This window comes from Pseudophryne corroboree, chromosome 7 (genome assembly GCF_028390025.1).
Source record: "Pseudophryne corroboree isolate aPseCor3 chromosome 7, aPseCor3.hap2, whole genome shotgun sequence".
Lineage (NCBI taxonomy): Eukaryota > Metazoa > Chordata > Amphibia > Anura > Myobatrachidae > Pseudophryne > Pseudophryne corroboree.
The window spans coordinates 289,535,483-289,607,571 of NC_086450.1; the positions used below are offsets into that span (position 1 = coordinate 289,535,483).

General features: G+C 46.5%; 1 protein-coding gene across 1 annotated transcript; it reads left to right on the forward strand.

Annotated features, from left to right (window-relative positions):
• The first annotated feature begins 16,074 nt into the window (after positions 1-16,074).
• LOC134944138 (hemoglobin subunit alpha-3-like) lies at positions 16,075-34,311 on the forward strand. The gene is made up of 3 exons (XM_063932713.1): positions 16,075-16,136; positions 20,051-20,255; positions 34,183-34,311. The coding sequence occupies exons 1-3, from the start codon at positions 16,075-16,077 to the stop codon at positions 34,309-34,311; spliced, it is 396 nt and encodes a 131-aa protein (XP_063788783.1).
• Positions 34,312-72,089: the final 37,778 nt, after the last annotated feature.

A 72,089-nucleotide genomic window follows, 5' to 3' on the forward strand; every position in this document is an offset into this window, starting at 1 on the left:
AACACACTGAATGAGCCGAAATTCACCTTGTAGCACACTGAATGAGCCGAAATTCACCTTGTAACACACTGAATGAGCCGAAATTCACCTTGTAACACACTGAATGAGCCGAAATTCACCTTGTAACACACTGAATGAGCCGAAATTCACCTTGTAGCACACTGAATGAGCCGAAATTCACCTTGTAACACACTGAATGAGCCGAAATTCACCTTGTAACACACTGAATGAGCCGAAATTCACCTTGTAGCACACTCAATGAGCCGAAATTCACCTTGTAGCACACTTAATGAGCCGAAATTCACCTTGTAACACACTGAATGAGCCGAAATTCACCTTGTAGCACACTGAATGAGGCGAAATTCACCTTGTAACACACTGAATGAGCCGAAATTCACCTTGTAGCACACTGAATGAGCCGAAATTTACCTTGTAACACACTGAATGAGCCGAAATTCACCTTGTAGCACACTGAATGAGCCGAAATTCACCTTGTAACACACTGAATGAGCCGAAATTCACCTTGTAGCACACTGAATGAGCCGAAATTCACCTTGTAACACACTGAATGAGCCGAAATTCACCTTGTAGCACACTGAATGAGCCGAAATTCATCTTGTAGCACACTGAATGAGCCGAAATTCACCTTGTAGCACACTGAATGAGCCGAAATTCACCTTGTAGCACACTGAATGAGCCGAAATTCACCTTGTAACACACTGAATGAGCCGAAATTCACCTTGTAGCACACTGAATGAGCCGAAATTTACCTTGTAACTCACTGAATGAGCCGAAATTCACCTTGTAGCACACTGAATGAGCCGAAATTCACCTTGTAACACACTGAATGAGCCGAAATTCACCTTGTAGCACACTGAATGAGCCGAAATTCACCTTGTAACACACTGAATGAGCCGAAATTCACCTTGTAGCACACTGAATGAGCCGAAATTCATCTTGTAGCACACTGAATGAGCCGAAATTCACCTTGTAGCACACTGAATGAGCCGAAATTCACCTTGTAGCACACTGAATGAGCCGAAATTCACCTTGTAACACACTGAATGAGCCGAAATTCACCTTGTAGCACACTGAATGAGCCGAAATTCACCTTGTAACACACTGAATGAGCCGAAATTCACCTTGTAGCACACTTAAAGGCGAAATTCACCTTGTAACACACTGAATGAGCCGAAATTCACCTTGTAGCACACTGAATGAGCCGAAATTCACCTTGTAACACACTGAATGAGCCGAAATTCACCTTGTAGCACACTGAATGAGCCGAAATTCACCTTGTAACACACTGAATCAGCCGAAATTCACCTTGTAGCACACTGAATGAGCCGAAATTCACCTTGTAACACACTGAATGAACCAAAATTCACCTTGTAGCACACTGAATGAGCCGAAATTCACCTTGTAACAGACTGAATGAGCCGAAATTCACCTTGTAGCACACTGAATGAAACGAAATTCACCTTGTAGCACACTGAATGAGCCGAAATTCACCTTGTAACACACTGAATGAGCTGAAATTCACCTTGTAACACACTGAATGAGCCGAAATTCACCTTGTAGCACACTGAATGAGCCGAAATTCACCTTGTAGCACACTGAATGAGCCGAAATTCAGCTTGTAGCACACTGAATGAGCCAAAATTCACCTTGTAGCACACTGAATGAGCCGAAATTCACCTTGTAGCACACTGAATGAGCCGAAATTCACATTGTAACACACTGAATGGGCCGAAATTCACCTTGTAGCACACTGAATGAGCCGAAATTCACCTTGTAACACACTGAATGAGCCGAAATTCACCTTGTAACACACTGAATGAGCCGAAATTCACCTTGTAACACACTGAATGAGCCGAAATTCACCTTGTAGCACACTGAATGAGCCGAAATTCACCTTGTAGCACACTGAATGAGCCGAAATTCACCTTGTAACACACTGAATGAGCCGAAATTCACCTTGTAGCACACTGAATGAGCCGAAATTCACCTTGTAACACACTGAATGAGCCGAAATTCACCTTGTAGCACACTGAATGAGCCGAAATTCACCTTGTAACACACTGAATGAGCCGAAATTCACCTTGTAACACACTGAATGAGCCGAAATTCACCTTGTAGCACACTGAATGAGCCGAAATTCACCTTGTAACACACTGAATGAGCCGAAATTCACCTTGTAACACACTGAATGAGCCGAAATTCACCTTGTAGCACACTCAATGAGCCGAAATTCACCTTGTAGCACACTTAATGAGCCGAAATTCACCTTGTAACACACTGAATGAGCCGAAATTCACCTTGTAGCACACTGAATGAGCCGAAATTCACCTTGTAACACACTGAATGAGCCGAAATTCACCTTGTAGCACACTGAATGAGCCGAAATTCACCGTGTAACACACTGAATGAGCCGAAATTCACCTTGTAGCACACTGAATGAGCCGAAATTCACCTTGTAACACACTGAATGAGCCGAAATTCACCTTGTAACACACTGAATGAGCCAAAATTCACCTTGTAGCACACTCAATGAGCCAAAATTCACCTTGTAGCACACTGAATGAGCCGAAATTCACCTTGTAACACACTGAATGAGCCGAAATTCACCTTGTAGCACACTGAATGAGCCGAAATTCACCTTGTAACACACTGAATGAGCCGAAATTCACCTTGTAGCACACTGAATGAGCCGAAATTCACCTTGTAGCACACTGAATGAGCCGAAATTCACCTTGTAGCACACTGAATGAGCCGAAATTCACCTTGTAACACACTGAATGAGCCGAAATTCACCTTGTAACACACTGAATGAGCCGAAATTCACCTGTAGCACACTGAATGAGCCAAAATTCACCTTGTAACACACTGAATGAGACGAAATTCACCTTGTAACACACTGAATGAGCCGAAATTCACCTTGTAGCACACTGAATGAGCCGAAATTCACCTTGTAACACATTGAATGAGCCGAAATTCACCTTGTAGCACACTGAATGAGCCGAAATTCACCTTGTAACACACTGAATGAGCCGAAATTCACCTTGTAGCACACTGAATGAGCCGAAATTCACCTTGTAGCACACTGAATGAGCCGAAATTCACATTGTAGCACACTGAATGAGCCAAAATTCACATTGTTGCACACTGAATGAGCTGAAATTGTGACAGCAGGGACAGCCAGAGTGACGACAGGGAGAGAGAGACAGTGACGACAGGGAGAGAGAGACAGTGACGACAGGGAGAGAGAGACAGTGACGACAGGGAGAGAGACAGGGAGAGTGACGACAGGGAGAGTGACGACAGGGGGAGAGACAGGGGGAGAGAGTGACGACAGGTGGAGATACAGGGGGAGAGAGTGACGACAGGGAAAGAGTGACGATAGGGAGAGAGAGACGACAGTGATGACAGGGAGAGAGAGACGACTGTGACAACAGGGAGAGAGAGACGACAGTGACGACAGGGAGAGAGAGACGACAGTGACGACAGGGAGAGAGAGACGACAGTGACGACAGGGAGAGAGAGACGACAGCGATAGAGTGACGACAGCGATAGAGTGACGACAGCGATAGAGTGACGACAGGGAGAGACAGTGACGACAGGGAGAGACAGTGACGACAGGGAGAGAGGCAGGGGGAGAGACAGGGGGAGAGAGAGTGACGACAGGGAGAGTGACGACAGAGGGAGAGTGACGACAGGCAGAGTGACGACAGTGACGACAGGGAGAGTAACGACAGGGAGAGTGACGAGAATGACGACAGGGAGAGTGACGACAGGGAGAGAGTGACGATGGAGAGAGTGACGACATTGACGACAGGGAGAGAGTGACGACAGTGACGACAGGGAGAGTGACGACAGAGACAGTGACGACAGAGAGAGACAGTGACGACAGAGAGAGAGAGAGACGGGGGAGAGAGTGACGACAGGGAGAGAGTGATGACAGTGACGACAGGGAGAGAGTGACGACAGAGGGAGAGTAACGACAGGGCGAGTGACGACAGGGAGAGTGACGACAGGGAGAGTGACGACAGGGAGAGTGACGACAGTGACGACAGGGAGAGTGACGACAGTGAGAGTGACGACTGTGACGACAGGGAGGGTGATGACAGGGACAGTGACAGTGACGACAGGAACAGCAGGGAGAGAGGTGACAGCAGGGGAACATTACCTTATTTGATGCTGGCAGCAGTGACTTGGCGCCGGGCGGCTGGTGAGTGGGGCCGGCGGCCGGCTGGTGAGCGGGGCCGGCGGCCGGCTGGTGAGCGGGAGCAGCGGGCAGATGGTGAGAGGCGTGCACAGGCGGCTGGTAGCGGTGAGCGGCTGTGAGCTAATACAGTGCTCTACATAGCCGCCGGCCGCCGCGCAGGGACGGGGAGCACCATGTGCAGCAGGATGGCCACTTCCCTCGCCTCCTGCTGCACTTTCTGGGCTCATTTCCGGGTCAGTGGAAGAAGTGGCGGTATACCATACCGCCGTATACCGCCCCACTTCGACCACTGATACAGTGTATAAAAAGACCATATTTATATTATTGTCCAGGGTTGTTACTAGGTTCTTCTACTGCTCCCCCAGATTCCCGCACTTAAAACCTAATTCAGAATGGGTCACTGAAGTGCTAAAATCACTATTTCGCTTAAACTGTCATTGCAGTCTATGTCCTAGCAGGTGGCGGTGACAGGGCAACAACGCTGCATTTAGTGCATTGATGCAATGTTTGGGGCACGTGGTATGGACAATGGGGGCATGTCCAGAGCATTTGCAGGGCGGGCCTTGGAGCTGCATGATATCACACGCAGCTACATGTGGGGCGGACTTGCCCTGTGCTGGGCTTCCCCTCGCATGCTAGTCAAGTGAGTTGTAGTTGTGCGAATAGTTGCACAACAACAACTCATGCTGAATTAGGCCTTTGCTCCGAAGTTCCGCAGAGTGGGAGATTGTTGGCTGCATTTGGAAATATCCCCTCTAGAAATCCTGTGTTTGCCACTGCCTGTGGAAGTGTATGTGTGCAGATATTTGGAACCGAATTCCTGGGTGTGATCAGGGGTGCCAACAGTTGAGCTGGGCCCAGGTAATTGGAGGCGACATGGCCAAAGCAAGGAAGTGTGGCCAGCCCACCTCCTTTAGAATTTTTTTTCAAAAAAAGGGGAACATTCACCACCACCCCCACAGGGATTTAGAGGACACTGCTGCAGCTGCCTCTCTCCCCAGCACAGCTCACAGTAGTGTGCTGCGATGTGAAGAGAGGCTGCAGCAGTGTCTTCTCTCTCCCAGCTCTCTACATAGGGAAAGGGAATTGGTGCAGTGGGACCCGGGGACCCTCCAACAGGCCTGGTAAAGAGTACCCCCCCTCTTGGCGTCACTGAGTGTGATACACTATACCGGCAGTCGGGATGCCGGCAGTAATATGACCGACACCGGCATCCCAGCACTAAAAATACCAACAGGGGATGGGGTAATTATTTTACTCCTCCCCTGTTCATTACCCTAACCCTGACCCACCTGGGGTGGTGGATAGGGCTAAGATTCGGGGGTTGGCAGCTAGGGCTAACACCTGGGGAGTGTCGGCTACAACTAACCCCTCTCTAGTGCCTAACTCTAACCCCCTCCCCCTGGGCACAAACCCCGTTACATACCTCGGGATGTTGGCAGTCAGTGTTGCGGCACCAGATTGGTGTTGGGATTCCCGCATTGATCACATGAACACCTGCTTTCTGACTGCCGGAACGCTAACTTGCACATGCTAAATTCCTTGCACAATTATCTAATTTCTCTCCAGTATATTAGGTTTGTCCTACTGCAGCAGAGAATAAGTGAGTAATAATAATTGCTTATTAGCAAAATGTACCTTATGGAGAATTTCCTTATACATCCAATGATAGTACTGTACACTGGTTGAAAATTGAAAGGTGACTATCTTTAGAATGGCAGTGCAGTGACTGAAGACTCAGGAAGAAAATACATTATGGACTATCAGTCCTTTACTGTTGTCCATTGCCAAATTGCAGTATCTTCTTCATTTTACTTGTTCAAAAACACAGTCTGCACAGCACAGGTTGTGAAATGTGTCCTATGGTCTACACAAACATTTTAAAGTTTGTCTTCTAAGAACTTCTTAGCATTAACATTGATAATTTAAAGAAATCCTGACTCGAAAAGCTGTTTTCTTCAAGAGCTTGATATCATTATGCAATACTAATATTTTTTACCCATCATTCGCCAGGTCTCTAGCTAGTGTCCCTTTCATCTATATCCTACTAACTGGTTTCTCTCTGTTATTTCTGCCACACTCCATCTCGTATCTGTGCCCCCCCCCCCGTCGTCTTGGGGGTTTGCAGTGGGGAAGGGGGGGGGGGGTGCAGGAGGTGAATGTTTAGGTCCCCCCTAGCCAAATTGCTGTAAGTAGGAGGTGGTTGATAGATACACAGTTACAAGGTTGACAATCAATAGGTCAACACCATAGGGTTGACAGTCAAAAGGTTGACAGAGTCGAAAGGTCAACAGGGTAAAAAGGTCGACAGGGTAAAGGGTAATCAGGGTCAAAAGGTCAACAGGTCCAAAGGCCAACAGTCAAAAGGTTGACAGCCAAAAAGTCGACAGAGTCAAGCTGTCAACATACATATGGTCGACGCATGATTTTTAGGGTGTTTTCATAATGTTTGCTGCATTTACTATCTGTCACAAACTATTAACTTTTGTAACCGAGACTGAGGTGTGGCAAGTGAAGTGAGCTCGTGAGGGGACGAATTTCACAAATGTAGGTGAAATAAGTTTATAAACAGAAAATAACATCAATAAAAAAAAATCTACTTTTTTTGTGTCGACCCTTTCACCCAGTCGACCTTGTGACCCTGTCAACCTTTTGACTGTGGACCTAATGCTGTCGACCCAGTGACTGTAAACGTTTCTAATGTTTATCTTCTGTATCACACCTGCTGTCAGTGCATATGAGTGAATAGGAACTGTACACAGATAGATGCCCCTCGTGTGTGTGACATTCATCATGCTGCTGCTTACTAGCTTACTAAGTTGCAGGCAGCCCCATAGTGGCAACAGGCTGAACAATGAGGGTGGGATGTATTAACATACATCGCCGCCCCTCTCCGCCCACCACAGCGATGCTAATCGCATATGTACTAACATGCGGTGACGGAGGCCCCCCGCGATACCTGTGAAGTGGTGTGCCTCCGTAACCTCCCTGGGCTCTCCCTCTCCTCCCTGGCTGGGAATCAGGCAGCAGGCTGTCCCGGGCGCCTCCTCCTCCTCCCTGCCGCCGGAAGGACCTCCGGCTGTGTTGCTAGGGGGAGGAGGAGGAGTTTAGCTTCCAGGACGAGGGCTGCCTGGAAGGAGGCGAGGGTATGGGACTCCAGGTCGACACCAAAAAGGTCGACATGGACAAAGTGTCAACATGGACAACAGGTTGACATGAACAAGGTCGACATGGAAAAAGGTCGACATGAGTTTTAAATGTTTTTTTTGTGTTGTTTTCTTCGCAGAGTGACCGGGAACCCTAATTAGTGCACCGCGTCCCCTCGCATGGCTCACTTCGCTCGCCATGCTTTGGGCAACTGGTTACCATTCCCAATTGTAGTCAACGTGGATCGTAAAGTATGAAAAAGTTCAAAAAGTTAATTTTTTTTAAAGAAAAACTCATGTCGACCTTTTTCCTTGTCGACCTTGTTAATGTCGTCCTTTTAACCATGTCGACCTAAGGTGTGTCGACCAATTGGCGTCGAACTAAGGCGTGTCAACCTTTTTTGTGTCGACCTGGAGTACGGATACCAGATGGCGATACCCTCAGGTGCGAAAATACGGCGGCCAGGGGTTGGTACATATGAAAAAGCAGTAAAACCCCTTAAAACTGGGGTTTTACCTCATTTTCCATTTAGTAGATCCCACTCTGAGTGAGGGCGGTCCAGATGATGAATGGGGGCTGTCCTGATATAAAGGGTAGGGCTGTCGGAGTGGACACAGGCCCCCTCTGTCTTAAGAGCCCAACTTAATCCAAGCCGTGGGGTGTGCTGGGGTTGAGCGTATGGGCTCTAGCTCCAAGCACTAACAGGTGTCTTCTCCAACCTTCCCATCTCTACCTCCCACCACACATTGCCATCATCTGTCTCTCTATTATCTCTTTCTCTCCTTTCCCCCTCCCCCTTTCTGTTACTCTTTCATCACTGTCCCTCTCCCCCCTCTGCTTCATCTCTGTCACAGCATCTCTCCCTTTCATCTATGTCACCCACCTCTCCCCAACTCTGTCCCTTTTTTGCCTCCAACATCTTCATCCTTACCCTCACCCACTAGTGGGGGTGTTGCCAGCTCCACATGCTGACAAGACTTGGGGAACAGTCCTGCCCATCATACTGTGTTGGCTGAGGGGTGAAGTGAGGCTGTGTCTAGCAGACAGCTGCCAGTGAGAGCTGTGAGGGGAAGGAGCTGTTTGACACGGGTGTGGTTCATCAAATCGACAGTATCTAGGTCGACAATGTTTAGGTCGACCACTATAGGTTGACAGTCACTAGGTCGACATGGATGGAAGGTCGACAGGGTTTCTAGGTTGACATGTGCTAGGTCGACAGGTCTAAAGGTCGACATGAGGTTTAATGTTTTTTTTGGTGTTGTTTTCTTCGTAGAGTGACCGGGATCCCCAATTAGTGCATCGCGTCCCCTCTCATGGCTCGCTTCGCTCGCCATGCTTCGGGCACGGTGCCTTCTCTCCGCTACCGCTTCGCTCGGCACAGATTACCTTTCCAATCGTAGTCCACGTGGATCAATAAGTATGAAAAAATTCAAAAGAAATAATTTTTTTTAAAAACTCATATCGACCTTTAGACCTGTCGACCTAGCACATGTCGACCTAGAAACCCTGTCGACCTTCCATCCATGTCGACCTAGTGACTGTCGACCTGTAGTGGTCGACCTAAACATTGTCGACCTAGACAGTGTCGACCTTCAGACCGGATCCCGTTTGACACATGCCTCATAGCTTTATATAATGATTATGTGACCATAGGGAACACTACAAATGGGTGTGTGGATGAGGCTTCATTTTACCTTCTCGAGACAAGGACCTCACATTACTACTTACAAATAACTTCCTTACGCGATCAATGTATTTCTATGTAAATATTTGACTGAACTCCTATATGAAATAAAGCAAAGCACAATTTACTAATAATGCATTTCATCCCTAATGTTTTCATTGTATGTTTCAAATAAAAAATAGCACAGAAATTCTATATTATTTAAACACTTTCCCTTGTTTGTTAAAGTAACAGTTCTTTTCAGCTTTGAATAAATTAATTTTTACACAGTGTCTTTTGCATTATTTGCAGTATGTGCAGACGAGCAGCAATCTTTCTATGCTCCCTTCATGTGAAATAGAGCATAGGAAAACAGAGCATGCTGCATGCGATTACTGTAACATAATGATCTGTGCTTATTTATTAATGGTTTCCTTCATTCAGTTCCTATCAGAGAAATATATCAAACTGTCCAAAGAGTGGAAAAATGGAGATTTAGGGAAGTTGCCTAAATCAACCAATAAGCTTCTAGATACCTTTTATCAAGTACATTCTATAAAATGATAGGTTGAAACTGATTGGTTGCTGTGGGCAGCTTCTTCACTTCTCCACTCTTTAGAATGTTTGATACATCCCCGCTATATCGCATAGAAATCTGGGACTGTCTAAGGCCACCATTCCAACATGGCCCAGTCTACAAGGACATTTATATTTTTGGAAATATTTAACAATTTTTAATTCATATGATTATTATCTGAGAAATATCTCAACATAACCAGTTTCCTCTAGCTTAACTACTGTGCACACTACATGTGCAATTTAGTTCATTGTGCACAATAGCTAAGGGTTAAGTGTAGAATATGTACTATATTATGGAAGGGGATGTAGTCAAAATGTTGACATTTACACTGCCGACATTCTGTTAGACCACCAGGGACGTTTTGCTGAATGTCGCCCTGGTCAATGCGAGCATGTCCACATGATGAATTTTGACAAGATATACCACACTCTTGTGGAAGATCTGCGATTAGCTTATGCATAAATACTGTAATTTGGGATATTGCACTTAATTACAAACACTTTTCTTTTAAAAAAATTCTGCCGTATTTGGTGCAAAGTTTACTAGAAAAATCTAATTTCTATAACACTCATTACCATAGCTTCCAGTATACTCTAACTCTGTAATGTGAAGGAAGATCACAGGTGGCTTGGCTTCCACTTTTTCCATACGATATGTGTGCACATAGGCAAAGCATTGGTTGGAATAAAGGCACTACTAGCAAATTAACTTGAATTGTCAAAGCATTGGTTGGAAGAAAGGCACCACTAGCAAATTAACTTGAATTGCAAACCAGTGTAGATTGAACATTGGGCCTAATTCAGACCTGGGGGTAAATTTACTAAGGTGGGAGATTTTTAGAACTGGTGATGTTGCCCATGGCAACCAATCAGATTCTACTTACCATTTATCTATCAGATAATAGATATAATCTGATTGGTTGCTATGGGCAACATCACCAGTTCTAAAAATCTCCCACCTTAGTAAATTTATCCCCTGGTCGCAAGCAGGCTTTTTTTGCACTGCTACGACCAGGTAGTCGCCGTCTACAAGGGGAGGGGGTAATCGCTGTCCAAAAGTTTGTGCAGTCTCTGCACAGTTCAGGACTTACTCTTCCAGTGCGATGATCCGGCCCGGAGCTGACGTCAGGAACCCTCCCTTCAAACGGCTGGACATGCCTGCATTTCTCCGGACACTCCTAGGAAACGGTCAGTTGACACCCACAAACGGCCTCTACCTGTCAATCTTCTTTCGATCGCTGGTGCAATCACTTTCTTTGGCCATCCCGTCACTGTCTTGCACTCCCCGTCACTGGGGGGACCTCGCGTCTGCGCATACGCATGCGCAGCTCATACCCGATCACTGCTGAGCAAAAACACACAGCAGCGATCGGGTCTGAATGACCCCCTTTGTCATAAAGAAGTAGAGATGACGCATTTTAGGCAGCATTCCATACCAGGCAAAAGTTTCTTGTATTGTTTGGATTTTAAACACATCCATGGAACATATATTGGAAATGGTCAGGGAAAAGGTTTCCTTGTTAAAATGCACACACTGATCATGGCTATCAAAAATGGTAGAAACTCTGACCCAGATGTGAATTTTATATAGGAGGAAGGGATATCACAGCCAGGGTCAATAGATGCAAAGCAGGGAGGTGCCACGCTTGGGAGGTGCTCTCCCTGCTATGCAACTCTGCTAATTTCCCCTGCTGCTGCTGGCTGCTGCACCTGTCACACTGTATGACAGGTAGTGGTGCCGGCAGCTTAAAGGGTCCTTCCACCCCCCTGTGAAAGCGGCAGTGTTCAGGACCTGAAAAGAGGCAGAACTACACATGATGAGGAGGTATTGCTACACAGGACTGAGGGGGCGGAGCTACACTTGACCAGGGCTACTGTGTGTTAAGGCCCGTACACACTGGTCGATGTATCGGCCGTTCTCTTGAACGGCCGATACATCGCGGGACCGTCGGCCAGTGTGTACGGGCGATACGTCTGTGAACTCCGTCGTTCACAGACGTATCGCGTCGGCCGCGCAGCACAGCCGACAGCCAATATATCTAACGATATATTGGCGCGTCGCTGTGTGTGTACGGGGCGGTCGTCCGACCGCCCGTACACATGCTGCGGCGGCCGGCGGTGATTGACAGGTGAACTGGGCGGGCGCGAGCGCCCGCCCGCCCAGTTCACGACGTCAGTCCCCCGACGGATCGGGCTGTGTATATGCACAGCACACTGCCCGATCCGTACATAGATATATCTGCATATCAATTGATCTGCAGATATATCTAATAGTGTGTAGTGTACCCACCTTTAGAGGGAGAGGATGAGCTACTACAGATTTGACCAGCCAGACTTTGTTAGGTAAGGCGAGGGAAAGAGAGTGAGCAAGAGAGAAAGTGTGTGTGTGTGTGTGTGTGTGTGTTTATGTGTGGGCATTATGTGTATAAGTGGTACTTCTGTAGGCGTTATGTATAAGGGCACTAATACTGTGGGCATTATGTGTATAAGCAGCACTACTACTGTGGGCATTATATACATACAACTCCTCCATTCATACATACTGTACATACATATATCCATTAACATCCCCCTCCCCCCAGCCAGGGCACACTATGACCATTACCACTCCTCCAGGCAGTCACTACTCTGGTTGCCGAACCACCACAACAAAGGGCACCTTACCACTGGCCGAGTTGATGTGGTTGGTTACTGCTCCACGCACGCTGCTGCCACTATCTCCTGGCTCATGGTCCTGTCGGCCAGATTGGTGCAGCTGCTGCTGGCTGGGAGGTACTGCTCCTCGTTGCTGTCGCTGATTCCATAGTGCCACTGGCAGGGTTGATGCTGCCACTGGTGAAGAACAGGCAGCTGCTGCCTCTGATTGCTGGCATGTTTGTCCTCAATTCCCCCCTGGAACCTGCGGAAATGTAAAAAAAAAAAAAAAAAAGGAAAAAGGACGATGCAATGGGTTGTTGGGGGAAAAGTGGCAGCCACTCATGGGACTCACTGCTGCCACCAGCATCAGGTAGATAAATTATGTTGGGCTGACAAAGTGGCTCCCTCAAGCGGCTGGTGCCCTAGGAAGTTGCTTAAAGCAAATTTCACCAACCCCTCATTAGATCAACCTTTATTTAATCCATATTTGTTAGTAGCAGTTCTTCGTCTACCATGGTCTAAAATACCTGCCGTTTTCTATAATAATATATTATTTAGTGATACTTATATGGCATAGTTAGCTATACATAAGAATTTATGCTTGAATCTTACATTTACAGATTTAACACCATCATGGGGTAATATGGTTTTTTACCATATATGTATATCTCTCATTATGCTACTTGGAAACAGAAAGGTATAGTAACAAGTTGGGACGTATTTAATCTTGGAGGACAACTTTATTCCTTTCAGGAAATTCATGATAAATAGGATTTACCGCAGTCACAATTTTTCTTATATTGCAAGTAAGACATTATATTTATAGTAGTATACCCCCAGGAACCAAATGTTTATCTATGAATAAATGTCCATTTTAATCTATACGTATGTTATATGCATCTACAGTAGAGATGTGCACCAGACACTTTTCGGATTTTGTGTTTTGGTTTTGGATCTGGATCTGGATCTGCTTTCGTGTTTTGGTTCTAGATTGGTTTTGCCAAAACCACCCTTTCTGGTTTTGGTTTTGGATCTGGAGTTTTTTTTAAAAACTAGAGATGTGCGGCGGGCACGTTTCGTGTTTTGTCTTTTTGGTTTTGGTTCTGGTTCCATGCTTGTGTTTTGGATCTGGATTGGTTTTGCCCAAACCATCCTTTTGTGTTTTGGTTTCGGATCTGGATGATTTTTGAAGAAATCATAAAAACAGCTAAAATCACATAATTTGGGGGTAATTTAATTTTTTATACTACGGTATTATTATCCTCAATAACATTCATTTACACTCACTTCCAGTCTATTCTGAACACCTCACAATAATGTTTTTAGGTCAAAAGGTTGCACCGAGGCGGCTGGATGACTAAGCTAAGCGACACAAGTGTGCGGCACAAACACCTGGCCCATCTAGGAGTGGCACTGCAATTGCAGACAGGATGGCACTTAAAAAAACTAGGCCCCAAACAGCACATCATGCAAAGAAGAAAAAGAGGTGCAATAAGATAGCTGCACGACTAAGCTAAGCTACACAAGTGTGCGGCACAAACAACATGGGACGTGCTGGAATTTGCCCAGATGTAATACACGCACAATATTAGTGGCACAGGAGAGCATACCCCTAAACCACACACACACACACACACACACACACACACACACACACACACACACACACACACACAGCAAAGCCTATAAAATTAATTTGGATAATAATTGCCCTTTCATTTGGAGCTATTATAATGATATGCACTGCAGCAAAGGCGAGCGTACCCCTACACCACACAGGGTAAACCTTGTAAAAATTATTTGGATAATAATATAAGTAATGTATATAACCCTTTTATTTGGAGTAAATAATATACAGCACAGGACACCACCACTGGTCTTAAGGCAGCACGAGACACCACCACTGGACTGATGCAGCACAAGACAGCACCACTGGACTGGACTTATACGGCAGTACCCCTGGACTTATATGGCAGTACCCCTGGAGTTGTACGGCAGTGTCAGACAGGATGGCACTTAAAAAAACTAGTCCCCAAACAGCACATGATGCAAAGAAGACAAGGAGGTGCAAGATGGAATTGTCCTTGGGCCCTCCCACCCACCCTAATGTTGTATAAACAGGACATGCACACTTCAACAAACCAATCATTTCAGCTACAGGGTCTGCCACATGACTGTGGCTGAAATGACTGGTTTGCCTGGGCCCCCACCAAAAAAGAAGCAATCAATCTCTCCTTGCACAAACTGGCTATACAGAGGCAAGATGTCGACCTCATCCTCCGATTGCTCACCCCTTTCAGTGTGTACATCCTCCTCCTCCTCACAGAGTATTAATTCATCCCCACTGGAATCCACCATCACAGGTCCCTGTGTACTTTCTGGAGGCAATTGCTGGTAAAGGTCTTCCCAAAGGAATTTATAATTCATTTTGATGAACATCATCTTCTCCACATGCCAATCGCTGACAAGGTTACCGGCTGCACTAAACACTCTTTCGGAGTACACACTGGAGAGGGGTGGGGGTGGGGGGCAACTTAGGTAAAATAAAGCCAGTTTGTGCAAGGACATCCAAATTGCCTCTTTTTCCTGCCAGTATACATACGGACTGTCTGACATGCCTACTTGGATGCTGTCACTCATATAATCCTCCACCATTCTTTCAATGGTGGCAGAATCATATTCAGTGACAGTAGACATGTCAGTAATCATTGGCAGGTACTTGTCACGTCTGGCAAGGTTTGAGGATCAAGCAGCTGAGACTTGGCCAAGGAGGTAGTGTTCTGTGGGTGAACTAAATGAGGGGGTTGGCTATAGTTCCTTCTCATAGGACAAGAGCACATAATGCAAAGAAAAAAAGAGGTACAAGATGGAATTGTCCTTGGGCCCTCCCATCCACCCTTATGTTGTTTAACAGGACATGCACAGTTTAATAAACCCATCTTTTCATCGACAGGTGGTCCCCCTGGAAAAAGCTTGCCAAGTTCTCCGAATCATAGCTAGCTACAAACATACCACCTCCATATTTGATGACTTTTCACATTATTATTATTTCACAGGACAGCACCCCTTTATTTTTGCATCACACAGAACAGTGCCCCTTTTTTTACAGCACACAGGACAGGGCCACAGCGCCCCTGTATTTTTACAGCACACAGGACAGTGCCCTGGTGCCCCTTTATTTTTACAACACATAGAACAGTGCCCCTTCACTTTTACAACACACAGAACAGTGCCACTTTATTTTTACAGCACCCTTTATTTTACAGCACAAAGAACAGTGCCCGTTTATTTTTACAGCACCCCTTTATTTTTACAGCACACAGAACAGTGCCCTGGCACCCCTTTATTTTTACAGCACACAGTACAGTGCCCTGGCACCCCTTTATTTTTACAGCACATTGAACAGTGCCCCTTTATTCTTACAGAACCCTTTATTTTTTACAGCACACAGAACAGTGCCCCTTTAGTTTTACAGAACCCTTTATTTTTACAGCATACAGGACAGTAACCCTTTATTTTTACAGCACACAGGACAGGGCCACAGCGATTTCTTTATAATTACATACTACATATTGCCAGAGGCGTAACTAGCACAGGGCGAGCAGGGTGCGTGCCCTGGGCGCCGTGGCAGGCCCAGCAGAGGGGGGCGCCACCGGCCCCTGCACGCCCCGCTCGCCCCATGCGCACCACCAGAGCACTGAGCATGACCGCGATGTGTCATGGTTCATGCTCCCCTGTCTACACAGCCAGCTGCGCTGTCTGATGCCTCAGCCCGCTGGCTCCCACTACTAGGTAAGGGGAGGGGGTGATCAGAGGTGAAAGTATGGCGGACGCTGGTTGGCTGAGAATTGCTGTCTCTCAGCCAACCAGCGGCCTGTTACCATGGTAACGGCCACTGACGAGGCGGGGAGCTGTCCCCGGCTCATCTTGTCTTCCGCGCTCGGCCCCGTGTCTTCACTCAGCATACCATCACCTACCCCCTGTGTTGTCACTCAGCACACCTGTTGTGAAGTGAAGTTCCCGGCTCTCCCCCCCTGGTGATAGCGCTGCTGAGGCTGCTGGGTCCCTTGTGTGATCCTTCTGGCTCCGAGGTGCAGGGGACCAGTCTGCAGGGATGTTGATGCTGCTCCCCACGGTGCACGGCCAGTGTTCATGGTGAGTGCCTGAACTTGGCCCCACTCTGCTCCCTGTGCCCCTTTTCTCTCCTCTATGTGGCCCCACTCTCCCCTCTGTGGCCCGACTCTCCCCCCGTGGTCTCTCCCCCCCCCATGGCCCCCCTCTCCCCACTGTGGCTCCTACTTTAGCCCCTGCAGCCTCACTCTACCCTTTGTAACCCCACTCTGCTCCCTGTGGCCCCACTCTCCCCATTGTGGCCCCAGTGGCCCCACTCCCACCCCCCTTTGGCCCCATTTGCACCATTGTGGCCCCATTCTCCCCACTGTGGCCTCATTCTCCCCCCTGTGTCCCCATCCCCCCCTCTGTGTCCCCCACTATGCTCCCTGTTCCCCCCCACTCTCCCCACTGATGGTGTGCTGAGTGACGACACCGGGTAGGTGATGGTGTGCTGAGTGCCAACACGGTGTAGGTGATGGTGTGCTGAGTGACGACACAGGGGGTAGGTGATGGTGTGCTGAGTGACGACACAGGGGGTAGATGATGGTGTGCTGAGTGACAACACAGGGGGTAGGTGATGGTATACTGAGTGAAGACACGGGGTAGGTGATGGTGTGCTGAGTGACTATACATGGGATAGGTGATGGTGTGCTGAGTGCTGAGAGACGACACAAGTGGTAGGTGATGGTTGCTGAGAGACGACACGGGGGTAGGTGATGGTGTGCTGAGCGATGTAGGGGGCAGAATGTAAGTCTGGTTGAATTGCTGATGTATGTTGCCTACCTTGTTACTATTCCTACACAGACAGGCATCTTCTGGATGATGTAATCTCCTACATGACTAGTGAATACCGACTGAAGACGCCGTCTGCCTCAGAGGATACATTTCTCCAGAGGTTCCACATTGTGAGAAACCATCATACAGGTAAGATGCATGTGCAACTGAAAAGAATGATTCCATTGTGACGTGTCATGTCGGCAAGCCCTAATTTCAGTGGCCATGCCCCCTCTGGTGCGTGACCATGCCCCCTCTGGTACATGACCATGCCCCCTCTGGTGCGTGACCATGCCCCCTCTGGTGCGTGACCATGCCCCCTCTGGTGCGTGACCATGCCCCCTCTGGTACGTGACCATGCCCCCTCTGGTGCGTGACCATGCCCCCTCTGGAGCGTGACCATGCCCCCTCTGGTGCGTGACCATGCCCCCTCTGGTGTGTGACCATGCCCCCTCTGGTGTGTGACCATGCCCCCTCCGGTGTGTGACCATGCGCACTTTTTTGCGCACGCACACATAGCTTATATTATGAATCTTTGGGGGGGGGGGGGGCATTCATAATCTTGCTCTGGGCTCCAAAAACCCTTGTTACGCCTCTGAATTCCCAACAGTCACTCAATCGAGATCCCGGCTGTCAGTATGCCAATTCCGGCATTCTAATCAGTGTTGGGCTCATTAGGGATCCTGACTGGGTCACATTTATTTATTTATTAATAGATAGCTGTAATGGAGTCCGAGTTCACCTGTCGTGTGGGATGCTGGCGAACTCTGAGGTGTTTTTTTAAAGAGCCGCTCATTTACAAGGCATAACCATGCCCTGTAAATGATTGCCCCTTTAAAAAAAATTCCAAGTTCGGACGGAACCCCGCACATCGGGTGAACTCGTACTGCATTACGTTCCAGCCAATATATCCAAACTGCCTCCCACTCCCCTAGTTCAAATGATATAGTGTGTCCAGGTACCTTTACTACTTTTAAATAAAATTTGTGTAATGTGCAAGATCAGACGGCATCCAGGAACCCCCAATTAAAAGAGATCACACTCTTGTCTCCTAATTGGAATTTTCGTTGTAGTGAATGAAAATGTTATTATGTTAATTTTAGACCTTAGGGCCCCCTGTCTTAAGTACACCGAGCCCCCGAAAGCCTTAATCCAGCTCTGCCGCGGCACTCTCCCTGTCTCCCCGGCCCCGGCTGCTGTACCTGTCACACTGTATAGGCAGCGGCACCTACGAGCCTCCCCCTACTCCCCCCCCCCTACTCCCCCCCCCCCTGCAGAGTCTCCATATCGCGTGCGCGACCTCGGAGTTGCGCGGCCTCAGAGGTGCAGGTGAGCAGGCCGCAGCAGTTTAAACTTTCCTGTCGGGAGAGGAGGGGGGGGGGGGGTGCGGGACAGTGTGAGTGCGTGTGTGTTAATTGTGTGTGTGTGGGACAGTGTGAGTGTGTGTAAATTTTTGCAGTCCAGTGTGTGTTGGGGAGGGGAAAGTAGGAGAATTTGTGTGTAGTCTGAGTGGGTGTTTGTGGGGTTTGGGGGTGGCCAGTCTGTGTGTGTGTGTAATCTACAATGTGTGTGTGTAAGTAAGGGGGTGGGGCAGTCTGTGTGTGTGGGCAGGATGTACTAATGCTTACCGCCACGGTAAGCATTAGTACCATTTACCACAGAGGCCATTTACTGAAGAGGGATATGTATTAAACCACGGGCACTGAGATGCCCATCTCACTCACCATCCAGCTGGGTGGCCGAGCCGGGCGGGTGGAAAGCCAGCAGCAGGGGCAGCTTGCCGGATATCAGCAGCCGAGGGTGCGGGCTGTAAGGCACGTGCGGAGCGGTGCGTAGCCCAAAGCCGGAGATCGGCAGCATGTTGACCGGCAACAAGCGGCTTCTGCTTCTGCGTTCGACATGCTGCCGATCTCCGACTTTGGGCTACGCAGAGTTCGGGGGATAGGTGTCCTCTGCCTGTGTACTGCAGCTCTGGGGGTGCGGGCTCCGGAGGCTCTCAGCACTGTTGAATATCCAGTTGCCTCAAGTATGTACAGCCCGCACCCTCGGCTGCTGATATCCGGCATGCTGCTGGCTGTCCCCCCGCCCGGCTCGGCCACACAGCTGTACGGTGAGAAGGGCATCTCAGCTCCCGAGGTTTAATACATATGCCTCAGTAAATGGCCTCTGCGGTAAACGATACTAATGCTTACCGTGCAAGTAACAGCGGGGAGGACGGCGCACATCGGGCTCCTACAGCTGGAGTGAAGATCCCCCTTCGGAGCGCAGCAGACCACACTGAAAAGGGTGCATCCCCGGTGTGGTGCTCTGCATCCCGGGTGGCGCCGAAGACGTGGAGTGTCGGAGGTGGCAGAAGCGCCGCAGCTTGGGGTGAGAAACCGCTGCAACCCTTCCGCTGCTAAACTCTGCAATTAGTCAATTAAGGGGGTAGGCTCCCCTCACCACAGTGCCCACAGGCCTTGTTAATTAAGGGGGTAAGATCCCCTCACTCTATAATGTGAATTTCGTCTCATTCAGTGTACTACAATGTGAATTTCGGTTCATACCATGTGCTATAATGTAAATTTCGGCTCATACCGTGTGCTATAATGTTAATTTCGGCTCATACCGTGTGCTATAATATGAATTTCGGCTCATACTGTGTGCGATAATGTGAATTTCGGCTCATTCTGTGTGCTATAATGTGAATTTCGGCTCATACCGTGTGGGGTAATGTGAATTTCGGCTCATACCGTGTGGGGTAATGTGAATTTCGGCTCATACCATGTGCTATGTGAAAGGGGCACCAGTACTAGATAGTATAAGGGGTTCTACTACACTGAAGGACACGCCCCTTTTGAGTGGCCAGAAGTTACGGAGTCCCCTCCTTCAAGATCAACCGATCTTTACTAAATGCCAACTTTTGATTTTAGGCTGTTTCTGAGCTTCCCTCAGACCAAGACTTATTTCAGCCACTTTGATCTGAGCCACGGATCTGCTGATCTCCAGTCCCATGGGGGTAAGGTCCTCTCTGCCCTTGGAGATGCCACTAGCCATCTGGACAACTTAGATGGAGCCCTGTCCAAGCTGAGCGACCTGCATGCATACAACCTGAGAGTGGATCCAGGAAACTTCAAGGTGAGATGGGATTAATAAATGTTTTATAGTGTTTTGTGAATACTTCATTTCTGCAGATCCTTTTAAACATATTTTTATGTGCAATTACTACAAGCATATAACACACTGAGGGGTACATGTACAGTATGAACTGACGTTATGGGGGAGAAGTGGTCTTCTCTGATTTTGCTCCATGTATGTCAGCAGCGCTGTAAGATTGCACACCGATATGTGAGGCATTGTAAGAACGATCAGTGGCACTGACTGTTCTGACACCTGCAGCTATTGATTTCAGCAGCTGCAGGTGTCGTTTCCCCATTGACAGCCACTATAGTGACTGCAGTGGCTGCCGCATGGGAGATCTCATGATAATAGTGAGATCTTGTGCATGCGAGGAGCTGGCTGGGCAGGGAGACACAGCACATCAGCACTAGGCTGATGCACTGTGGACACTGAAAGGGATCGCTGTAGTGGAGAGTTTTCACTTCCACTCTCCGGCAACTGAGATGATGATACATCTTGGCACTAGTGCTTCTCGCTTTGCCTTGTGTCAAAGTCAGAAAAATATCACGATGCACACTGCCATATTTGCACCTCATACAGGTCCGCGCTGCGCATGCGTGCGCTCTCCCGTGCGTGCGCATACTCGCTGTTGCGGGCACCCGCGGGCGCGCAGTATGTGCATTTACGGTAGAGTTCATGTGTTCGTAGCGTGCGACTCAATCGTTACATATTTTCACTATATAATGTATTTTGTAGATCATGGTCCCTTTGATAGAATCTGAAAGTTTAGTTAATGTAGCATGTTCATGGACAGAGAAATCCCTCTTTGTTTGATACGAAGGGTCAGACAGGAGTAATACAGTGGTGTTTAGTATCCATCGGAAGAATATTTAATTAGCAATATTCCGGTGTTGGTTTGAAGCGAATTAATCGCTCGTGCGAATAGTTATGGACATAAGAAGTTTATGTCCATTTACTATTATTTGCACTTACTTATCCATGCGGCGGGAAACCTAGTTTCCCACCCACCTGAGCAGTTGGAAATCGTCACAGCCCACCTGTATGAATCAACCTATGACCTTTTGTTATAATGCGAGGAGGAATTCCTGTGTCCAATGAACAATGAGATTGTAGGGACCATTGAATTGTATTGTGTGTGGGGCATAAATAGACAAGCCGATCACATCCAGCTCACTCTTCAACGGTTCTCATTGCTGAAAATCGGGAGCTGGATGTCCAGAGGCGCATGCAATCGTTCCCCTTTGTGCGTAAGTTTTCTCCGCAATCATATTGTCTTTCTTGTTATTATGGGCCATATCTCTCTCTCTCTCTCTCTTCTCTTTCTCTCGTATTCTCTTAAATGTAATAGTATTGTATTGTATTTCCTGTGTAGTTACCTGGTTAGTTAGTCTATGTTATATTGTAGTGTGTGACTTGTATTGTATTATTCTTTTTGCAAGTATAACATTCATATAAGGCGTTAGACCCTAAGCACGGTATCTGTGTATTTCTTATAGTGTTAAGTATTCACAGAGCGTCGGTGACGCTCAAACAGCTTTTAAGTTAATAAGGTTACACTGTGTTGCATCTACACCCTATCTCTACACTAAGGTTTTACAGCATATTACATTGTTTATGGTTTAGATTTAAAGGTTTAACATTGTGAGCGTCTGCGCCGCTCGTGATCTCCTCGTGGTCTCGAGCGTCCGCTACGCTGATAGCGTAGCATTACGGTAGTCGCTCACCTATAAGTGTGCCCGATACCAACAGCGTATTCTCGCGAGCGTTTGTGTCGCTCGAGCGGCCCGCTCCCGATACAGCGTCCGCTACGCTATAGCGAACCATTATGTTAGTCGGCAGCCAATAGCGTGCCTGCCTGTGATCTCTTGGCCGTGAGCGAACGTGACGCTTGAGCGTCTCGACCTCGGCTAAGCGATCGCTACGCAACGTGCGTACCCTTACGGTACTCCATACGTCAATAGCGTACAGTGTTCTTAGGCCTCTTAAAGGGTTTTAAATAAGATAAATATTTAGCTTTATCAATTGGCGGCTCGTCCTGTCCTTCACATATCTCTGCTAGGTAATCTCAGCAGACATTATCCATCAGCAAAGGGCGGGAGATCATATTCTTCGCAGTGCTGACGGGATAAGCGTCTGCTTCGCTTAGTAAAGGGTGCTGAAGGAATCCGGAACCGGAGGTAAGAACAAAACGCTAGTGTCTTAAAACTGTTTATTTCTGTCTTGCGTACACACGCACATATCTGCATTTCTTTTTCATTCGTGTATTTTCATATCACTCCCCTGTTTGCCATTTTATAATTGATAAAACGTGCCAAGAGAGATTTGTCGCTATTTCATAGTTAAAGTGTAAAAGTAATGCGTTAAGGGATAAAGTGTAAAGCACACACACAGCTCTATCTAAAGAGACAAGGAGAGATTGGTGTGGGGTTCAGTAGAGGATCGAGGATCATCTACATTGATAAACGTGTTAGTTGTGTTACGGTGGACATTGGTTTTGTGTACACGTGTCTCTAACAAAGGGCTGAGACTCGCGTACGCAAAGGCCGACGCACGCAGCGTAAATTACGCAACGGAGCGTCTGGGTACGCCCACGTAACTCAAGTCACACGATAGTGTTGATTTTCAACAGGCGATAAATAGCGCAACAGGCGATAAATAGCGCAACAGGCGATAAATAGCGCAAATCTATTTTAAAATCCGAAATTTAAATTAACAGATCCTTCTCCAAATTTACAACACATCTGGTCTAAAGAAAAATTTCTGCGCAGAAATAGAAATAGAAACAAAAGTGTACATGTGATGAGTGAGTGTTTTTAAGTTTTACAATTTTGGGGATTGAACCACAGAAATCATCGAGTTCTCGTGAAGGTACATACGTGTAAGTGACATACATGGTGGCTAGGGAGGCATCCCTGGTTAAACATAAAATTTGAGCATTAGAGTGTAGCAGACCAGGAGGTCATACTGTAACAGACCAGGAGGTCAGACCAGGAGGTCGCATAACAGACCAGGAGGTCCAGGTACAGCAGACAAGGAAGTCCGCTAAAGAGTCAAGTAGCCCAACACCAAGAAGGGTTGGAGCGTAACCCATATAGGCCATAAAGCTCAGGCTGAAGGAATTCGCAGCTGCTGAATGTCGATTCCACTGGTCGCTCCGTAGATAAGATTAGTTGCTTATGTACTGAACGATTGTACCGCACGTAATTGTGTGCATTAGTTAGTCTGACCAGTACCATTTGTGTACGAACCCGGTCATAAACACTATTTGTACATTCTGACGTGATTTGTGTAATTTTTTATTTTTAAAAGGGAAGTTCTCTGGTCACTCAGGAATTATCCAACAACCCCACAGTTACTGGAAAGGGTCAATGCTCTGCGGATCACACCCACATGTTCCAGTAAACGAAGGTTCATAGGGGCCCTGGGTCGAGTACGCCAGCACTATATCAGTGTGTGGGCGTATTGGTCGGCATGGGCGAGTGAGTGGGGTGCTCGGTAAACCACCACCGTCAACCTATCGTGAATGTTTTGTTTTTTTGTAAGGGTTCGCTGAAGACCCTGATATAAAGGTCAGAGGTAGAGCAAGCAACACCTGCAAATTATGGGGGCCAGTTGTTCAGGAAGGGGGCGATCAACCTCGGTTCGGGTTGATTCTATAAACCGACCAATCGGGTCGGCAAGGTACGTAATGTGTGAAAAATACGGCTCACACACAGAAGTTTTATGTGATGAATGGGAGAGAATGACAATGCATGACGGGGAGAAATTCCCAAGAGTAGGTAGCTTCAGCCCAGAAGTGTTAATGAATTTAAGGAGGAGGATATGTCTCATTAAATCAACAAAGAGACGAATCCAACATTATGATTATTTGCAGTTATGGCAACAGGAGGGTGAAATACAGAGAGGATTGGCTCTGGCGGCGGGATCTAATCCTATCAAGAAACTGATAGCCACGGCCCCGCCGCCACCATACATATCAGGAGAGAAATTGGTTGCGGAGAATGACGCATCAGGGGGTAACAAACAGGCACTTAGCAACTGTATAAATGTTAAGGATAATGTTAATAAGTTAACCAATGCAAGTATTAACCCGTGCAAGTTGTACCCTGTTTTGAACTTTCCCCAGGAGTGTGATCAAGAGGACGAATCGGCAACAATATCGGCTCTCTCTCTAGCAGCCACCATATCAGAAACAACAGTAGGCACGGCCCAACCCATAAGATTAGTAACAAAGCCCCCTAGCGGAGGGACAGGTGAGGTCGTATCAACGGGTAAGTACGGCACCATACACTATGCTGAAACCATTTCACCACAGACTGTAGAATCTACACAGAATGATGTTGTTAAACTTGCTCCCGTGAGGGTAATAGCTGTTCCAAATGGGAAAACGGACACTACAGGAGTCACTCCTATCAGGAACATTGCCATGTACAGCCCGTTTTCCCGAATGGAATTAAGAACCATAGTGTCTGAATTCCCTGATCCTAGAAAAGACTTAGTTGCTAGCCAGAAATACATCAGAGACCTAGGGAACACTTTAGAGCCCAATAACAAAGACTGGCAGATATTGCTGAGGGCATGTTTACCCTCCAATGTCGACGCAGCTCAATTCTTAGCTGACTGTGGACTGGATCAGGATGTACCTCTTACAGATGTGTACAACAAAGATAATGTAAAAAGGATAAATTTACAGTTAAAGGAGTATTTCCCAGCTGTAGCCAAATGGAATAGAATTTTTTCCATTAAACAAAAAGAGTCAGAAACAGCTGCTGATTATTTTCACCGGGCATTATTAGAAATGGCAAAATACACTGGCATAGAGGACATTAGGACCAATGCAAATCATCAAGAAGTAGCAGTATCTGTGCTAATGGATGGTTTAAAAGAAGCATTAAAGACAAGGGTACAGACCACGCAACCATGTTGGCGAGGTCTGTCAGTGGCTACTTTGAGAGAGGCTGCTATTGATCACGACCGGAATATCACCAGACACAGGTAGTCACAAGGTGATAAGTTAATGACCGTAAGTATACAGGCCCTGACCACAAAGCAGCCTTTGTATAGATCACCAAACCCTGTGGGTAAGTCAAATGTGGTAACATGTTATTTTTGTCATAAACAGGGACACATAGCACGAGACTGTAGAGCGAAAAATTCACAAAGATCATACCAACCCCCTAGACAACGACATGACACACGAAATTGGGATCAGGGTCCACAGAGACGGAGTTATGAGCCACATACAGGGGAAACAAAAAGATATCCCCCAACAGGAGACTGGCAAACTCCTGGCAGTTCCCATTTAACCCCTTCACAAGTAGTTGCTGCCAGCGGGATTCAGGGAGGTCACCATACCCAATAGGGGTGTGGCCATACCTGGAATCTGCAGCCAGTAAAATTGATTACAAATCTTGGAAGTGAACCCGAAATTGCAATCAATGTAGCTGGTAAATCATTAAACTTTCTTGTAGATACAGGGGCGGCCAAATCAGTGATAAATTCGACAGTGGGCATGAGAACCACTGGTAAGACAATTCCAGCCATAGGGGTAACGGGAGTAGTCCAGCACTACCCTGTTAGCAAACCAGCCGAGATTACAGTAGGGCCTTTACATACCAAGCATTCCTTTTTGCTGGCTGCATCGGCACCGACTAATCTCCTGGGAAGAGACTTATTGTGTAAAATGGGGTGCGTCATTTATTGTACTCCTGAAGGTGTATTCTTGGACATACCTGAGAATCACGCTCAGGAAGTGCGAGACATGTTAGACTCCCCATCAAAATTAATGTCACATACCATTATGACAAATAGGACTCCATCCCAAGTAGAAGAAATGACATCCCAGATACCAGAGTCACTTTGGACTAAAGATGGACAGGACACTGGATTAATGGCAAACGTAGCTCCGGTAGTTGTACAAGTAAAAGATGGTAGGATAGCTCCAAAAATCCCACAGTACCCTCTGAAGCCAGAGGTGGAGTTAGGAGTTTATCCCGTAATAGAGCGCTTGCTACAACAGGGCATTCTGGTAAGAACGTCCAGCACTGCCAATAGTCCCATCTTCCCTGTGAAAAAGAGTGGGGGGAGGGGTTACCGGCTAGTGCAGGATCTAAGGGGGATTAACAAAATAGTTGAGAGTCAGTTCCCCGTAGTGCCAAATCCAGCTGTCATCCTTATGCAAATCCCTCCCACTGCGAAATTTTTCACTGTTATTGACCTCTGCTCCGCTTTCTTTTCGGTACCTTTGCACCCTGACAGCCAATATTTGTTTGCATTCACATACAGAGGAGTCCAATACACATGGACTCGATTACCACAAGGTTTCATAGACAGTCCAAGTATTTTTTCCCAGGCTTTGCATGATTGTTTACAGTCTTTCCAACCAGAGAGTGGATCAGTATTGATACAGTACGTGGATGATTTACTACTGTGCTCTGATTCATTGGAAGCATCCCTGAAGGATACGAAACAGCTCCTGTTTCATCTTTCAGACACAGGACACAAGGTTTCCAAAGACAAGTTGCAATTATGCCAAACTAAGGTAAAATATTTGGGACACTGTCTAACACAAGGACTGAGACACCTGACCGCTGATAGAATTCAAGCAATTAGAGACATGACTCTGCCACAAACCCAGCAACAGATCAGAACATTTTTAGGAATGTGTGGGTATTGCCGTAACTGGATCCCAGGGTTTACCATTCTAGCGTTACCTTTGCAGGAGATGGTCTCCTCAAACAAACCTGATCGGATTTCGCATACAGACGAGTCCGAGATGGCATTTGAGAGACTTAAACAGTGCCTAACGCAGGCACCAGCATTAGGTATGCCAGACTATGGGAAACCCTTTGAGCTGTACGGAACAGAAAATGCTGGTTGCGCGGCAGGCGTCTTAACCCAAAAGCACGGTGATGCCAGCAGGCCAGTAGCATACTACAGCGCTCAGCTAGATACGGTAGCGCGATCCCTCCCCACATGCTTGCGAAGCATTGCTGCGATAGCATTGCTAGTAACGAAAAGCGAAGATGTAGTGCTAGGTCACAACCTCACAATTCATACACCACATGCAGTGTCAGCCTTGCTAAATTCTGCCCAAACCAGGCACGTCTCATCAGCGCGGTTTACAAGATGGGAATTGGCACTAATGGCCCCCGTAAACATCACCATAAGGAGATGCAGTGCATTAAATCCTGCAACATATCTCCCAGGTGTGCCTGGACAGGCACAAAGGGTGGAGGATGAGAGTGGTGGGGAAGGAGAATTTAATACAAAGGAGGACACACATGATTGTATGGAATATTTGACCCAAAATTTTACCGCAAGGCCTGACATCAGTGACAACCCACTGGAAGATGTAGATCTAACTTTCTACACGGACGGTAGTTGTCACAGACAGTCAGACTCGGGAGACTTGTGTACTGGATACGCAGTCGTAGATGACCAAGGCACCATAGAAGCGGAACCGCTAGGCCCACCTCACTCAGCCCAGGTTGCTGAACTGGTCGCCCTAACCAGAGCATGTGAATTGGCTAAGGGCAAATCAGCCAATATATACACCGACTCTAGATACGCATTCGGGGTAGTCCATGATTTCGGAGCCCTATGGCGCCTCAGAAATTTCATGACGGCAGCTGGTACACCGGTAGCGCATGCAGCTCACATCAAAAGGCTTCTAACAGCGATACAGGAACCCGACAGAGTGGCTGTTATCAAGTGTAAAGCACACACATATAGCCAAGACCCAGTATCACTTGGTAACAGCCGAGCAGACGAAGCAGCTAAGTTAGCAGCTGGCACCCCCAGACAGACACCACACAACTGATGGTATTTAATACCATCAACACACAGAAGTTGTGTGAGATGCAAAATTTGTGTTCCACACAGGAAAAGGCAGTTTGGAAGGCGAAGGGATATGGCCAGGAGTCCTCAGGACTCTGGACGGATGGACAAGGTAAACCGGTGGCCCCCAGAGCATATCTCCCATGTTTAGCTGAGGCAGCTCACGGGCTGACTCATCTGGGCAAGGAAGGAATGTGCAAGTTGGTAAGAGCATATTGGTGCGCCCCAGGATTTTCATCTCATGCAAGTAAGAGAGCAATGTCATGCCTTACATGCTTGAGAAAGAATATCGAAAAGGCAATACCAACAGAACCATCTCATATCCCACCTACAGGCGGTCCTTTTCAGGTAATACAGATTGACTTTATTCAATTACCCCCTTGTCGAAATTTGAAATATGTACTTGTTTGTATAGATGTGTTCTCAAATTGGGTCGAAGCATTTCCTGCGGCCACAAATACCGCTATGTTTACTGCTAAGAAAATTGTGCAGGAATTTGTATGTAGATATGGTATCCCTAGAATAATTGAAAGTGATAGGGGTACCCATTTTACAGGTGATGTCTTTCAAGGAATGTGTAAGTTGATGGGAATTGATAGCAAGCTGCACACTCCATACCGTCCACAGGCGAGTGCGAAGGTGGAAAGAGTGAACAGCACTATTAAAAATAAACTGAGCAAAGTTATGGCAGAGACAGGATTGACATGGCCAGAAGCTTTACCCATTGTACTGTACAGCATCAGAACCACTCCCAGGTCCCCTCTTAATCTGTCTCCTTTTGAAATCTTGTTTGGTCGACAACCGCATGTTATGATTAACCCTCAGGATGATTTGAAGTGTAACAATGAAGTGACTGTAAAATACTTGATTAACATGAGTAAACAGCTAAGGAATCAAAATGATAATTTGAAGTTGGTGATTCCTGATTTACCAGATAGTAATTGTCATGACATTGAACCTGGGGATTATGTAATGATACGGAATTTTCTACGCTCAGGTTGCCTTACTGACAGATGGGAAGGACCATACCAAGTCTTATTGACTAGCACTACAGCTTTGAAAGTTGCCGAGAGAGAGACTTGGGTTCATTCGTCCCATTGTAAGAAGGTTGCTGATCCAGAGAGGTCCCGTGATAAGGAACAGACGGTAGAGGAAGTTGTATCACTGGAGTGTCTGTTCCAGGAGGACTGAGGCGGCACCTGAGCATCGAGAATCACAAGATCAAAAGCAGTTGTCGATTCCCTGTTTCCCTTTTATTGTTTTTCTCCACTTCCCATCCCCTCTCCCTCAAATTATTTTTTCCCCCTTCTCATTCTTCTTCGTTTCCTCCTATAAGATGGACTTGCCTCAAGAGACTGTGATCCGGATTTTCCTGTTGACCATGATGTTGACCAGAGCAGTCTGTTCCGGCGAGAGTACCATGGAGGTCGAGAGAGGTTCTGGAATGGGTTCTGATGACAGAGATGGAGGCGTAGTTTTCCGAGAACAACATAATCAACAAGCAAAGGCGAGTATCAGAAAACGATCCGATAGCATTGACCATAGAAGGAATTGTGAAGGATTGTTAGCTGAAGAAAACTGGATCTGTAGGCTCTGTGACAATGTGGTTGAGGATGGGTGCATCAAGAAATGCCAATCCAGTTTTAATATCCACATGGACCGGCATCCCTTGAGTGACTATCACTCCTTAGTGGGTAGTGTGTTAAATCAAACAGATTGTTGGGTATGCTCTCAAGTACCTCAAGGTCATAGCAAATCAGGACTAGTACCATTTCCTTTAACGATAGGGGAGGTACTTGAGCTAAGTGGTGGGAGGCCGGTGGACAGGAGGTTTAATATCTCTAGTCCTCCTAGTTTGAAGCTCCACCAATATCATGTGGACAGATCCCTCATATGTTTTAACATTTCCAATCCCCGAAAGCCGGGAAATTGGGAAGTGTCATGGAGTAACCAAACCATGACCTTTTCATATAGAGCAGATAGAATGCCTACAGATACAGAGCTTATACGCCACATAGCCAGTAGAGGAAAATCTTTCCGATATAGGTATACCCTAGGAAATAGGATTACGAGAGTTGGAGAGGTATCACCAGGATACTGTGCACATATCGTACAAGCTGATACGTGTACTGGACAGATGGGAGAATTAGGGCTAGGAGATTTCACATGGAAGATGTGTAATATGGTTATGTCTTACTCCGTCCCATATGTTCTCCCCGATGATGCATATTTCATATGCGGGAGGAAGGCGTATAAGTGGCTTGCCCCAAACTCTGAAGGATTGTGTTATATTGGAAAAGTACTGCCTGAAGTAATGACTGTATCACATGCCAAAATGAAAGATATACACCGTGTTGCCCAAGCTCCTTATACTCATACCCATTACGAGCACGTAGTTAAACGGCACCTGATAGAAAGAACAGAGCATCCGGCCTCTGACATGATCCATGAATCCACCGGGATTCAGTTTCTAATCGCGTTAGACATCACTCGCACCGCCAGAGGAGTGTTGAATTATAAATACATATCTGCGCTCGCAAATTTGTTAGACAATATCACAGAAATGTATGATGACACTTTTAGGTATACTGGAAGAGAGCTTCAGGCTTATAAAACAGAACTAGTTCAGCATAGAATGATTCTCAATTATCTCACGGCAGTGACAGGTGGATATTGTGTCACACTGGCAACGCAGTACGGCGTGAAATGTTGCACATATATTACGAATAGTACCGAGGACCCGGTCGAGGTCATAGACCAAAAGATGGACGATATTCTCCAACTGAAGTGGGAATTTCGCAGGAGACACAATCTCACTCTTGCTGCTGTAGGTAATGAGCTGACTGGTTGGGTGTCATGGTTGAACCCGCGAAATTGGTTCTCTGGTTTAGGAGAATGGGCTCAAGGAGTCATAATGGATGTTGGGAAGTTTCTCCTATGTATCTTAGGTGTTATCATAACGATTGGCTTGATATTTAGATGCGGTCAGGCTTTAACGAAGTGTAAACGAAGTACCAGGGTGATGAGTTTAAGGAGTGAGGAAATTGTAATTCCAATGGATTTGATTTATGACCCAAATGTAGAAACAATGATGTGATGAAAATGCGATTTCTACGGTCCGTTTCTTTCACCTGTTTTTCCGTTTTCTCCAAGGTAAAAAGACCCACTTGGACGAGGAATTTGATGATCCTGTATACAGACAACTGATGGATTAAAGAAGAAGTTTTGACAACCTTATACACAGATATTTGATGAACTTTGCCATAGACCCCCAGTTTCCCTAGAAATTTAAAAATTACGCTAGCCCAACACTTTTGTAAGTCTATGGACATTGACAAAGCTTTTTGCCCACACGCCTTTTGGCAAAAGCACAAAGAAGACTGCATTCAACAGACACCGAACAAGACTTCAACCGACAAATGTTCATTTACCTGACATAGAATACCACTGCATTTACCGTAATTATGTCTTTTCTTCATCTCTACCACCTTCAGGTAATTACACACATAGTCGATAGGAAATACAGGCACAGATATCAGCAATCACATATTCCCCCATTCATGTATCATCAACTAAAATGTGCTCCCCATTTTGTTACAACCACAGCCGAAAAGAGCTCGGTAAAGTTTGACAGCCCATCCACAGACCCGTACCACGGGATAAGAAGGAATTCAAATGTATACTTCGCAATACCTCGAAGCTTGATTTAAAACACGTACGGCACGATGATACATGACCCCCAAACACGGATTCATACACACATGCTTCTGCTATCTCACTAGGTCATACCCTTTTCCTACCTTCTCCTCTCCTCCCCTACCCAACCATGTAAATGTATTAACCCCTGACATATATTTTTCTCGTTTTGAAATGTTTTAGGAAGTGGCAGTTATTGTTGACTGCCAAAGGGTGGACTGTCAAAGTCAGAAAAATATCACGATGCACACTGCCATATTTGCACCTCATACAGGTCCGCGCTGCGCATGCGTGCGCTCTCCCGTGCGTGCGCATACTCGCTGTTGCGGGCACCCGCGGGCGCGCAGTATGTGCATTTACGGTAGAGTTCATGTGTTCGTAGCGTGCGACTCAATCGTTACATATTTTCACTATATAATGTATTTTGTAGATCATGGTCTCTTTGATAGAATCTGAAAGTTTAGTTAATGTAGCATGTTCATGGACAGAGAAATCCCTCTTTGTTTGATACGAAGGGTCAGACAGGAGTAATACAGTGGTGTTTAGTATCCATCGGAAGAATATTTAATTAGCAATATTCCGGTGTTGGTTTGAAGCGAATTAATCGCTCGTGCGAATAGTTATGGACATAAGAAGTTTATGTCCATTTACTATTATTTGCACTTACTTATCCATGCGGCGGGAAACCTAGTTTCCCACCCACCTGAGCAGTTGGAAATCGTCACAGCCCACCTGTATGAATCAACCTATGACCTTTTGTTATAATGCGAGGAGGAATTCCTGTGTCCAATGAACAATGAGATTGTAGGGACCATTGAATTGTATTGTGTGTGGGGCATAAATAGACAAGCCGATCACATCCAGCTCACTCTTCAACGGTTCTCATTGCTGAAAATCGGGAGCTGGATGTCCAGAGGCGCATGCGATCGTTCCCCTTTGTGCGTAAGTTTTCTCCGCAATCATATTGTCTTTCTTGTTATTATGGGCCATATCTCTCTCTCTTCTCTTTCTCTCGTATTCTCTTAAACGTAATAGTATTGTATTGTATTTCCTGTGTAGTTACCTGGTTAGTTAGTCTATGTTATATTGTAGTGTGTGACTTGTATTGTATTATTCTTTTTGCAAGTATAACATTCATATAAGGCGTTAGACCCTAAGCACGGTATCTGTGTATTTCTTATAGTGTTAAGTATTCACAGAGCGTCGGTGACGCTCAAACAGCTTTTAAGTTAATAAAGTTACACTGTGTTGCATCTACACCCTATCTCTACACTAAGGTTTTACAGCATATTACATTGTTTATGGTTTAGATTTAAAGGTTTAACATTGTGAGCGTCTGCGCCGCTCGTGATCTCCTCGTGGTCTCGAGCGTCCGCTACGCTGATAGCGTAGCATTACGGTAGTCGCTCACCTATAAGTGTGCCCGATACCAACAGCGTATTCTCGCGAGCGTTTGTGTCGCTCGAGCGGCCCGCTCCCGATACAGCGTCCGCTACGCTATAGCGAACCATTATGTTAGTCGGCAGCCAATAGCGTGCCTGCCTGTGATCTCTTGGCCGTGAGCAAACATGACGCTTGAGCGTCTCGACCTCGGCTAAGCGATCGCTACGCAACGTGCGTACCCTTACGGTACTCCATACGTCAATAGCGTACAGTGTTCTTAGGCCTCTTAAAGGGTTTTAAATAAGATAAATATTTAGCTTTATCACTTGGTAAAGAGGTGAAGTGGGAAGAGCCATACCGGCATGATATGTGCCCGGTTAATACATCTCCCCTTGTGTGTTATATTTTTGTAATAGAACTATGTTTTATACTCCTATTTTATAGGAGTTTAGTACTGATGTGAATTACTGAAATATTCTCTCTAAAGTGCTGCGCTGTACGTGTGCGCCACATAATCACTGATAAATCAAAAATATTAGTGGAACTTTAAGTTTAGCATCTGCAACAGTGATGTTATTCACAAAGAAAAGAATATTTCTGAAAGATTTGGTAGCTGTAATGATGAGTATTGAGCTGTCTAAATGAAGAATACATTTTATTTTAGTAAGCAGTATCTCAGAATGTTCCATATTTTACATTATATATCTTAATTTAGTGTCTGTAATTTTAATTGTAGTTACACAGTGGGTGGGATGTAATGAGGTCCAAGTCCGACAGCCATGCGGGATGCTGACCAAACTTGGTTGTTTTTGTAAACGGGCAATCATGTACAAGGGATGGTTTAGCCTTGTACTTGATTGCCCCTTTAAAAAAAATGTCCGACTTCATTACATCCCAGCTAGAATGTCATACTGTATTCTGAAGGAATTGTAAAGTGCTCAGATATGATGATGATATTTTAGATCAAACCTCAGGTTATAGTGACTGACATAAATGTGTCTTGCAGCTGCTCTCTCACTCCATCCTGGTTGTTCTGGCTGCTCATTTCCCGGCTGACTTTGATGCAACCGCCCATGCTGCCTGGGACAAGTTCATCGCTGCTGTTTCTGCTGTTCTTACCTCAAAATACAGATAATCCCAATGCTTGTAGCTTCTGTCTTTGCTCTAAACAATGTGTACTAAGAAATGTCTAATCCTTATAAAATGTAATAAAATAGTTAATGGAAAAATTATATGTTGTGCTTTTATTCATATACTAGTTACCAGCCCATTAAAATGACAGAACAACATAACAGTAATGTCAGCACCGCCAACTGTGCATGCCCAAAAGGAGCAACACTTGAATTGCTCCATTGGGTGCCATCTAGTGGCCGCGGGTGCGCCAATTGAACTCCCCCCACAGAGGTGAGCAGCATTAAGTCTTTTACTATATAGGATCATTAAGTGTTATGTGCTGTTACTATTGATTTAATAATTAGAATCCTCTAGTTCTAAGATACATAGAGTTTTAAGATACACAGAGGTGCTTCAGTAACATATGTTCCCTGAAAGTAAATGGGTCCAAGTCCCATACTTTGCAGTTATGTAATTTCTCACCAATGGTTGTCTGTTTTATTGCAACAAAAAGACTTATAATACATGATTACTGATGAGAAAAGCTACTCTGGGTGACCTACTGTAGTAGGTAAATTCAGGGGCGTAGCCAGAACTTTGTTGGCCCCATAGCAACATTTTGAAGAGGCCACTATCCCAAAGGTTCTAGAGCAGTGGTGGCCAACGCGTGGCTCTTGAGCCACATGCGGCTCTTTCTTTATTCAAATGTGGCTCCCAACACTCAAAGTCACGTGACCACAAGAGATCTGTAAACTGCTGCACTCCAGCCAGACATGCAGCAGAATTACGTAGACTGAGAACTGAGGGAGCCAAATACACATGGGGGAGCTGGCTGGAGTGACACAGGAGGGTGCTGGCTGGAGTGACACATGGGGGAACTGAAGTGTATTATGTGAATCTGGCTTTTCAATATATTTTATGCAGATCTGGCCTTTTCAATTATTTGATGTAGAAGTGGCTTTTTCATTGTATTTTATGTTGGATCTGGCTTTTACAATGTATTTTATAACAGGGGCGTGGCCTAGCAGGCACAAGATCACACCCCTTTTTTGCAAGTGCGCCTTCGGCTCGAAGTCGGCTCTTTGATGTACCTAACAAGATTTCTTGGCTCTTTGTCTCTGACTGGTTGGCCACCCCTGTTCTAGAGAGACACTTCTCGGCCGCAGTTGCTAATTTTATGTCCTATAATAGTGCCCTAGTACACTTTCTAAACCATAGTAAACTTATTCATACCTCTCGATTTTGACAGGACAGTCCCATTTTTCACGGTCTGTTCCACTGCCCCACCCGCGGGTCGCAGTGTCCCGCGGTGGGGGCAGTTGGGAGATTCCCCCTGTCACTCACTGCTCTGAGCAGAGCAGCGATGAATAGATGCTGTGCGCATTTTAGACAGTTTTGCAGTTTGCTGACAGTGTCCACCAGTATACTATATATAGCAGTACGGTAGGCCACTGCTGTGTACCTACCTCTGTGTCGTCACTCGTCATCCATTAAGTATACTATCCATCTATATTGTATACCTGTGGTGCATTTTAGACAGTTTTGCAGTTTGCTGACAGTGTCCACCAGTATACTATATATAGCAGTACGGTAGGCCACTGCTGTGTACCTACCTCTGTGTCATCACTCGTCATCCATTAAGTATACTATCCATCTACATTCTATACCTGTGGTGCATTTTAGACAGTTTTGCAGTTTGCTGACAGTGTCCACCAGTATACTATATATAGCAGTACGGTAGGCCACTGCTGTGTACCTACCTCTGTGTCGTCACTCGTCATCCATTAAGTATACTATCCATCTGCATTGTATACCTGTGGTGCATTTTAGACAGTTTTGCAGTTTGCTGACAGTGTCCACCAGTATACTATATATAGCAGTACGGTAGGCCACTGCTGTGTACCTACCTCTGTGTCGTCACTCGTCAAATATAGTAGTAGGCCATTGCTATTGATACTGGCATATAATTCCACACATTAAAAAATGGAGAACAAAAATGTGGAGGTTAAAGGGAAAGATCAAGATCCACTTCCACCTCGTGCTGAAGCTGCTGCCACTAGTCATGGCCGAGACGATGAAATGCCATCAACGTCGTCTGCCAAGGCCGATGCCCAATGTCATAGTAGAGAGCATGTAGAATCCAAAACACAAAAGTTCAGCAAAATGACCCAAAAATCAAAATTAAAAGCGTCCGAGGAGAAGCGTAAACTTGCCAATATGCCATTTACGACACGGAGTGGTAAGGAACGGCTGAGGCCCTGGCCTATGTTCATGGCTAGTGGTTCAGCTTCAAATGAGGATGGAAGCACTCATCCTCTCGCTAGAAAAAAGAAAAGACTTAAGCTGGCAAAAGCACAGCAAAGAACTGCGTTCTTCAAAATCACAAATCCCCAAGGAGAGTCCAATTGTGTCGGTTGCGATGCCTGACCTTCCCAACACTGGACGGGAAGAGCTTGCGCCTTCCACCATTTGCACGCCCCCTGCAAGTGCTGGAAGGAGCACCCGCAGTCCAGTTCCTGATAGTCAAATGGAAGATGTCACTGTTGAAGTACACCAGGATGAGGATATGGGTGTTGCTGGCGCTGGGGAGGAAATTGACAAGGAGGATTCTGATGGTGAGGTGGTTTGTTTAAGTCAGGCACCCGGGGAGACACCTGTTGTCCGTGGGAGGAATATGGCCCTTGACATGCCTGGTCAAAATACAAAAAAAATCAGCTCTTCGGTGTGGAATTATTTCAACACAAATGCGGACAACAGGTGTCAAGCCGTGTGTTGCCTTTGTCAAACTGTAATAAGTAGGGGTAAGGACATTAACCACCTCGGAACATCCTCCCTTATACGTCACCTGCAGCGCATTCATCATAAGTCAGTGACAAGTTCAAAAACTTTGGGTGACAGCGGAAGCAGTCCACTGACCACTAAATCCCTTCCTCTTGTAACCAAGCTCCTGCAAACCACACCACCAACTCCCTCAGTGTCAATTTCCTCCTTACCCAGGAAAGCCAATAGTCCTGCAGGCCATGTCACTGTCAAGTCTGACGAGTCCTCTCCTGCCTAGGATTCCTCCGATGCATCCTTGAGTTTAACGCCTACTGCTGCTGGCGCTGCTGTTGTTGCTGCTGGGAGTCGATCGTCATCCCAGAGGGGAAGTCGGAAGACCACTTGTACTACTTCCAGTAAGCAATTGACTGTCCAACAGTCCTTTGCGAGGAAGATGAAATATCACAGCAGTCATCCTGCTCCAAAGCGGATAACTGAGGCCTTGGCAGCCTGGGCGGTGAGAAACATGGTTCCGGTATCCATCGTTAATTCAGATCCAACTATAGACTTGATTGAGGTACTGTGCCCCCGGTACCAAATACCATCTAGGTTCCATTTCTCTAGGCAGGCGATACCGAAAATGTACACAGACCTCAGAAAAAGACTCACCAGTGTCCTAAAATATGCAGTTGTACCCAATGTCCACTTAACCACGGACATGTGGACAAGTGGAGCAGGGCAGACTCAGGACTATATGACTGTGACAGCCCACTGGGTAGATGTATTGCCTCCCGCAGCAAGAACAGCAGCGGCGGCACCAGTAGCAGCATCTCGCAAACGCCAACTCGTTCCTAGGCAGGCTATGCTTTGTATCACCGCTTTCCAGAAGAGGCACACAGCTGAAAACCTCTTACGGCAACTGAGGAAGATCATCGCAGAATGGCTTACCCCAATTGGACTCTCCTGGGGATTTGTGACATCGGACAACGCCAGCAATATTGTGCGTGTATTACATCTGGGCAAATTCCATCACGTCCCATGTTTTGCACATACCTTGAATTTGGTGGTGCAGAATTATTTAAAAAACGACAGGGGCGTTCAAGAGATGCTGTCGGTGGCCCGAAGAATTGCGGGCCACTTTCGGCATTCATGCACCGCGTACAGAAGACTGGAGCACCACCAAACATTCCTGAACCTGCCCTGCCATCATCTGAAGCAAGAGGTGGTAACGAGGTGGAATTCAACCCTCTATATGCTTCAGAGGATGGAGGAGCAGCAAAAGGCCATTCAAGCCTATACATCTGGCCACGATATAGGCAAAGGAGGTGGAATGTACCTGACTCAAGCGCAGTGGAGAATGATTTCAACGTTGTGCAAGGTTCTGCAACCCTTTGAACTTGCCACACGTGAAGTCAGTTCAGACACTGCCAGCCTGAGTCAGGTCATTCCCCTCATCAGGCTTTTGCAGAAGAAGCTGGAGACATTGAAGGAGGAGCTAAAACAGAGCGATTCCGCTAGGCATGTGGGACTTGTGGATGGAGCCCTTAATTCGCTTAACCAAGATTCACGGGTGGTCAATCTGTTGAAATCAGAGCACTACATTTTGGCCACCGTGCTCGATCCTAGATTTAAAACCTACGTTGTATCTCTCTTTCCGGCAGACACAAGTCTGCAGAGGTTCAAAGACCTGCTGGTGAGAAAATTGTCAAGTCAAGCGGAACGTGACCCGTCACCATCTCCTCCTTCACATTCTACCGCAACTGGGGGTGCGAGGAAAAGGCTAAGAATTCCGAGCCCACCCGCTGGCGGTGATGCAGGGCAGTCTGGAGCGAGTGCTGACATCTGGTCCGGACTGAAGGACCTGCCAACGATTACTGACATGTCATCTACTGTCACTGCATATGATTCTCTCACCATTGAAAGAATGGTGGAGGATTATATGAGTGACCGCATCCAAGTAGGCACGTCAGACAGTCCGTACGTATACTGGCAGGAAAAAGAGGCAATTTGGAGGCCCTTGCAGAAACTGGCTTTATTCTACCTAAGTTGCCCTCCCTCCAGTGTGTACTCCGAAAGAGTGTTTAGTGCAGCTGCTCACCTTGTCAGCAATCGGCGTACGAGGTTACTTCCAGAAAATGTGGAGAAGATGATGTTCATTAAAATGAATTATAATCAATTCCTCCGTGGAGACATTCACCAGCAGCAATTGCCTCCAGAAAGTACACGGGGACCTAAGATGGTGGATTCCAGTGGGGACGAATTAATAATCTGTGAGGAGGGGGATGTACACAGTGAAAGGGGTGAGGAATCGGAGGATGATGATGAGGTGGACATCTTGCCTCTGTAGAGCCAGTTTGTGCAAGGAGAGATTGATTGCTTCTTTTTTGGTGTTGGCCCAAACCAACCAGTCATTTCAGTCACAGTCGTGTGGCAGACCCTGTCACTGAAATGATGGGTTCGTTAAAGTGTGCATGTCCTATTTATACAACATAAGGGTGGGTGGGTGGGCCCAAGGACAATTCCATCTTGCACCACTTTTTTCTTTCATTTTTCTTTGCATCATGTGCTGTTTGGGGACAATTTTTTTGAAGGGCCATCCTGCCTAACACTGCAGTGCCACTACTAGATGGGCGGCCAGGTGTTTGTGTCGGCCACTTGTGTCGCTTAGCTTAGTCACACAGCCACCTTGGTGGGCCTCTTTTTTTCTTTGCATCATGTGCTGTTTGGGGACAATTTTTTTGAAGGGCCATCCTGCCTGACACTGCAGTGCCACTCCTAGATGGGCGGCCAGGTGTTTGTGTCGGCCACTTGTGTCGCTTAGCTTAGTCACACAGCCACCTTGGTGGGCCTCTTTTTTTCTTTGCATCATGTGCTGTTTGGGGACAATTTTTTGGAAGGGCCATCCTGCCTGACACTGCAGTGCCACTCCTAGATGGGCCAGGTGTTTGTGTCGGCCACTTGTGTCGCTTAGCTTAGTGACACAGCTACCTTGGTGCGCCTCTTTTTTTCTTTGCATCATGTGCTGTTTGGGGACAATTTTTTGGAAGGGCCATCCTGCCTGACACTGCAGTGCCACTCCTAGATGGGCCAGGTGTTTGTGTCGGTCACTTGTGTCGCTTAGCTTAGTCACACAGTCACCTTGGTGCGCCTCTTTTTTTCTTTGCATCATGTGCTGTTTGGGGACAATTTTTTTGAAGGGCCATCCTGCCTGACACTGCAGTGCCACTCCTAGATGGGCCAGGTGTTTGTGTCGGCCACTTGTGTCGCTTAGCTTAGCCATCCAGCGACCTCGGTGCAAATTTTAGGACTAAAAATAATATTGTGAGGTGTGAGGTGTTCAGAATAGACTGGAAATGAGTGGAAATTATGGTTATTGAGGTTAATAATACTATGGGATCAAAATGACCCCCAAATTCTATGATTTAAGCTGTTTTTTAGGGTTTTTTGAAAAAAACACCCGAATCCAAAACACACCCGAATCCGACAAAAATTTTTCGGTGAGGTTTTGCCAAAACGCATATCGAAAATAGGAAGGTAAATCCAAAGTGCGCAATTAATGTTACAATGGGCAGCCGTCACACAAAAAAAGGGAACACCATATCCCTATGGTACAATAGAAACAGAATTTTTATATGTGTGCATAGGCGCCTTTGTAACAAAGATGAGAGAGTAGTATAAAATCACAGTTTTATTGACACAATATTGACATAAAAACGTAAACAGGATCACAAATACAAAAAACTTCCGGTTGACGAATCCGGAAATGAGAGTAATTGAAAGATTGTATCAATTAGTAAGGGTATAAATATTCATTTTGTTGTGATCCATGTCATCCAAGCTTGAAAAAGGAGATTTATGCTCCGAAACGCGTCGTTTGGACGATATGGATACCCTATTGTGAATGCACTGGTTGGATTCCCTACTCAGCCTTCTAAAGACAAAAGCTTTTTGCGGTGGTGCCATCTGAACCACACTGGGAACTGATTGCTTTTTTGCTGAGAAAGCCATCTGCCCACCGCAAATCTATATAGAGGGTGAGAAACCTTTTTGGGACTAGTGCAATATATTTATTTGTGATCCTGTTTACGTTTTTATGTCAATATTGTGTCAATAAAACTGTGATTTTATACTACTCTCTCATCTTTGTTACAAAGGCGCCTATGCACACATATAAAAATTCTGTTTTGCCAAAACGCGTCCGAATCCAAAACACGGCCGCGGAACCGAACCCAAAACCAAAACACAAAACGCGAAAAATTTCCGGTGCACATCACTACTTTTTACACATTAGGTAGGCAGAGTCCCCCTTTTTTACACATTATGGCAGGTAGTCCCCCTTTTATGGGAGGGAGGGAGAGAGAGAGAGAGAGAGAGAGAGAGAGAGAGAGAGAGAGTTATACTTACCTGTGACCTGCGATCCGGCATCCACGCCATCCATCTGCTGTGTTAATTCCGATGGCGCACATAAGGACAAGCAGTCAGGGTGAGTAAAAACATTGGAGCTGGTTTGTCACTCACATTTGTCAAAAAAAGATGCTGTAAACATTTTTTCTAATAAAATACTGATTTCCATACAAATAAAAACACACCCACATAAGAAGTACTTTCCTTTCACAACTGATGATAAAATATAATTATGTGGCACTGCAGTGCTGCTACTCACAAGTCAAAAGGGATGGAAAACTGCAGCCTGCCCGAGTGTGTCCTCCTCCTCTCAAAGCTACTGTAGCAGGCCAGCTCCTCGCAGCACTGGGCAGGGCGCATGGAGACCAACTAAGCCGGGACAGGTAGTGACGTCATAACGTCTCTCCCGAGTTGCGGGGGCAGCTGCAGCGTCTATGAGATCAAAGAAATCTCTAAAATCCAAATGAACACCAAACAATGGCCTACGCTAAATTGCACTATATAAAAGATAAAATTAATTTGCTTTAGAGTATATTTGGAATATATTTAATATACCTTAAACTTAAACAATATATAGATAAATAATTCCTTCATAGCCAAAAATGTTCTAATGTGGCATTCAAACTCCTGTTTCCCACAAGCTGCACAATGCATCACAGTGGCTTAAATCAAGATGCACAGATACTTTTACTTTTTTCAGATGATATATTGAAACTATACTTCTACAGATGTAGCCACCTTTATCTTGACCGATTCTCCGCCTAGACGGACGTTTAGTCACGCTAAGGCGATAGCTGAGTTTAATCACAGGCAGGCGTGTTGAGGCAATTCTAGATACTCAGCATGCATTACACATCTCCACCACTGGGTGGCTAATGCTCCACTAATCCAGTACTTTCGATCGTACAGTATAGCGGCGGATTGAACTACAGCTCTGGCAATTGGTCAGTGACGACTGTAATGTTAATACTGTAGGCGTAACGGGAGGCGGTGGAAAAAGATGGTGACCTATGGAGACGCAACTAATTGTTTAAAAGGAAGAATGTACAGTACAATGTATAAACACCGTGCTTTTAAAATACATGTACAGTACATGAGCGTCTGAGTTCCCTAAGGCATAATAGGAATGGTGGGCTAGCGGGAGGCGGTGGAAAATACCGTGCATTACAAATGCGAGCGTCCGAGTCCCCTAAGGCATAAACCAACACCAATGGGGAGGGGGCCGGGCGCTGTTTGCTGTACTTTTACACATGAAATTGGGAATCTCTCATCAGGCGTCGTGGACTAGCGATGAAGGCTCCCACCTCCCACACTGGGGGTCCAGGGTTCGAGACCTGATGTGCCTTTTTTTTTTTTTGTAATAATATACTGTATTATTTTATTTTCATTGTAAGACAGTCAATGGAAGGGTGCACACAAGTTACATATAAATCAGAGTACATCTGCAGGAGCGATTCTTTACGCTAAATGCAACTACACAGCGGCAATGAGTAGAAATGAGTGTATTCTGACGCAACTAATTGAGCAAAACAGTACTGTAGATCTTCGGCGTTTGTGTATTGCACAGGACCTGAATTCCCTCCCTGTCTACTGCATGATCTGTGCAGGCTCCCAGGGGGGAAGGGCGATGGGGGTAGGGGGAGACGATGGAAAATACCGTGCCTTTGAAATGCAATTATTTGAGCGTCCGAGTCCCCTACGGCATAAACCAACACCAATGGGAAGGAAGTGCCAACCTTTTTTTTTTATGTGTTCCCATGACATTCACTTTAATATTTTTTTTCTCTCTCTAAAACATCCAATGGAAGGATGCACACAAGTTTCACATAAATCAGAGTAGATCTGCAGGAGCGATTGCTTACGCTAAATGCAACTACACAGCGGCAATGAGTAGAAATGAGTGTATTCTGACGCAACTAATTGAGCAAAACAGTACTGTAGATCTTCTGCGTTTGTGTATTGCACAGGACCTGAATTCCCTCCCTGTCTACTGCATTATCTATGCAGGCTCCCAGGGGGGAAGGGCGATGGGGGTAGGGGGAGACGATGGAAAATACCGTGCCTTTGAAATGCAGTTATATGAGCGTCCGAGTCCCCTACGGTATAAACCATCACTAATGGGAAGGAAGTGCCAACCTTTTTTTTTTATGTGTTCCCGTGACATTCACTTTAATATTTTTTTTTCTATCTAATACATCCAATGGAAGGATGCACACACGTTTCACATAAATCAGAGTAGATCTGCAGGAGCGATTCTTTACGCTAAATGCCACTACACAGCGGTAATGAGTAGAAATTAGTGTATTCTGAGTGAGCAAAACAGTACTGTAGATCTGCGGCGTTTGTGTATTGCACAGGACCTGAATTCCTTCCCTGTCCACTGCATGATCTGTGCAGGCTCCCAGGGGGGAAGGGCGATGGGGCTAGCGATGGAAAATACTGTGCTTTACAAATGCGAGCGTCCGAGTCCCCTAAGGCATAAACCAACACCAATGGGGAGGGGGCTGGGCGCTGTTTGCTGTACTTCTACACATGAAATTGGGAATCTCTCATGAGGTGTCATGGGCTTGCGATGAAGGCTCCCACCTCCCACGTTGGGGGTCCAGGGTTCGAGACTTGATGTGCCTTCTTTTTTTTTTTTTTAATTGTAATAATATACTGTATTACTTTATTTTCATTGTAAGACAGTCAATGGAAGGGTGCACACTGTTACATATAAATCAGAGTACATCTGCAGGAGCGATTCTTTACGTTAAATGCAACTACACAGCGGCATTGTAGATCTTCGGCGTTTGTGTATTGCACAGGACATGTGCAGGCTCCCAGGAGTGAAGGGCGTAGGGTGAGACAGTGGAAAATACCGTGGTCAAACAAAGGGCATATTCAAAACTAAGGGAAACTGTCACACAGTAACAACGCTGAATGCCTGGAACGCACGACGTCTGAGACGCACGACGTCTGAGACGCACGACGTCTGAGAAGCTCATTGCGCATAAGGACGGTGTCGTGGCTGCTGTAAGGGACCGTCCTTATGCTCTCGGTGAGCTGCGTCTCCTCGTTCACTGGCAGAACAGAAGTCTCGCCAGCAACGAGGAGAAGGTCAGAGCCTACAGGAGGGCCAGCAGGGAGATCCTCCGAACATACAATCGGAGGAGATCCGTGAGGTCCTTGCAGAGGAGGTGGAGTGACCTCGTCCGCAGGACACCAAGGCGCCTGCAGGCCATAAGGGATTGTAAGTACAGTTCATTACTGCAGATTACTGTACTTTAAGTTACTGTAGTTACAGGTACAGTACATTATAGCAGGTGGCTGCTGTAGCAGCAGGTATCCGGTCTATACAGCACTGTATCTGTGGTAAACAAATGGTTAAACAAGGCCCAAACATTAACCAGGGTCAAAAGGTCAATTTGTTTTTTTTACACTTTTCCAATTTTTCTTACATTTACTATCCATGTAAAAAGTGACACCATCTAGGTCGACACACCATGTCGACCTAGATCTGGTGTCAACCAATTGGTGTCGACCTAGATGGTGTGGCTTTTGAAATTGGTTGACAACAGTTATACTGTAGGTTGACATGGCCGTTAAGTTGACATGGAAAAAAATCGACATGAGTTTTACAAAAACTATTATTATTTTTTTAACTTGTGTGTATATATAGTTCTTTACAATCCACGTGGTCTACGATTGTGCAGTGTATCATGCAGTGTACAGTATATGCAGTGTATCACAGTGTATCGTGCTGCGTAATTGCAGCGTGTCATGCAGTGTACATTCAGTATATGGTATTGTGCAGTGAGTGTGATGCATAGTGAATCACATCGTGCAGTATACTGTATACACATTAGTGATGTGCACTGGAAATTTTTCGGGTTTTGTGTTTTGGTTTTGGGTTCGGTTCCGCGGCCGTGTTTTGGATTCGGACGCGTTTTGGCAAAACCTCACCGAAAATTTTTTGTCGGATTCGGGTGTGTTTTGGATTCGGGTGTTTTTTTCAAAAAACCCTAAAAAACAGCTTAAATCATAGAATTTGGGGGTCATTTTGATCCCATAGTATTATTAACCTCAATAACCATAATTTCCACTCATTTTCAGTCTATTCTGAACACCTCATACCTCACAATATTATTTTTAGTCCTAAAATTTGCACCGAGGTCGCTGGATGGCTAAGCTAAGCGACACAAGTGGCCGACACAAACACCTGGCCCATCTAGGAGTGGCACTGCAGTGTCAGGCAGGATGGCACTTGAAAAAAAATAGTCCCCAAACAGCACATGATGCAAAGAAAAAAAGAGGCGCAATGAGGTAGCTGTGTGACTAAGCTAAGCGACCCTAGTGGCCGACACAAACACCTGGCCCATCTAGGAGTGGCACTGCAGTGTCAGACAGGATGGCACTTGAAAAAAATAGTCCCCAAACAGCACATGATGCAAAGAAAAAAAGAGGCGCAATGAGGTAGCTGTGTGACTAAGCTCAGCGACCCAAGTGGCCGACACAAATACCTGGCCCATCTAGGAGTGGCACTGCAGTGTCAGACAGGATGGCACTTGAAAAAAATGGTCCCCAAACAGCACATGATGCAAAGAAAAAAAGAGGCGCAATGAGGTAGCTGTGTGACTAAGCTCAGCGACCCAAGTGGCCGACACAAACACCTGGCCCATCTAGGAGTGGCACTGCAGTGTCAGACAGGATGGCACTTGAAAAAAATAGTCCCCAAACAGCACATGATGCAAAGAAAAAAAGAGGTGCAATAAGGTAGCTGTGTGACTAAGCTAAGCGACCCTAGTGGCCGACACAAACACCTGGCCCATCTAGGAGTGGCACTGCAGTGTCAGACAGGATGGCACTTGAAAAAAATAGTCCCCAAACAGCACATGATGCAAAAAAAAAAAAAAAAAGAGGCGCAATGAGGTAGCTGTGTGACTAAGCTAAGCGACTCTAGTGGCCGACACAAACACCTGGCCCATCTAGGAGTGGCACTGCAGTGTCAGACAGGATGGCACTTGAAAAAAATAGTCCCCAAACAGCACATGATGCAAAGAAAAAAAGAGGCGCAATGAGGTAGCTGTGTGACTAAGCTCAGCGACCCAAGTGGCCGACACAAACACCTGGCCCATCTAGGAGTGGCACTGCAGTGTCAGACAGGATGGCACTTGAAAAAAATAGTCCCCAAACAGCACATGATGCAAAGAAAAAAAGAGGCGCAATGAGGTAGCTGTGTGACTAAGCTCAGCGACCCAAGTGGCCGACACAAACACCTGGCCCATCTAGGAGTGGCACTGCAGTGTCAGACAGGATGGCACTTGAAAAAAATAGTCCCCAAACAGCACATGATGCAAAGAAAAAAAGAGGCGCAATGAGGTAGCTGTGTGACTAAGCTAAGCGACCCTAGTGGCCGACACAAACACCTGGCCCATCTAGGAGTGGCACTGCAGTGTCAGACAGGATGGCACTTGAAACAAAATACTCCCCAAACAGCACATGATGCAAAGAAAAATGAAAGAAAAAAGAGGTGCAAGATGGAATTGTCCTTGGGCCCTCCCACCCACCCTTATGTTGTATAAACAGGACATACACACTTTAACGAACCCATCATTTCAGCGACAGGGTCTGCCACACGACTGTGACTGAAATGACTGGTTGGTTTGGGCCCCCACCAAAAAAGAAGCAATCAATCTCTCCTTGCACAAACTGGCTCTACAGAGGCAAGATGTCCACCTCATCATCATCGTCCGATTCCTCACCCCTTTCACTGTGTACATCCCCCTCCTCACAGATTATTAATTCGTCCCCACTGGAATCCACCATCTCAGGTCCCCGTGTACTTTCTGGAGGCAATTGCTGCTGGTGAATGTCTCCACGGAGGAATTGATTATAATTCATTTTAATGAACATCATCTTCTCCACATTTTCTGGAAGTAACCTCGTATGCCGATTGCTGACAAGGTGAGCGGCTGCACTAAACACTCTTTCGGAGTACACACTGGAGGGAGGGCAACTTAGGTAGAATAAAGCCAGTTTGTGCAAGGGCCTCCAAATTGCCTCTTTTTCCTGCCAGTATACGTACGGACTGTCTGATGTGCCTACTTGGATGCGGTCACTCATATAATCCTCCACCATTCTTTCAATGGTGAGAGAATCATATGAAGTGACAGTAGACGACATGTCAGTAATCGTTGGCAGGTCCTTCAGTCCGGACCAGATGTCAGCACACGCTCCAGATTGCCCTGCATCACCGCCAGCGGGTGGGCTCGGAATTCTTAGCCTTTTCCTTGCACCCCCAGTTGCGGGAGAATGTGAAGGAGGAGCTGTTGACGGGTCACATTCCGCTTGACTTGACAATTTTCTCACCAGCAGGTCTTTGAACCCCTGCAGACTTGTGTCTGCCGGAAAGAGAGATACAACGTAGGTTTTAAATCTAGGATCGAGCACGGTGGCCAAAATGTAGTGCTCTGATTTCAACAGATTGACCACCCGTGAATCCTGGTTAAGCGAATGAAGGGCTCCATCCACAAGTCCCACATGCCTAGCGGAATCGCTCTGTTTTAGCTCCTCCTTCAATGTCTCCAGCTTCTTCTGCAAAAGCCTGATGAGGGGAATGACCTGACTCAGGCTGGCAGTGTCTGAACTGACTTCACGTGTGGCAAGTTCAAAGGGTTGCAGAACCTTGCACAACGTTGAAATCATTCTCCACTGCGCTTGAGACAGGTGCATTCCACCTCCTTTGCCTATATCGTGGCCAGATGTATAGGCTTGAATGGCCTTTTGCTGCTCCTCCATCCTCTGAAGCATATAGAGGGTTGAATTCCACCTCGTTACCACCTCTTGATTCAGATGATGGCAGGGCAGGTTCAGGTATTTTTGGTGGTGCTCCAGTCTTCTGTACGCGGTGCCTGAACGCCGAAAGTGGCCCGCAATTCTTCGGGCCACCGACAGCATCTCTTGCACGCCCCTGTCATTTTTTAAATAATTCTGCACCACCAAATTCAAGGTATGTGCAAAACATGGGACGTGCTGGAATTTGCCCAGATGTAATGCACGCACAATATTGCTGGCGTTGTCAGATGTCACAAATCCCCAGGAGAGTCCAATTGGGGTAAGCCATTCTGCGATGATCTTCCTCAGTTGCCGTAAGAGGTTTTCAGCTGTGTGCGTATTCTGGAAAGCGGTGATACAAAGCGTAGCCTGCCTAGGAACGAGTTGGCGTTTGCGAGATGCTGCTACTGGTGCCGCCACTGCTGTTCTGTTAGGGTCTCCTGCCCTGTGCTGCCACGTCGTCATGGCAACCGGGAGACAAGTGCTAGCGGAGTAACCTGAGCGCAGCTGATACTCCGGTTCGGGTCTTTTGCTGTGCAGTGGTTATAGGCTCTGTGCACGGCAGGGGATCCGGTGCTGGTTTTTGTGCTCACAGTCTGTGAGGTCTGAGTGGGGCGTGGACAGCACCTGCTTTATAAGGCCTCTTCTCAGGGTAAGCAGATGCTGCTGAATCTTTGTTGGTTAGTCAGTTCCTGAAAGTTAACCAGTACTGTGTAGCTTTGTATTTGTTTGTTGCTTACTGCAAATAGGCCTGGGGATTTGGTATTACACTCTGCCAATCCAGACCTAGCAGTAAGACTGGAGTCAGTCGTTTAGCTTGCTGGGGTTCTGTTACTACTCTGTGAACTTAGCAAGTTTGCGGCTGTATTCTAAGACTTGCCTGTCTAATCCTGTCTCACTGTGCTAGGTGTCAGGGGTCAGCTTAGTGGCAGTAAGCTGAACCTGTGCACTGCAAGTGAGAATTAGGATTGTGGAGACTCTCCTTGTGTCTATCATTCCATCTCTGACCAAGGAGTTTACTGCCACACCCGTTGGTAACCCTTTAGGGTTTTGCTGTTGCCCTTAGCAACAGCATTTCGGGTTCTCTACGTATTAAAACACTACATCTTGCTTTTCCCATCTGAGCAGTTCTAATACAAGGGAGATACCCAGTTCCTTAGCCTCTGGGCTTCTCTGTTCACCTTGTGTGTATTTTGTTACCCTATCACCTTCTGTGTACGTTATGTCATATTCCCCAGTCTGTCTGTGAGTCCATTTGTTTTGCATAACAGTTCAAACACCAGTACATTCCTGCAGGCACTGGAGTGCATAACAGTTCTGACACCAGTATTTTCCTGCAGGCACTGGTGTGCATAACATGTTCTTGCTGCGGGAGGCAATACATCTACCCAGTGGGCTGTCACAGTCATATAGTCCTGAGTCTGCCCTGCTCCACTTGTCCACATGTCCGTGGTTAAGTGGACATTGGGTACAACTGTATTTTTTAGGACACTGGTGAGTCTTTTTCTGAGGTCTGTGTACATTTTCGGTATCGCCTGCCTAGAGAAATGGAACCTAGATGGTATTTGGTACCGGGGACACAGTACCTCAATTAAGTCTATAGTTGGCTCTGAATTAACGATGGATACCGGAACCACGTTTCTCACCGCCCAGGCTGCCAAGGCCTCAGTTATCCGCTTTGCAGCAGGATGACTGCTGTGATATTTCATCTTCCTCGCAAAGGACTGTTGGACAGTCAATTGCTTACTGGAAGTAGTACAAGTGGTCTTCCGACTTCCCCTCTGGGATGATGATCGACTCCCAGCAGCAACAACAGCAGCGCCAGCAGCAGTAGGCGTTACACTCAATGATGCATCGGAGGAATCCCAGGCAGGAGAGGACTCGTCAGACTTGCCAGTGACATGGCCTGCAGGACTATTGGCTTTCCTGGGTAAGGAGGAAATTGACACTGAGGGAGTTGGTGGTGTGGTTTGCAGGAGCTTGGTTACAAGAGGAAGGAATTTAGTGGTCAGTGGACTGCTTCCGCTGTCACCCAAAGTTTTTGAACTTGTCACTGACTTATGATGAATGTGCTGCAGGTGACGTATAAGGGAGGATGTTCCGAGGTGGTTAACGTCCTTACCCCTACTTATTACAGCTTGACAAAGGCAACACACGGCTTGACACCTGTTGTCCGCATTTGTGTTGAAATAATTCCACACCGAAGAGCTGATTTTTTTTGTATTTTGACCAGGCATGTCAAGGGCCATATTCCTCCCACGGACAACAGGTGTCTCCCCGGGTGCCTGACTTAAACAAACCACCTCACCATCAGAATCCTCCTTGTCAATTTCCTCCCCAGCGCCAGCAACACCCATATCCTCATCCTGGTGTACTTCAACCGTGACATCTTCAATTTGACTATCAGGAACTGGACTGCGGGTGCTCCTTCCAGCACTTGCAGGGGGCGTGCAAATGGTGGAAGGCGCAAGCTCTTCCCGTCCAGTGTCGGGAAGGTCAGGCATCGCAACCGACACAATTGGACTCTCCTTGGGGATTTGTGATTTTGTAGAACGCACAGTTCTTTGCTGTGCTTTTGCCAGCTTAAGTCTTTTCTTTTTTCTAGCAAGAGGATGAGTGCTTCCATCCTCATTTGAAGCTGAACCACTAGCCATGAACATAGGCCAGGGCCTCAGCCGTTCCTTGCCACTCCGTGTCGTAAATGGCATATTGGCAAGTTTACGCTTCTCCTCAGACACTTTTAATTTTGATTTTTGGGTCATTTTACTGAACTTTTGTGTTTTGGATTTTACATGCTCTCTACTATGACATTGGGCATCGGCCTTGGCAGACGACGTTGATGGCATTTCATCGTCTCGGCCATGACTAGTGGCAGCAGCTTCAGCACGAGGTGGAAGTGGATCTTGATCTTTCCCTTTAACCTCCACATTTTTGTTCTCCATTTTTTAATGTGTGGAATTATATGCCAGTATCAATAGCAATGGCCTACTACTATATTTACTGCGCACAACTAAAAGGCACCACAGGTATACAATGTAGATGGATGGATATTAGTATACTTAATGGATGACGAGTGATGACACAGAGGTAGGTGCAGCAGTGGCCTACCGTACTGCTATATACAGTATAATGGACCTGGTGGACACTGTCAGCAGACTGCTAAACTACTAGTATAAAAAAAAAAAAGCCACCACAGGTATACAATGTAGATGGATGGATAGTATACTTAATGATGACGAGTGATGACACAGAGGTAGGTACACAGCAGTGGCCTACCGTACTGCTATATACAGTATAATGGACCTGGTGGACACTGTCAGCAGACTGCTAAACTACTAGTATAAAAAAAAGCCACCACAGGTATACAATGTAGATGGATGGATAGTATACTTAATGGATGACGAGTGACGACACAGAGGTAGGTACAGCAGTGGCCTACCGTACTGCTATATACAGTATAATGGACCTGGTGGACACTGTCAGCAGACTGCTAAACTACTAGTATAAAAAAAAAAAGCCACCACAGGTATACAATGTAGATGGATGGATAGTATACTTAATGGATGACGAGTGACGACACAGAGGTGGGTACAGCAGTGGCCTACCGTACTGCTTTATACAGTATAATGGACCTGGTGGACACTGTCAGCAGACTGCTTAATTACTAGTATTAAAAAAAAAGCCACCACAGGTATACAATGTAGATGGATGGATAGTATACTTAATGGATGACGAGTGATGACACAGAGGTAGGTACAGCAGTGGCCTACCGTACTGCTATATACAGTATAATGGACCTGGTGGACACTGTCAGCAAACTGCTAAAAAACTACTAGTATAAAAAAAAAAGCCACAGGAATGTTTTTCAGGCAGACAAACGTATACTGGTGGTCACTGTCAGCAAAACTCTGCACTGTACTCCTGCTATAGCTGCTCCCCAGTCCCCACAATTAAGCAGCACAGATATATCATGCAGCACACTGAGCACAGATATGGTATGGAGCGTTTTTTTCAGGCAGAGAAGAGAACGGATAAAAAACTGGTGGTCACTATCAGCAAAACTCTGCACTGTAGTGTACTCCTCCTAACAGCTGCTCCCCAATCCTCCTCACAATAGTAAAATAAACAAGCAAAAAAGCAATCAGATCAACTGTCTCCTCTCGTATATAAACGGAGAGGACGCCAGCCACGTCCTCTCCCTATCAATCTCAATGCACGTGTGAAAATGGCGGCGACGCGCGGCTGCTTATATAGAATCCGAATCTCGCGAGAATCCGACAGCGGGATGATGACGTTCGGGCACGCTCGGGTTAGCCGAGCAAGGCGGGAGGATCCGAGTTTGCTCGGACCCGTGTAAAAAAAGGTAAAGCTCAGGTGGGTTCGGTTTCTCGGAAACCGAACCCGCTCATCACTAATACACATGTGGTAATTGCAGTGTTTTGTGCAGTGTACATTGTATCATATTTTGCAGTGTAATGTGCAGTTTGTCATATTACGCAGTGCAGTGCATACAGTATGCAGTGTCGTGCAGTGTGTCGTGCAGTGTACCTGCAGCGTATTGTGCAGTGTAATGTGCAGTTTGTCGTATTGTGCAGTGTACTGTATCACATAGTGCAGTGCATATGCAGTGTCGTGCAGTGCATCGTGTGGTGTAATTTTAGTGTGTCGTGCAGTGTACCTGCAGCGTATTGTGCAGTGTATCGTACATTATCATTTAGTGTAACGTGCTGCTGTAATTGCAGTCTCCTGCCTCCCACGCTGAGTGAGGCGAAATGAAATTGACGAAATTACTGTCGAAAAGCACTGTTGTCGAATTGACATTCTTCAATTGAATTGTCAAAAAGCCGCATTTTTACCACTGCAGACATGTCGAATTTTAAAAATGTCGAATTGCAAAAAGTCGAATCTGAAACGTCCGTTTTTTGGTCTAAAAGTACTGTATTGCATTGTCGAATGTTTTTTTTGTCGAAAATGCCCCGTTTTTCGACTTTTGCGGCAATTCGACCGCAATTGCATATACTCCCTACCTAGGGGACTTGGCCGCTGACTTACTGTACTGTACCACATCCCTGACTTTAATGAACCACACTGTTGCTTAAGCTCCTTGTTTTGGGTCTGTATACTGTACATTATACAGCATTTATTATTTGATCATTCTTCGGGACCTCATTGCCTCTGTGTACTGTTATTTAAGCAAGCGGATTGTGACGCTCCTTCAGCATTGCCCCATAGCCTTCAAGACTACTGCTATCTCTCACTCCATCTCCGAGCGCTGCCTGCCACGTGGTGGGGGTTCAGGGGCGACGGCCATTTTGACAGTGTGCTATGCGATCGAGTCCGGTGTACCGTAATGATAGACCTCGCTTATCCCTATCGCCTCTGTGTATTTTAGCGAGGGGATTGTGACGCTCCTTCAGCATTGCCCTGTAGCCTTCAAGACTACTGTTATCTCTCACTCCATCTCCGAGCGCTGCCTGCCACGTGATGGGGGTTCAGGGGCGACGGCCATTTTGACAGTGTGCTATACGATCAAGTCCGGTGTACCGTAATGTGCATAGACCTTGCTTATTCCTATCGCCCCTATGTATTTTAGCGAGGGGTTTGTGACGCTCCTTCAGCATTGCTCCGTAGTGCGATCAAGTCCGGTGTACCGTAATGTGCATAGACCTCGCTTATTCCTATCGCCCCTATGTATTTTAGCGAGGGGATTGTGACGCACCTTCAGCACTGCCCCGTTGTCCGCAAAATCTATGTCATCACTCGCTCCATAGCTGAGGGCCTCCATGGGGCAAGGAGTCACAGGCGGTAGCCATTTTGATTGAGTCTGCCCTGCTATAGAATTTTATGTGTACCGTATGGTGCATAGAACCTTAACAGTACATCTACTCCTGCAGCTTTGCCCTGGTTTATGTGAATGAAAAAAATTATAAAGTGTCTGGAAAAAACTAACATCGTACTGTACAGTACTTTAGGAATCGAACACGGGACTCTGAGTATAGGAAGCGGAACACTTCACCACTTCGCCGCAGACAGATGAATAAATCCATTAGTTTTGATTAAGCCATAATGGCTACGGGATTAGGATGCTAACATACTGTACAATATTCCTAATATCATTAGGCAATAATGAACTTCTAACACGTCCATTTGCGTCAGTGTACACTACTGGTTTTATGTTGCTTTGTCTGCGGGATTCAGCGTAACGAGACGCACTAGTAAAGTAGTCCTTACTATACAGTATACAGTATTTCAGTATTATATTTTACGGGAGCCCACACGCATGCGCAGTGGTGATTGTAAAAAGCGACATCTGGTGGGTGATCGCAGGTATTACACGTAAAGGTAACGCCAAACGCCTGTCTCCGTGCGATTAGATAGCCTCTCTGTGACTAGGCGCGCCTCCCTACGCCCCAGTACGCTGCGTATGCTCGATCGGGACAAACGCCTCAGCCACTCAAGATAAAGGTGGCTACATCTGTAGGTGAGATGTATACATTACATACCCTCCAACTGTACCTTTTTGGCAGGTACAGTACCTTTTTATGGTCTGTACTGATTTTTGGCTCTCCAAACTTCCATTGAAAGTATAGGAAAAGGGGCGTGGCCACGCACCATTTACCTGCAGCCACGCCCCCTTCCTTCCTAATTTGTACTGATTTTTCTCTAACGTCCTAAGTGGATGCTGGGGACTCCGTAAGGACCATGGGGAATAGCGGCTCCGCAGGAGACTGGGCACATCTAAAGAAAGCTTTAGGACTAACTGGTGTACACTGGCTCCTCCCCCTATGACCCTCCTCCAAGCCTCAGTTAGATTTCTGTGCCCGACGAGAAGGGTGCACACTAGGGGCTCTCCTGAGCTTCTTAGTGAAAGTTTTAGTTTAGGTTTGTTATTTTCAGTGAGACCTGCTGGCAACAGGCTCACTGCATCGAGGGACTAAGGGGAGAAGAAGCGAACTCACCTGCGTGCAGAGTGGATTGGGCTTCTTGGCTACTGGACATTAGCTCCAGAGGGACGATCACAGGTCCAGCCTGGATGGGTCCCGGAGCCGCGCCGCCGGCCCCCTTACAGAGCCAGAAGAGCAAAGAGGTCCGGGAAAATCGGCGGCAGAAGACGTTCCTGTCTTCAATAAGGTAGCGCACAGCACTGCAGCTGTGCGCCATTGCTCTCAGCACACTTCATACTCCGGTCACTGAGGGTGCAGGGCGCTGGGGGGGGGGGCGCCCTGAGACGCAATAAAACATTACAGAAATACCTTACATGGCAAAAAATGCATCACATATAGCTCCTGGGCTATATGGATGCATTTAACCCCTGCCAGAATATACAAAAAACCGGGAGATAAGGCCGCCGAAAAGGGGGCGGAGCCTATCTCCTCAGCACACTGGCGCCATTTTCCCTCACAGCTCAGTTGGAGGGAAGCTCCCTGGCTCTTCCCTGCAGACAGAAAGGGTTAAAAAAAGAGAGGGGGGCACTAATTAGGCGCAGTATTAAAACATACAGCAGCTATAAGGGGAAAAACACTTATATAAGGTTATCCCTGTATATATATAGCGCTCTGGTGTGTGCTGGCATACTCTCCCTCTGTCTCCCCAAAGGGCTAGTGGGGTCCTGTCCTCTATCAGAGCATTCCCTGTGTGTGTGCTGTGTGTCGGTACGTTTGTGTCGACATGTATGAGGAGAAAAATTATGTGGAGACGGAGCAGAGTGTCTGTAACAGTGATGTCACCCCCTAGGGGGTCGACACCTGAGTGGATGTACTGTTGAAAATTACGTGACAGTGTCAGCTCTATATAAAAAAACAGTGGTTGACATGAGACAGCCGGCTACTCAGCTTGTGCCTGTCCAGACGTCTCATAGGCCGTCAGGTGCTCTAAAGCGGCCGTTACCTCAGATGGCAGATACAGACGCCGACACGGATACTGACTCCTGTGTCGACGGTGAAGAGACAACCGTAATTTCCAGTAGGGCCACACGTTACATGATTGAGACAATGGAAAATGTTTTTATACATTTCTGATAATACGAGTACCACCAAAAAAAAGGGGTATTATGTTCGGTGAGGGAAAAACTACATGTAGTTTTCCTGAATCTGAGAAATAAAATGAGGTGTGTGATGATGCGTGGGTTTCCCCCCGATAACAATTAATAATTTCTTAAAAAGTATTGGCTGCATACCCTCTCCCGCCAGAGGTTAGGATGCATTGGGAAACACCCCCTAGGGGGGATAAGGCGCTCACACGCTTGTAAGAACAAGGGCTCTACCCTCTCATGAGATGGCCGCCCTTAAGGATCCTGCTGATAGAAAGCAGGAGGGTATCCAAAAAAGGTATTTACACACATACTGGTGTTATACTGCGACCAGCTATCGCCTCAGCCTGGAGGTGCAGTGCTGGGTTGGCATGGTCGGATTCCCTGACTGGAAATATTGATATCCTAGATAAGGATAGTATATTATTGCCTATAGAGCATTTAAAAGATGCATTTCTATATATGCATGATGCACAGCGGAATAATTGCCGACTGGCATCAAGTATAAGTGCGTTGTCCAATTCTACCAGTAAAATGGTCAGGTGATGCGGATTCCAAACGGCATTTGGAAGTATTGCCTTTGAAAGGGGACATTTGGGGTCGGTCTTTTAGACCTGGTGGCCACGGCAACAGCTGGGAAATCCACGTTTGTACCCCAGGTCGCCTCTCAAAATAAGACGCCGTATTATCAGGCGCAGTCCTTTGTTGGCAAGCGGACAAAAGGTTCCTCTTTTCTGCTCGTGACGGAGGGAGAGGAAAAAGGCTGCAGAGATCAGCCAGTTCCCAGGAACAGAAACCCTTTCCCGCCTCTGCCAAGCCCTCAGTATGATGCTAGGGCTTTACAAGCTCAGGCACGGTGGGGGCCCGTTCTCAATGAATTTCAGTGCGCAGTGGGCTCACTCGCAAGTAGACCCCTGGATCCTTCAGGTAATATCTCAGGGGTGCATATTGGAATTCGAGACGTCTCCCCCTCGCCGTTTCCAAAAGTCGACTTTACCGACGTCTCCCTCTGACAGGGAGGCAGTTTTGGAAGCCATTCACAAGCTGTATTCCCAGCAGGTGATAATCAAGGTACCCCTCCTGCAACAAGGAACGGGGTATTATTCCACACTATTGTGGTACCGAAGCCAGACGGCTCGGTGAGACCGATTCTAAAATCTAAAATCTTTGAACACTTACATACAGAGGTTCAAATTCAAGATTGAGTCACTCAGAGCAGTGATTGCGAACCTGGAAGAAGGGGACTACATGATGTCTCGGGACATCAAGGATGCTTACCTTCATGTCAAAATTTACCCTTCTCACCAAGGGTACCTCAGGTTATGGTACAGAACTGTCACTATCAGTTCAGACGCTGCCGTAGGGATGGTCCACGGCACCCCGGGTCTTTACCAAGGTAATGGACGAAATTATATCCCTTCGAAGGAAGGACATTTTAGTTATCCCTTACTTGGACAATTCCCTGATAAGGGTAAGATCCAGGGAACAGTTGGAGGTCGGTGTAGCACTATCTCAGGTAGTGTTGCGGCAGCACGATTGGGTTCTCAATATTCCAAAATCGCAGCTGGTTCCGACGACTTGTCTTTTGTTTCCTAGGGATGATCCTGGGCACAGTCCAGAAAAAAGGTGTTTCTCCCGGAAGAGAAAGCCAGGGAGTTATCCGAGCTAATCAGGAACCTCCTAAAACCGAACCAAGTCTCAGTGCATCAATGCACAAGGGTTCTGGGAAAAAATGGTGGCTTCCTACGAAGCAATCCCATTCGTTAGATTCCACGCAAGAATTTTCCAGTGGATCCTACTGGACAAATGGTCCGGGTCGCATTTTCAGATGCATCAGCGGATAACCCTGTCACCAAGGACAAGGGTATCCATCCTGTGGTGGTTGCAGAGTGCTCATCTTCTAGAGGGCCGCAGATTCGGCATTCAGGACTGGGTCCTGATGACCACGGATGCCAGCCTGCGAGGCTGGGGAGCAGTCACACAGGGAAGGAATATCCAGGGCTTAGGGTCAAGCCTGGATACATCACTTCACATAAATATCCTGAAGCTAAGGGCCAGTTACAATGCTCTAAGCTTAGCGAGACCTCTGCTTCAAGGTCAGCCGGTGTTGAGCCAGTCGGACAACATCATGGCAGTCACCCACGTAAACAGACAGGGTGGCACAAGAAGCAGGAGGGCAATGGCAGAAGCTGCAAGGATTCTCCGCTGGGCGGAAAATCATGTAATAGCACTGTCAACAGTATTCATTCCGGGAGTGGACAACTGGGAAGCAGACTTCCTCAGCACGACCTCCACCCGGGAGAGTGGGGACTTCACCCAGAAGTCGTCCACATGATTAAAAAACTCGACAGGTATTGCGCCAGGTCAAGAGACCCTCAGGCAATAGTTGTAGACGCTCTGGTAACACCGTGGGTGTACCAGTCAGTGTATGTGTTCCCTCATCTGCCTCTCATACCCAAGGTACTGAGATTGATAAGATGGAGAGGAGTAAGCACTATATTCGTGGCTCCGGATGGGCCAAAAAGGACTTGGTAACCGGAACTTCAAGAGAGGCTCACGGAGGATCCGTGGCCTCTACCTCTAAGAAGGGACCTGCTCCAGCAAGGACCCTGTCTGTTCCAAGACTTACCGCGGCTGCGTTTGACGGCATGGCGGTTGAACACCGGATCCTGAAGGAAAAAAGGCATTCCGGATGAAGTCATCCCTATCCTGATCAAAAGCCAGGAAGGATGTAACCGCAAAAACATTATCACCGCAATTGGCGAAAATATGTTGCGTAGTGCGAGGCCAGTAAGGCCCGACGGAGGAAATTCAACTGGGTCGATTCCTACATTTCCTGCAAACAGGAGTGTCTATGGGCCTGAAATTGGGGTCCATTAAGGTTCAGATTTCGGCCCTGTCAATTTTCTTCCAAAAAAGAACTAGCTTCAGTCCCTGAAGTTTAGACGTTTGTAAAAGGGGTACTGCATATACAGCCTCCTTTTGTGCCTCCAGTGGCAATTTGGGATCTCAATGTAGTTTGGGTTCCAAAAGTCACATTGGTTTGAACCACTTAAATCTGTGGAGTTAAAATATCTCACATGGAAAGTGGTCATGCTGTTGGCCCTGGCCTAGGCCAGGCGCGTGTCAGGATTGGCGGCTTTATCCTGTAAAAGCCCTTATCTGATTTTCCATTCGGACAGGGCGGAATTGAGGACTCGTCCTCAGTTTCTCCCTAAGGTGGTTCCAGCGTTTTCACCTGAACCAACCTATTGTGGTGCCTGCGGCTACTAGGGACTTGGAGGAATCCAAGTTGCTGGATGTTGTCAGGGCCTTGAAAATATGTTCCAGGACGGCTGGAGTCAGGAAATCTGACTCGCTGTTTATCCTGTATGCACCCAACATGCTGGGTGCTCCTGCTTCTAAGCAGACTATTGCTCGTTGGATTTGTAGTACAATTCAGCTTGCACATTCTGTGGCAGGCCTGCCACAGCTAAAATCTGTAAAAGCCCGTTCCACAAGGAAAGTGGGCTCATCTTGGGCGGCTGCCCGAGGGGTCTCGGCTTTACAACTTTGCCGAGCAGCTACTTGGTCAGGGGCAAACACGTTTGCTAAATTCTACAAATTTGATACCCTGGCTGAGGAGGACCTGGAGTTCTCTCATTCGGTGCTGCAGAGTCATCCGCACTCTCCCGCCCGTTTGGGAGCTTTGGTATAATCCCCATGGTCCTTACGGAGTCCCCAGCATCCACTTAGGACGTTAGAGAAAATAAGAATTTACTTACCGATAATTCTATTTCTCGTAGTCCGTAGTGGATGCTGGGCGCCCATCCCAAGTGCGGATTGTCTGCAATACTTGTACATAGTTATTGTTACAAAAATCGGGTTATTATTGTTGGGAGCCATCTTTTCAGAGGCTCCTCTGTTATCATACTGTTAACTGGGTTCAGATCACAAGTTATACGGTGTGATTGGTGTGGCTGGTATGAGTCTTACCCGGGATTCAAAATCCTTCCTTATTGTGTACGCTCGTCCGGGCACAGTTTCCTAACTGAGGCTTGGAGGAGGGTCATAGGGGGAGGAGCCAGTGCACACCAGTTAGTCCTAAAGCTTTCTTTAGATGTGCCCAGTCTCCTGCGGAGCCGCTATTCCCCATGGTCCTTACGGAGTCCCCAGCATCCACTACGGACTACGAGAAATAGAATTATCGGTAAGTAAATTCTTATTTTATGTGTAAAATGTTGGAGGGTATGAAATTAGCAAACAAAATGTTAATAAATTTGTAATATACATTATGTATTTAATATACCTCAAACTTCAACAATCCTATATAATGAAAAGCTAACACCGCTTCTCACCTCTACAGGGGGAGTTCAAGTGGCACCCAACAGAGCAATTCAAGTGTTGCTCTGTTCGGGAGCGCATAGCCGCCGGCACTGACATTACTGTTATGTCGTTCCTTGATTTTGACGGGCTTGAAACTAGTATACAAAGAAATAGTACAACTGGTTAATATGCATGTATTAAAATAATTCACAGGAGATATGTACAGTCTGCTAAAAGAAAAAATATAAGTCACTCTTGTGGGACCAGTTAGGGAGTATATTCTACTATCTCACAATTATAGTCCCTCAGGAATCTCTGGATCCAAATGGTGACAACATATACAGATGTATCCACTTACAGCTTTACTGCACGTTAAGCAGCCCTTCTAGTTACGCGTGACTCAGTAGTGCCAAGCATCTTTACGTGCAACTTTTTCTATTAAAATGCATCTTATGTGCATCGCTATGCGAATAGGATGCACAAGCAGACACTGCTGATTAAAATGTTTTGCGGCATGCCTATATTCTGTCTGCGACCATTATTGTATCTGCTTATGAAAATGTACTCTTCCTGACAATCACCTTGCGAATGAAATTTTCGCACTATCCTGTCGTTGTCTGTCCATCGTGCATGCGCAGTATGGTGCATATGCATGAACAGTAGCTCGATAATCGCCTGCTGTGCGAAAACGCACAGCAACCATCGGGCCCTTACTCTGTTCAAATATAATTGTAAGTATAAAACCATTGTGGATAAGCAGATATATGTAGTGTGCAGCCACACATCCAGTGCCCTACAGCCTCACACTACATAGATCTGCTTAGTTGCAATGGTTTTATAATGACAATTACAACCAGCCTCATAGAGTTAGAATTACTCAAATAAGGTGTTAGCGGCCTTCATTCTGAGTTGTTTGCTCGTTAGTGGTTTTCGCAACGGAGCGATTTGTCGCAAACTGCGCATGCGCAATGTTTGCAGTGCGTCTGCGCCAAGTAAATTTGCCAAAAAGTTAGGTATTTTACTCACGGCTTAACGAAGAAATTTCTTCGTTCTGGTGATCGGAGTGTGATTGACAGGAAGTGGGTGTTTCTGGGTGGAAACTGGCCGCTTTATGGGTGTGTGCGAAAAAACGCTGATGTTTCTGTGAAAAACGCGGGAGTGGCTGAAGAAACGGGGGAGTGTCTGGGCGAACGCTGGGTGTGTTTGTGACGTCAAACCAGGAACGAAACTGACTGAACTGATCGCAGTGGCAGAGTAAGTCCCGAGCTACTCAGAAACTACAAAGAAATTTCTATTCGCAATTATGCGAATCTTTCGCTCACAATTCTGCAAAGCTAAGATTCACTCCCAGTAGGCGGCGGCTTAGCGTGTGCAAAGCTGCTAAAAGCAGCTAGCGAGCGAACAACTCGGAATGAAGGCCAGCATGCATTAAAAGGGAAATTGAAACAAGGGATGAGAGTGTAATCCTGTCACTGTACAAATCATTGGTATGGCCGCACCTTGAGTATAGTTCTGGGCACCACACTATAAAATAGTGATGAGCGGGTTCTGTTTCTCGGAAACCGAACCCCCCCGAACTTCACCCATTTTACACGGGTCCGAGGCATACTCGGATTCTCCCGTATGGCTCGGTTAACCCGAGCGCGCCCGAACGTCATCATCCCGCTGTCGGATTCTCGCGAGATTCGGATTCTATATAAGCAGCCGCGCGTCACCGCCATTTTCACTCGTGCATTGGAAATGTTAGGGAGAGGACGTGGCTGGCGTCCTCTCCGTTATTGTTGAACTTGATTGTGCACTATTGCTTAATTGTGGGGAGGGTTGTGGAGCAGCTGTATAATATAGGAGGAGTACAGTGCAGAGTTTTGCTGATCAGTGACAACCAGTTATCCGTTCTCTGCCTGAAAAAAACGCTCCATATCTGTGCTCAGTGTGCTGCATATATCTGTGCTCACACTGCTTAATTGTGGGGACTGGGGAGCAGCTGTATTATATAGCAGGAGTACAGTGCAGAGTTTTGCTGACAGTGACCACCAGTATACGTTGTATGCCTGAAAAACACTCCATATCTGTGCTCAGTGTGCTGCTTTATTGTGGGGACTGGGGACCACCAGTATAATATTATATAGGAGGAGTACAGTGCAGAGTTTTGCTGACAGTGACCACCAGTATATAATATATAGCATTACGGTACAGTAGGCCACTGCTGTACCTACCTCTGTGTCGTCATTAAGTATACTATCCATCTAGATTCTATACCTGTGGTGCATTTCAGTTGTGCAGTTTGCTGACACAGTGACCACCAGTATATATAGCAGTACGGTACGGAAGGCCACTTCTGTACCTACCTCTGTGTCGTCATTAAGTATACTATCCATCTACATTCTATACCTGTGGTGCATTTTAGTTTTGCAGTTTGCTGACACAGTGACCACCAGTATACTATATATAGCAGTACGGAAGGCCACTGCTGTACCTACCTCTGTGTCGTCATTAAGTATACTATCCATCTACATTCTATACCTGTGGTGCATTTTAGTTTTGCAGTTTGCTGACACAGTGACCACCAGTATACTACATATAGCAGTACATTACGGAAGGCCACTGCTGTACCTACCTCTGTGTCGTCATTAAGTATACTATCCATCTACATTCTATACCTGTGGTGCATTTTAGTTTTGCAGTTTGCTGACACAGTGACCACCAGTATACTATATATAGCAGTACGGAAGGCCACTGCTGTACCTACCTCTGTGTCGTCATTAAGTATACTATCCATCTACATTCTATACCTGTGGTGCATTTTAGTTTTGCAGTTTGCTGACGCAGTGACCACCAGTATACTATATATAGCAGTACGGTACGGAAGGCCACTGCTGTACCTACCTCTGTTTCGTCATTAGGTATACTATCCATCTACATTCTATACCTGTGGTGCATTTTAGTTTTGCAGATTGCTGACAGTGACCACCAGTATATATAGCAGTACGGTACGGAAGGCCACTGCTCTACCTACCTCTGTGTCATCAAGTATACTATCCATCCATACCTGTGGTGCATTTCAGTTGTGCGCAGTATATATAGTAGTAGGCCATTGCTATTGATAGTTACTGGCATATAATTCCACACATTAAAAAATGGAGAACAAAAATGTGGAGGTTAAAATAGGGAAAGATCAAGATCCACTTCCACCTCGTGCTGAAGCTGCTGCCACTAGTCATGGCCGAGACGATGAAATGCCATCAACGTCGTCTGCCAAGGCCGATGCCCAATGTCATAGTAGAGAGCATGTAATTTTCAAAAAACAAAAGTTCAGTAAAATGACCCAAAAATCTAAATTAAAAGCGTCTGAGGAGAAGCGTAAACTTGCCAATATGCCATTTACAACACGGAGTGGCAAGGAACGGCTGAGGCCCTGGCCTATGTTCATGGCTAGTGGTTCAGCTTCACATGAGGATGGAAGCACTCATCCTCTCGCTAGAAAAATGAAAAGACTTAAGCTGGCAAAAGCACAGCAAAGAACTGTGCGTTCTTCTAAATCACAAATCCCCAAGGAGAGTCCAATTGTGTCGTTTGCGATGCCTGACCTTCCCAACACTGGACGGGAAGAGCTTGCGCCTTCCACCATTTGCACGCCCCCTGCAAGTGCTGGAAGGAGCACCCGCAGTCCAGTTCCTGATAGTCAAATTGAAGATGTCACTGTTGAAGTACACCAGGATGAGGATATGGGTGTTGCTGGCGCTGGGGAGGAAATTGACAAGGAGGATTCTGATGGTGAGGTGGTTTGTTTAAGTCAGGCACCTGGGGAGACACCTGTTGTTCGTGGGACGAATATGGCCATTAACATGCCTGGTCAAAATACAAAAAAAATCAGCTCTTCGGTGTGGAATTATTTCAACACAAATGCGGACAACAGGTGTCAAGCCGTGTGTTGCCTTTGTCAAGCTGTAATAAGTAGGGGTAAGGACGTTAACCACCTCGGAACATCCTCCCTTATACGTCACCTGCAGCGCATTCATCATAAGTCAGTGACAAGTTCAAAAACTTTGGGTGACAGCGGAAGCAGTCCACTGACCACTAAATCCCTTCCTCTTGTAACCAAGCTCCTACAAACCACACCACCAACTCCCTCAGTGTCAATTTCCTCCTTACCCAGGAAAGCCAATAGTCCTGCAGGCCATGTCACTGGCAAGTCTGGCGAGTCCTCTCCTGCCTGGGATTCCTCCGATGCATCCTTGAGTGTAACGCCTACTGCTGCTGGCGCTGCTGTTGTAGCTGCTGGGAGTCGATCGTCATCCCAGAGGGGAAGTCGGAAGACCACTTGTACTACTTCCAGTAAGCAATTGACTGTCCAACAGTCCTTTGCGAGGAAGATGAAATATCACAGCAGTCATCCTGCTGCAAAGCAGATAACTCAGGCCTTGGCAGCCTGGGCGGTGAGAAACGTGGTTCCGGTATCCACCGTTAATTCAGAGCCAACTAGAGACTTGATTGAGGTACTGTGTCCCCGGTACCAAATACCATCTAGGTTCCATTTCTCTAGGCAGGCGATACCGAAAATGTACACAGACCTCAGAAAAAGACTCACCAGTGTCCTAAAAAATGCAGTTGTACCCAATGTCCACTTAACCACGGACATGTGGACAAGTGGAGCAGGGCAGACTCAGGACTATATGACTGTGACAGCCCACTGGGTAGATGTATTGCCTCCCGCAGCAAGAACAGCAGCGGCGGCACCAGTAGCAGCATCTCGCAAACGCCAACTCGTTCCTAGGCAGGCTACGCTTTGTATCACCGCTTTCCAGAAGAGGCACACAGCTGACAACCTCTTACGGAAACTGAGGAACATCATCGCAGAATGGCTTACCCCAATTGGACTCTCCTGGGTATTTGTGACATCGGACAACGCCAGCAATATTGTGCGTGCATTACATCTTGGCAAATTCCAGCACGTCCCATGTTTTGCACATACATTGAATTTGGTGGTGCAGAATTATTTATAAAACGACAGGGGCGTGCAAGAGATGCTGTCGGTGGCCCGAAGAATTGCGGGCCACTTTCGGCATTCAGCCACCGCGTACAGAAGACTGGAGCACCACCAAACATTCCTGAACCTGCCCTGCCATCATCTGAAGCAAGAGGTGGTAACGAGGTGGAATTCAACCCTCTATATGCTTCAGAGGATGGAGGAGCAGCAAAAGGCCATTCAAGCCTATACATCTGCCCACGATATAGGCAAAGGAGGGGGAATGCACCTGACTCAAGCGCAGTGGAGAATGATTTCAACGTTGTGCAAGGTTCTGCAACCCTTTGAACTTGCCACACGTGAAGTCAGTTCAGACACTGCCAGCCTGAGTCAGGTCATTCCCCTCATCAGGCTTTTGCAGAAGAAGCTGGAGACATTGAAGGAGGAGCTAAAACAGAGCGATTCCGCTAGGCATGTGGGACTTGTGGATGGAGCCCTTAATTCGCTTAACCAAGATTCACGGGTGGTCAATCTGTTGAAATCAGAGCACTACATTTTGGCCACCGTGCTCGATCCTAGATTTAAAACCTACGTTGTATCTCTCTTTCCGGCAGACACAAGTCTGCAGAGGTTCAAAGACCTGCTGGTGAGAAAATTTTCAAGTCAAGCGGAACGTGACCCGTCAACATCTCCTCCTTCACATTCTCCCGCAACTGGGGGTGCGAGGAAAAGGCTAAGAATTCCGAGCCCACCCGCTGTCGGTGATGCAGGGCAGTCTGGAGTGAGTGCTGACATCTGGTCCGGACTGAAGGACCTGCCAACGAATAACTGACATGTCGTCTACTGTCACTTCATATGATTCTCTCACCATTGAAAGAATGGTGGAGGATTATATGAGTGACCGCATCCAAGTAGGCACGTCAGACAGTCCGTACGTATACTGGCAGGAAAAAGAGGCAATTTGGAGGCCCTTGCACAAACTGGCTTTATTCTACCTAAGTTGCCCTCCCTCCAGTGTGTACTCCGAAAGAGTGTTTAGTGCAGCCGCTCACCTTGTCAGCAATCGGCGTACGAGGTTACTTCCAGAAAATGTGGAGAAGATGATGTTCATCAAAATGAATTATAATCAATTCCTCCGATGAGACATTCACCAGCAGCAATTGCCTCCACAAAGTACACAGGGACCTGAGATGGTGGATTCCAGTGGGGACGAATTAATAATCTGTGAGGAGGGGGATGTACACAGTGAAAGGGGTGAGGAATCGGAGGATGATGATGAGGTGGACATCTTGCCTCTGTAGAGCCAGTTTGTGCAAGGAGAGATTGATTGCTTCTTTTTTTGGTGGGGGCCTAAACCAACCAGTCATTTCAGTCACAGTCGTGTGGCAGACCCTGTCGCTGAAATGATGGGTTCGTTAAAGTGTGCATGTCCTGTTTATACAACATAAGGGTGGGTGGGTGGTCCCAAGGACAATTCCATCTTGCACCTCTTTTTTCTTTAATTTTTCTTTGCATCATGTGCTGTTTGGGGACAATTTTTTTTAAGTGCCATCCTGCCTGACACTGCAGTGCCACTCCTAGATGGGCCAGGTGTTTGTGTCAGCCAGTTGTGTCGCTTAGCTTAGTCACACAGCGACCTTGGTGCGCCTCTTTTTTTCTTTGCATCATGTGCTGTTTGGGGACAATTTTTTTGAAGTGCCATCCTGCCTGACACTGCAGTGCCACTCCTAGATGGGCCAGGTGTTTGTGTCGGCCACTTGTGTCGCTTAGCTTAGTCACACAGCGACCTTGGTGCGCCTCTTTTTTTCTTTGCATCATGTGCTGTTTGGGGACTATTTTTTTGAAGTGCCATCCTGCCTGACACTGCAGTGCCACTCCTAGATGGGCCAGGTGTTTGTGTCGGCCACTTGTGTCGCTTAGCTTAGTCACACAGCGACCTTGGTGCGCCTCTTTTTTTCTTTGCATCATGTGCTGTTTGGGGACAATTTTTTTGAAGTGCCATCCTGCCTGACACTGCAGTGCCACTCCTAGATGGGCCAGGTGTTTGTGTCGGCCACTTGTGTCGCTTAGCTTAGCCATCCAGCGACCTCGGTGCAAATTTTAGGACTAAAAATAATATTGTGAGGTGTGAGGTGTTCAGAATAGACTGGAAATGAGTGGAAATTATGGTTATTGAGGTTAATAAAACTATGGGATCAAAATGACCCCCAAATTCTATGATTTAAGCTGTTTTTTAGGGTTTTTTGTAAAAAACACCCGAATCCAAAACACACCCGAATCCGACAAAAATTTTTCGGTGAGGTTTTGCCAAAACGCATCCGAATCCAAAACACGGCCGCGGAACCGAATCCAAAACCAAAACACAAAACATGAAAAATGTCCGGTGCACATCACTACTATAAAAGAGACATATTAAACTTGAAAAGGTTCAGTGGAGAGCTACCACATTAATTAAGAGGTTGGAGACACTGGACTATGAGTAGAGGCTTTCTAGGTTAGATATGTTTAACTAGAAATGAGACGACTAATAGGATATATGATCAATATTTACAAATATTAGAGATGAGCGGGATCAGTTCTCAGAGAACCGAACCCTACCGGACTTTGCCTTCCGAGTCCGGATCCGAGTCAGGCTCGGTTTTTCCCGCCTGACTCGGAAACCCGAACGTGGCAAAGCATCATTATCCCGCTGTTGGATTCTCGTGGGATTTGGATTCCATATAAGGAGCCGCGCGTCGCGGCCATTTTCACTCCAGTCTCGGAGAGTGTTTAGAGAGGACATGTCCTCAGTGTTCAGTGTCTGTGTGTTGGGGCGGGAAAGTGGGGTGGCAAGTGTTGTGTTGCTCAGTCCAGTCCAATGTAGTCACACAGTGTATTGTGCTGCATCAGTCCAGCCAGTCACAGTGTTGGTGTTCTCTGCTGCCATATATCCAGTGTAGCTGTATAAGTGGTGCTGTGTTGTGCAGACCAGTCCAGTGTAGTCAGTGTATTGTGCTGCATCAGTCCAGCCAGTCACAGTGTTGGTGTTCTCTGCTGCCATATAGCCAGTGTAGCTGTATAAAGTGGTGCTGTGTTGTGCATACCAGTGGTAGTGTCCTGTCTCATCAGTAATTCCAGTGACGATATACGCTGCTGCTATATGTCCACTGCTGCAGTATAATAATTATAACAACAACCTGTTGTGCTGCATCAGACCAGTGGTAGTGTCCTGTCTCATCAGTAATTCCAATGACGATATACGCTGCTACTATATGTCCACTGCTGCAGTATAATAATTATAACAACAACCTGTTGTGATGCACCAGACCAGTGGTAGTGTCCTGTCTCATCAGTAATTCCAATGACAATATATGCTGCTGCTATATGTCCACTGCTGCAGTATAATAATTATAACAACAACCTGTTGTGATGCACCAGACCAGTGGTAGTGTCCTGTCTCATCAGTAATTCCAGTGATGATGGGGGTCATTCCAAGTTGTTCGCTCGTTGCCGATTTTCGCTATGCTGTGATTTGTTGCTAACTGCGCATGCGCATGGTACGCAGAGCGCATGCGCTAAGTTATTTTACACAAAACTTAGTAGATTTGCTGTGGATCCTGCGGCGCTTTTCAGTCGCACTGCTGATCGATGAGTGATTGACAGGAAAGGGGAATTTCTGGGTGGTAACTGAGCGTTTTCCGGGAGTGTGCTAAAAAACGCAGGCGTGTCAGGGAAAAACGTGGGAGTGTCTGGAGAAACGGGGGAGTGGCTGGCCGAACGCAGGGCGTGTTTGTGACGTCAAACCAGGAACTAAACAGACCGAGCTGATCGCAATCTAGGAGTAGGTCTGGAGCTACTCAGAAACTGCAAGAAAATATTTATTAGCAGTTCTGCTAATCTTTCGTTCTCTATTCTGCTATGCTAAGATACACTCCCAGAGGGCGGCGGCCTAGCGTGTGCAATGCTGCTAAAAGCAGCTAGCGAGCGAACAACTCGGAATGAGGGCCGATATACACTGCTGCTATATGTCCACTGCTGCAGTATAATAATTATAACAACAACCTGTTGTGCTGCATCAGACCAGTGGTAGTGTCCTGTCCCTCAGTCATTCCAGTCATTCCTGTGCCACATATTGTCTCATATAACTCCCAAAAAATAATGGAGAACAAAAATTTTGAGGATAAAATAGGGAAAGATCAAGAAGAACCACTTCCTCCTAGTGATGAAGCTGCTGCCACTAGCCATGACATAGACAATGAAATGCCATCAACATCGTCTGCCAAGGCCGATGCCCAATCCAATGTGATAGTAGAGGACATGTAAAATCCAAAAAGCCAATGTTCAGTAAAAAGACCCAAAAAAAGAAACTGAAATGGTTTGAGGAGAAACGTAAACTTGCCAATATGCCATTTACGACACGCAGTGGCAAGGAACGGCTGAGGCCCTGGCTTATGTTCATGACTAGTGGTTCAGCTTCACATGATGGAAGCCCTCATAACTGAGGCCTTGACACTTATGTTGGTGTTAGACATGCGCCCGGTATCCGCCATTAGTGCTGTGGTATTTAGACAATTGATGGAGGTATTGGTACCCCGGTACCAAATCCCATCTAGATTCCACTTCACTAGGCAGGCGATAGCGAGATTTTGCCATTTAATTCCAGTGATTTGGATGTATAGTTACAGTGATTTTGCCAATTAATGTCAGTGATTTATAATTATTAATTACAGTGATCTTGCCATTTAATTCCAGTGATTTGGACGTATAATTACAGTGATTTTGCCAAAAAATGTCAGTGATTTACAATTATTAATTACAGTGATCTTGCCAATTTATTCCAGTGATTTGGACGTATAATTCCAGTTGTATTGTTTGTGTCGCTTGGCTTAGTCATACAGCTACCTCATTGCACCTCTTCGACATCTGTGCATGAGGTGCTGTTTGGGGCCTAGTTTTTGAAAAATGCCATCCTGTGTGACACTGCCGTATGAGTCCAGGGGTACTGCTATATTAGTCCTGGAGTACTGCCGTATAAGTCCACCAATTGCAGATTTTTTAAAAAGTGACTGGAGCATGCTGGAGATGCTGTCAGTGGACCGAACAATTGCGACCCACTCTCGACATTCAGCCACTGTGTGACACTACTAAATGGGCCAGGTGGTTGTGTCGCTTAGCTTAGTCATACAGCAACCTCGGTGCACCTTTTTTTCTTCTTTGCATCATGTGCTGTTAGGGGCCTTTTTTTTATATCTGCCCTCCTGTCTGCCACTGTAGTGCCACACCTAGATGGGCCAATTGTGTGTGTCGCTTGGCTTAGTCATACAACTACCTCATTGCAAATCTTTTTCTTCTTTGCATGATGTGCTGTTTGGGGCCTTTTTTTTATATCAGCCCTCCTGTCTGCCACTGCAGTGCCACGCCTAGATGGGCCAATAGTTTGTGCCGCTTGGCTTAGTCATACAACCACCTCGTTGCAATTCTTTTTCTTCTTTGCATCATGTGCTGTTTGGGGCCTTTTTTTTTTTATATCTACCCTCCTGTCTGCCACTGCAGTGCACTCCTAGATGGGCCAATTGTTTGTGTCGCTTGGCTTAGTCATACAATTAAAGTACCTCATTGCAATTCTTTTTCTTCTTTGCATCATGTGCTGTTTGGGGCATTTTTTTTAAATCTTCCCTCCTGTCTGACACTGCAGTGCCACTCCTAGATGGGCCAGGTGTTTGTGTTGTCCAATTGTGTCGCTTAGCTTAGTTATCCAGCAACCTCGGTGCAACCTTTTGGCCTAAGAACAATATTGTGAGGTGTTCAGTGTTCAGAATAGACTGGAAATGAGTGGAAATGATTGTTATTTAGGTTAATAATACCGTAGGAGCAAAATTACCCCCAAATTCTGTGATTTTAGCTGTTTTTATTGTTTTTTCCCAAAAATCATCCAGATCCAAAACCAAAACCAAAACCAGAAAGGGTGGTTTTGTCAAAACCTAGCCAAAACCAAAACACGAAGGTGGAATTAGAACCAAACACAAAACACGAAAAGTGCCCGCCGCACATCTCTAACAAATATATAAAGGGGGCAATATGCGGAGCTATCAGGTGAGTTGTTTACTAAGAGGCCTCTACACAAAACGCATGGACACCTGCTAAGGCTTGAGGAGAGGAAATTTCGCACCCAGCACAGAAAGGGTTTGTTCACTGTAAGGGCAATATGAATATGGAATACATCGCCTGAAAAGGTTGTAATGGCGGACTCAGTCAATGGGCGGGATTCAATTATTTTCACCCCTTTCCCCACCGGTTCTGTTTCTGCCCTCAGGGGCGTGGTATCATTATTTCAGCTTGCTACCCCCAGAGTAGGGAGGCACCCAACCCTTTACACAGCTAAATCTGATCACTATGGGCGCAATATGCGCAATAACGGAGATCATTTTAGAAAGGAAATTTGGCGTGATATATCATTTGAATCTCACCCAATGCATCTAAAAATGGGTTAGACAAATTTCTAACGAAAAAAGATATACGAGGATATAGCCTTTAACCCTAA

Bases quoted from the DNA above. Each gene is read 5' to 3' on its own strand.
- LOC134944138 (XM_063932713.1), top strand. From the start codon at position 16,075: ATGGCGGACGCTGGTTGGCTGAGAATTGCTGTCTCTCAGCCAACCAGC. The intron at 16,137-20,050 runs GTAACGGCCACT...TTTTGATTTTAG, and splicing joins ACCAGCGGCCTGTTACCATG to GCTGTTTCTGAGCTTCCCTC. The intron at 20,256-34,182 runs GTGAGATGGGAT...TGTGTCTTGCAG, and splicing joins TGGATCCAGGAAACTTCAAG to CTGCTCTCTCACTCCATCCT.